This window comes from Diadema setosum, chromosome 16 (genome assembly GCF_964275005.1).
Source record: "Diadema setosum chromosome 16, eeDiaSeto1, whole genome shotgun sequence".
Lineage (NCBI taxonomy): Eukaryota > Metazoa > Echinodermata > Echinoidea > Diadematoida > Diadematidae > Diadema > Diadema setosum.
The window spans coordinates 26,534,716-26,606,804 of NC_092700.1; the positions used below are offsets into that span (position 1 = coordinate 26,534,716).

General features: G+C 37.9%; 2 protein-coding genes across 2 annotated transcripts; both read left to right on the forward strand.

The window, feature by feature from the left end:
• The first annotated feature begins 2,202 nt into the window (after window positions 1-2,202).
• Window positions 2,203-6,054, forward strand: LOC140239759 (C3 and PZP-like alpha-2-macroglobulin domain-containing protein 8). The gene is made up of 3 exons (XM_072319580.1): window positions 2,203-2,224; window positions 4,173-4,346; window positions 5,834-6,054. The coding sequence occupies exons 1-3, from the start codon at window positions 2,203-2,205 to the stop codon at window positions 6,052-6,054; spliced, it is 417 nt and encodes a 138-aa protein (XP_072175681.1).
• A 4,356-nt stretch (window positions 6,055-10,410) lies between these two features.
• LOC140239926 (protein unc-45 homolog B-like) lies at window positions 10,411-51,743 on the forward strand. The gene is made up of 18 exons (XM_072319744.1): window positions 10,411-10,425; window positions 13,171-13,375; window positions 14,764-14,939; window positions 15,946-16,035; window positions 17,540-17,707; window positions 18,310-18,478; window positions 19,823-19,984; window positions 20,172-20,340; window positions 21,573-21,735; window positions 23,014-23,243; window positions 24,017-24,158; window positions 24,975-25,115; window positions 26,246-26,361; window positions 26,898-27,078; window positions 28,910-29,025; window positions 29,682-29,799; window positions 46,005-46,151; window positions 51,344-51,743. The coding sequence occupies exons 1-18, from the start codon at window positions 10,411-10,413 to the stop codon at window positions 51,596-51,598; spliced, it is 2,763 nt and encodes a 920-aa protein (XP_072175845.1). The 3' UTR covers window positions 51,599-51,743.
• The last annotated feature ends 20,346 nt before the right edge of the window (window positions 51,744-72,089 follow it).

Sequence of the window (72,089 nt, forward strand, 5' to 3'; positions counted from 1 at the left end):
CCTCAGAGGTCAAAGGTAGAGACACGTGAGTAATTTCTCTTGCTCTGTGGAATAGGAAAACAATTCAATTGTAATACAAATGAATATAACATCTAAATCATGTTTGTCATCAACCAATTGCACCAAATATCAATGTTCTGACATTTTGAGGTCATTGGCCTCATCATAGGTCATCTGAGGTCATCAGAGGTCAAAGGTAGAAATCTGACTCGAAAGGCTCAGTGGAACATTGAGGCAATTCCTCTTACAAAAATTAGTTTTTAGTACATAATTATCGTGTTTCAGTTATGAGTGACGCATTAAAATATCAATTTTCTGACATTTTGAGGTCATTGACCTCTGAAGGTCATCAGAGGTCAAAGATAGAAAATTTGTCAGGGCTCTGTGGAATATAAAGACAATTTCACTGTGACAAAAATTAAGTTTTAGTACATCATTACTGTGTTTTATCATTAACCAATGACGCAAAATATCAATTTTCTGACATTTTGAGGTCATTGACCTCTGGAGGTCATCAGAGGTCAAAGGTAGAAACCTGTCAGGGCTCTGTGGAACATAAAGACAATTTCACTGTGACAAATATTAAGTTTTAGTACATCATTACTGTGTTTATCATTAACCAATGACGCAAAATATCAATTTTCTTAGATTTTGAGGTCATTGACCTCTAGAGGTCATCAGAGGTCAATTCAGACTTACCTCCCGATCTTAAAATCAATCTTATAGCATGTACTAACAATGGTGAAAGTTTCATGCTTTAGTCAAATTTTGCACAATTCTTCGGCTTATCTGCTCTACTATAACGAGAGTGCACTGTAAACATTCCGGTCTCGCCAATCACTTTACATGTAAACATTCCGGTCGACCACAAAGCGAAGACATTCAAGGACGTCGCTGCGTGTCGGTTGCACGCACCGCAGAAAAACGCCGATAAATCAACTCATACAAGGTCGACCACTTCCAGCAGCACTACACGTCAAACAATGACTAGTCCATTTGTGCTCTTGTAATAACTGCACAGTGACAATCAGTTATTACAACTCTCCAAATTGAAACAGAAGCAAAAATAAAGTGTAAAAACTTTCAGATGTTTGAAGTTCGCCTGTTACAACTACATATCTTTTTTGTTTTTATATCTTGGAAGTTGGAGTTGAATGGTATACATTGATGAACAATTTTCAATTATTCGACATGTTGGTGATGATCTACAGGTTGTCAAATGTGGCGTGATCTATATCATAGTGTATAGCCGTATTCACATATTTTCCTAATTTACCTAGGGGATAGATAATAATGGTTACAGCTCGTTATTCCGAAGGTTCGTTAATTCCGAAGGCTCTTTATTCCTAAGATTCGTTATTCCGAAGGTTCATTGTTCTGAATTTCATTTTCGGATTAACCGATCTTCGGAATAACGAACCTTCGGAATAACGCCACAAATTTTTGGATTAACGAACCCCTTTTCATTTTCGGATTAACGAACCTCTAGGTATAGGGAATTTGCGTGTTTCGGATTAACGACCCTTCGGAACAACGAACCTTCGGAATAGCGAACCTTCGGAATAACTAACAGCACCCGATAAGAATAATGATATTGACTGGCCTTGAGGGAGATACCAGATAAATATTGCCCGCACTGAAAGAATATTGCCCTCGTCTTCGACTCGGGCAATATTCTTTCAGTTTGGGCAATCTTTTCTGGTATCTCCCTCGAGGCCAGTCAATATTATATACGTGACGAACTTATCGACTGTGTGACTCGTAGGCTGTATGACTCATATACCTTTATTAAATGTCGAACTCGTGGGTTGTATGACTCGTGGGTGTCGGTCCCTTGGGATGACTCCAAACTGACTCTAACTCTCCCGCTAGCTCTTCCCCTACACGTATCGTCGTTATTTTCTTTCAACTGTACATTTCGAACTCGTTTTTGCCTTGCCCCCCCCCCCCCCCCTCCTGAGGCCTCCCCTCTTTCCACGACGCCCTGCATAGCTATTTGGGGATGAGCGATTCGGTACGAGCCCCATGGCTGATTCCTCAAGATAGAGTTTTGTATCTTCAAACAAAAAAAGAAGAAGATGAATTGGGAAGGGGGGCATTCTCATGTCCCACTCCCTTTATGATACTATTGTAGGAGGAACTCGTTTTCATTCTGTTAATTTTCTTATTTTTTCTCTCTTATTAACAGAGAGTGCAGGAACCATGGATAAAGAAGTCCGAGAAAGTGAGTTGTTTTGAAGAATCTAGTCCTAGTGAAATGTTAACCCAAGAGATCATTATATCTGCATGTGTCTCTTAATTTTCCTGTCATACTGTCATGTACAAATGCATTATAAATAGACCTACATATTTTTTTTTTTGTGTTTAATGTGAATTCGAAACTTTTTACGTGAACAAATGGCAAAAAGAAGTGGCTAGTTATGTGATGGGGAACAATAATGGTAGACCAAAATGTCATATGCAGTATATATCGCTATGAATTAATGTCATTGTCTCTGAGCGTTTGAATCACAAGCAATGACACGTATTGGACGTAATGAAGGGTTTCTTGTTAGAGGCGTTTTGTTCTTCTGTTTCCTACGTATTCTAGCCTGTGATTCGGATCCTTGTCAAAATGGAGGAACGTGTAAGGAGACCGCCTCAGGTTATGAGTGTTCCTGTACGGATGATTTCTTCGGACCGAAGTGTGGTACGGTGATTGATGCCCTCTTCCTCCACCCTCTCTTTACACCCCCATCCTTGTCCATAGCTTCGTAATTACAATTAAATTGTATATAAGCGACTTAACTCATTTACTCCCCGCCCATTTGCATTTACTTGGTGAGCAAATAATGCTGGTGATATCCCGTTGTATCTAGCTATATATAGCTTAACTTATGAAATCTGAAGTCAAGAATGTAATTCCGTCGATTGTCATCCACTATCAAAGCAATAAGAGCAATAAACGTGTAGTAGATATTCAATTGGCAACAATTGAATAGTGAAACCCCCCCCAGAATTTCTGACATCTCTTCACGTTTTTCGGCCAGTATATAGAAGCCATTCAGTATCTTGATATTGATGGTATACATATACTACAGTAATTCCACCAACAAAAAAACTGCAGATTCTTAATTTTGGATATTAAATTGCTCATGAAAAAAAAAAACCAGTTTCATGAAAATGCCGCTCTGTTTAATTCATTCGCATTACACTGAATTGGGAAAATTCTAGAACCTATTGACAAACACACAGCAGAACGTTCAGTTCATGCTTTCGTCATAATGTTTGTTTGGATTGCTGATCAAACAGACACAGAGATTACTAGCTATCCAAAACTCCCGACTGCACGAATATGTGTCTAAAATCAAGAAACACAACCGAATTTAACCAGTTCTAAGAAGCTCACGCTGGCTCCCAGTCAAAGGGGTCCGTCCAAATTCGTATACGGCTTAATAAAATCACTTTCAGCTTTTAATTATTTTTACTTTGCTTGCTCCAAGTTATTTGAGAGAACTACAATAAATGCTTCAAATCTATACACCAGAAAAGAACCTATACGTTAAAAAGACTTATTTGCTATTCTAAAAATGTATCAATGTGTATTATGAACTAAATTTTATGGAAAACGAAAATTTGAGCACTTAAAATGCCTCTAGTTTATGGAGTAATCTACCCCAGAACTTATTCAAAAAAATTATAAACATCATAATTAAAATCTGACTTGAAAACGCATTTCTTTTTATTCTACAGTCTAACTCTATATACAAAAAGAGATAATCAATCAAATCTATAAGAATCCATATGGCTATAGTATGGTTTGATGCCGTACCCCCTTTTTTTACATCATTTTATCATAATATTTGCTGACCTTTTACAGGGTAAAATAAGTATAATGGGACATCAACCATTACCTTTGTCAGTTGCAGAACTATACATTCCATTAAAAAAAAAATCAGCAACCCTGATCTAATAATCTTCGATGTTTTCGTCTCAAATTGGCGAAGTTTCGTGTTCATCTCATTTCGTGCACATATTAACACAGTTAATCGATTTTCTCCAGAATATTCAAATTCCAAACTCACATACCTGTCAGTTTCATGACAACAAAATGGTATAAGGTATGCAGCAATTATTACCTCATTTAGTAATGGGAACATAAATATAAATACATTCGCTATTTCCCATCGCAGCATGCCAGGTGGTCTACACAAAGGATGGGGGATCTCGACGGAAATTCACGTTCCCTGATGGTTACAACGTGACCGGTGAGGCCGTGTCCCTGGATTTTGAAGTCAGGGCCATGAGACAAGCACAAATAGCCTTATCCAATGTGGAATCCACTCAAACCTACATGTATCGTGTTGGTAAGTGAGGTCCCTCTTTTCACCTCCTTTATCATTACTCAAAATCTGACACAATCAGGGGATCGATTCATAAAGATTGATCGTAAGATTGATCCTACGATTTAATGCAAATCAAAAAAAAAAAAATCTAACTAACCTGTGCTTCTAATGAAGCCTTAGTGTCTTTATGAAATAGGTATTGATCTTAAATACAGTTGATTCACTGAGTTAATAAATCAAGAGTAAGATTAATTGTAGCTCTTTATGAAACATGGCCCCAGGGAATAATGAGGGTGCACACACAAATGAACCCGGTAAAATTGTATCGGCGGATGGAGATTTCTGAAAAATTCTTTTAAGTCACAGATTGTAGATTCCCTTGACATTATAACAGAATTTGCCGTTCTCCCTTAGAACCTCATGCATGATATGGCAACTGAAGTATACGTACATAGAGATTCACTGACTCCCTTTAAAATCATGATGAAGATTTGGTTCAGATGGGGCTTCATGTTACACAGTTCCCAACTTTTTAGTGAGATTATGAGAAACCTCTCATGAAATATGAAAAAGTATTCAATTCTAAGAGGATTTTAAATATTGTATGATGAAAATTGATTTGGAAATGGCTGAGATATCCAAAAGCAAAGAAGTCCTAATAAAAGATGGTATACCCACGTTTTAGGACCTCTTTGTTTTACTTTTTTTGATTATCAGCCATTTCAAAACCGATTTTCATCAAATAAACTTTGAATTCATCCTAAAATAATGTATGCTTTTTCATTATTCATAAGAGGTTTCTAATTATCTCGCAAAAAGTTAGAAATAATTCAAATCCCCATCTCAAACTGTACAATCCCTTTTAATGTAAACTGCAATACTGAAATGATAATCTGAAAAGTATATAAGCGAATGTCAGAATCATCTATTTAGATGCATGTATTACATATCTATCCTTGGTGTTATATTATAATAGTGTAAAAATCATTTTCAGTGTGAGATATCATAAAATTTAAGTTTTTCAACAAAATCATATTCTAGCGAAGATTCGTATATATGGTAGTTGCGTAATCATTTTGAATAGACGGAGAATAGGGCGCAAAGCAGTATTATAGGCAAAATGAGGACACGTCATGCAGCGCTCAGAACGTTCTCATCAGACATGTCGGATTTTCCTCCATGGACCATGAATGCGTTGGCTGAAAATTAATTCAGACGTGTAGAATGTCAGCGATATCATCAAAATCGGATTAATGACATATCACCACAAATTCACGGGATTTTCACATTTTATTAGTAGCAATAATAGCAGTAATAGCAAGTTTCAGTCGACTTTAACATTGATCCCCCATAATGTTGACAAGAATACAAGAAATCTCTCTTCATTCCCCCATCTCGCTCCTAAATTTCTGTAAGTATAGTCATAGGTGCCGCAAAGAACAAGATACTTCGGATGGAACGATATTGTGCTAATCCACTATCACCGTCGTATCACTGTCAAATAAAAGCGGAAAGAAACACCGGCAAACCGGTCCTATCTGGCAACTCGACGTATGATCGATTTTGGCTGACTTTTGTTCGGGGTCATCTGAAGTTGGGTAGTCATGGTAACGAGGTTCCTCTCCTGCAATGGACCGACCCGCTACCACTGGATGTCAACTACATTGGTCTCTGGACAGGATGGGGCGCCGATGGGTACTGGAAGTTTCACTCGTTCTGTGAAGAGTGACGGCAGTGTGACTCGTGACGCGAACATACACAGTGTAAATCATTGCAGCTATGAATATTATCAATTTGTGTCAAAGGTAACTCCTTTTACGTCATAAATTTATCTTTATCGTGTAGCGTCGTGCACCTTTATCAACTGGTGAATTTCCCTTAACGAGCAATGCTTATGAATATAATTCAACTACAGGCTACTGTTATGACTGTTCCGTCATCTAATAAGGCGATTGCATTAACGATGAATGAGACTATCGAATAGAAATAGCAGCAATGATGATGATAATAAAGTAGCATAGTAGTATAGTGGTAGTAGTATTAGTATGGTTATGGTAATTATAGTAAAAGTATAACGGCAGTGATATTTTTAATGTAGGTCTATCTCGTATTGTCCACTTTGATAAAGTATTATAATTATATACTGTTCTAAATTAGTATATATCTTTTCAACATGGGTTGCTCCTAAAACAGGAGAGGTTGGTGGTTAATTTCCAGACAAAGAAATAGTTAACTTTAATCTTATCATTACTTTCTTCGAACCGAGAAACCAAACGGCAATAGAATTATCATCATACCATTTGATAAAAATCTTAAAGATAAACCCCTGAATCTCTAAAACGAAAGTTTTCCCGATTTACTCATGTAAATAGAGATAGGCCTTTAAAACTTATAAACGACATTATGTACTTCAAATTAGGTACAATAATTTCTAAGCCTCGTATAGAATTTACTGTATTGATACCGAATGAGGAGTTTGATTGCAAAACGAGCTAACTCCATTCTTGTTAAATTGATGTATTTGAGATTAAATCTGTTCAAAAAGATGAATCATAAGAAACTATAATAGTATATGGGATACTTTAATAATAACTTCCAAGAATTCCTTCCAAGAAACTGAGGTATCACTGGAAAAATGTATATTTTTCCATCTGATGACGACCATGTTTTAACCCTAACCAGGCCGGGCTTTTTTGGGTGTTCTGTGGCCGGGGAGAAGTTGATTCAACCCCCCCCCCCCCCCGAGATCTCGGCCATCGATCGCGCAATTGTCATGAAATTTGGCACGTGCATTACCTGTGGCGTAATCTACCAAGCTATACAAAAAGAAATGGACATTTTCGTCATAATAATTACTTATGCTAATATATGCATAAAATCATACATTTTGCTCTAAATCAGAAATTAAAGCTCCTAGAATCCTAATTTTAGTGAAAACATTCTTTGTAGCATTCCTAACAATGTACTTGAAAAAAATTTGGTATCAAAATCAATTTCTTATGTATTTTATTGTTTTATGAATTTCTTATGTATTTCCTTGTTTTTTCGACCTTTTGTTTTACATTTTTTTTCTGCAAAATTTATGACAGAACCTATATCAAGCATAATTATGCTAAAATTAAAGGGACTGTACAGTACTGGTTGAGGTAAGGGATTCATGTTTTGAACATTTCTAAGTGAGATAATGAGAAACCTCTTATGAAATTTGAAAGAGCATGTAATTTTAAAAAGGATTCAACGTTTGTTTGATGAAAATTGGTTTTGAAATGGCTGAGATATCCAAAAAAGTGATAATAATAAAAGGCGACAGGCCACAACTTTATTAGGATCTCTTTGTTTCATCTTGTTTTTGGATATCTCAGCCATTTCAGAACCGATTTTCATCAAATAAACTTTTGATACCCTTTAGAATTGCATGCTCTTTGACATCTCGAAGAGTGGTTTCTGAATATCTCGCAAAACGTTAAAAGCTAAATCCTCACCTCGACCAGAACTGTACACACCCTTTAATTAGTTTCAGCCGATAAAAGTGAAAATATACATATCTTTATGAATAAGAAGAGAAAACTCAATTTGCATAGACTTTACACACAAAATCACGTTTTTGAGCCATTATCGGTCTGACAGGCATGTATAAAACGTTATACAGCGTCGTAACGATAAGCACGATTTTCGCGAAAATGGTGTCAAAAGATGCGCGAGACTTGAAAGTAAAAAGTCAGCGAACAGCGCGGTCAAAAAATTTCGCGCGGCGGAGTAGTCGCGAAAAATGTCGGGGGGGGGGGGTGGTTGATTCAACCCCCCCCCGGCCTTTTTAGGGTTAAGATATTTAAGAAGGGCGCTTATCCCATTTTGCAATCAAGCTATTCAAATGTCTCCTAGGATCTCGAAACAGAGCACATTCAATATCTCGAGTAAATATGTGTACTTGCACGACATTTTGAGTTTTATGGATGAAGATTTAATTCCAAGGTAACACCATCATTTAGATACTCTATACTGAGAGCTCTACGTGTAGCCCCAGTTTGGACAAGCCTATCCTGAGAGCGGATTATAATTATGATCGAATGTATTGTCAACAATTACTGTTGTGTGGATGTTGTGCATATGCTTCACTTTTTCTCCCCATTTTTTCAATTTCTAGAATATTTTTCATTCCGATTTAATCTTTCATATTTGATCGATTGAAACTTGATCAGTCCGTGATTGTGTATGCATGACATTGAGAGCATTGTATGAAATGACATCATATTCATATTATGATTATAATCGGCATTTGCAAATGAGGTACTTCATATGTATGACAAGTTTTTAATTATATATATTACAAGCATGATGTCCACTGTAATCATGGTAATTGCTTTTACATGATCGTCACAGCTATGAATAATGAAATCAATCCCTAAAGAGGTTCAAACAGAGAGCAGTGAACAACAATTATGGGCAATAACTATTATGGTCTACAGTTACTCGCAGAATGCAACTTTTGTATATAAGTGCAGAAACAAATGGATTTAAAAATGAGGAGAGATACAAGGTGGAGATGATGTAGAAGAGAGATTTTAATCCATCTAATGATCTGAAACATGACAATAAAATTGATGAGCGCCGCATACTGATTTTAAGGCTCAATTCGAGTTTTGCATAATTTGTGCGTAAAAGAGGCAACCCTTGATTCTGATATTTGACATGGAAGATGCCCGAAAGGGAATTCGATGAAAACCGCATGCCATTTTATGAGGGTTGATGAGTTTGATGATTGTTTGGATGTAATTTTAATCAGTTCCCCTGTCATTAACAATCAAGAGGTATGATAGGCACCATTTCTATAAACTCCAGACAATCTGTATCCCGATTGTTGATTGTCATTGGCTATATAAAAAGTGCATATTTTGTTAGGGGATCTGTGCTTGACTCTTATAACATGGACTAGAAGCCAAGTATAGCAGCCTATAAATTAAATGCACTTGTAAGTACAGTTTCCAGCAACATAGCACGTTATACAAAGAAGAAAACACCCTTTTTAGCCTCATCTTAATGATTGGGAAATTTCTCTGTTTGTGTGTGTGTGTGTGTGGGTGAGTGTGTGGGAGTGTGTGAGTGTGTGAGTGTGTGAGTGTGTGTTTAAAACTATAGGTGGCACGGTCATCAGAAAATTCCGGAATATTCCGGAACAAAATTTGAGAGCTATTTTTATGAGGCCTATCGAACTTCAACTCGAATCGGAGATCTGAACAAAATTTGAGAGTAGGTCTATATTGTGAGCAGAGGCCTAGAACTTCAACGCTTATGGAAGATCTTAAAGAATTTAAATTTCAATTACTTCATGGGCTGTCTATATTAAGGATCAGTTATTGAAATTTAGCTTATTGTTGATATTTTTTCTTTTTTTTTAAAGACAAAGTTCAGAAACTTATTAGCATTTATTTTGGAATTGCGTTATGATCAAAGAATTTTCGTAGGATATGATTGAGTGTTATGAGATGGCAGAAGTAAGGACACACTCATGAGTGTATTACTGTTATTTTGATGACCAAATTTATCATTGAAACATGAAACTGTATGATGATTTCAGTTATTTTTAATGGAATTGTTCTCTTTTATGTTTGTACCGTATACCAAAGTGAATTGATGTTTCTTATTGATTGGAAGCGATCATTTAAAAAAAAAATGGTGATTCTTCCTACATAATTTGTGATTAGAGGTCTTAAAGATTGGTCATGCGAATATTCAAGTACATGTAGTTTTATCTGTTCATCTCCACTTTTTCTTTTCTCAATTTCGATCGCTCGAAAATCGATCTCCTGAACCCAGCCCTCTTATCTAAAATAATGTTATCCTGATGGACAGTTATACACATAGTCATAAACGATACTGGTCAGTACCAAGTACTTGAGTACGGTATGCGGTTTGTGGAAACGAGGTTGCCGCTTACTCATGGGTTGACTGTCTCGCCGCCGTGTGTCGTGTGGAATGCAAACCAATGGATAGCACACGTACATGTACACATCACACGCCGGCGCCCGGAAGTGCACACAAACAGTGTGTGTGTGAGTGTGGCCAATGCAGCGTCTACAATATTACAATGGCTGAAGAGAAGGTAAGATTTAACGCGAGATGTCATGATTATCTTGCCATAAGAAGCTTTACGTGGAGAGGAATGATATTGAATATATATCCACTCGTATTAGTGAAAGAATAAAGAGCGTAGGGGTGTTTGTGTACGAGTATTTCATTTGCAAAATCGGTGCTCCTCCCAAATCTGTGCTTCGAATGGGAATGGCATCGGTAACTACGCCTGAAGTTTCGGGCACATGTGAGCTCATGATTCCGCTGCGCTGGTATCATCGCGTCGCGTCGCCGTGCTCTGCTGTTCGTGAATGATGGGTGATGTGCGTCTTTATTTTGTTGTCAGAAATGACTGCTCCTAAATGTATGCACTACACGTAGCTATTGTTAATGACAAGACAATATGTCTGGTTTTTATATTGTTAATAGGTTGTTTGTAGCGTTGATTGCATGGATATATTGCAAAATTGCTGTGGAAGCATCGAGAAGGCACAACGACATTCCTCGCATTCCATTAGTATGTCCACACGTACACCACGGTGATGCGCGACGTTCGTGATTGTCGTGTGTGTAAACAACGCGGCGTGTAGGGGATGTTGTGTTCTTTGCCAATTGATCAGCTCAGTTATTTACACAGCAAGGGATTACCTTGCGAGAGTCGAGCAAGTCTTGACCATATCGAGACAGAGAAATATTTCTTTTATTATGCACAAAGGTTCTTTAGTCACATGAAGAATTGAAAATTTTGCTGTTTATTTATATTGCAAACATGTGCCACACATTTTTTTTTTCACATTAATAGGTAGCCTAATAGTAAATGAAGAGTTTGTTTGCAAAAACCGATAAGTCCATATTTGCCAAATGGAGATATTTGCGATTAAAGGTCAAGAAAAATAAAGAGAATAATAAGAAAAATTTTGCTTCTTTTGACCATAATTTCAAAAAATGTACCTTTATATGTAGTGACCAATATATCATTTAAAAAGTACAATTTTGTACTTTATGACAGAGACCGTACTTCAAAATCTTCAAAAATGGACTTATCGGTTTTTGCAAACAAACTCTTCAAATACTTAATAGACCTGTACTTTATAATACTAGAAAGTATGAATGTTTAGTAGGAACCCTACTAGTACACCGTATGTAATACCTAATGTTAGGCCTGTGTCTATTATACTGTATGCAGGTATGTTTTGATAATCACTTTGTTGGTGACATGTTTAAAAACAAAGCAATAGTCTCGCTCTATTTGTGATAATTGTACCTAAAATAAATAAACATCTACAGAACTCTACAATTAAACAAATGGTCTGAAAGAAAAAAGAATATCTGAAAACATGAGATTACATAAAGCGAATTTGTTAAAGGACAAGTTCACCTTCATTAACATAAGGATTGAGAGAATGTAGCAATCTTCTAGAACACATCATGGAAAGTTTGAGGAAAATCGGATAATCCGTTCAAAAGTTATGAATTTTTGAAGATGAGAAGACTACTGCAGTGTATGATGTCACATGCGTACAACAATATAAGGAAATATAGAAAGAATTTCACAAAATTTAATCTTTTGAAAAAAGTACACATTCCCTTATTCCCATTGCCTTTAGAAAGAGGCAAGTCAAGTGCTCTTATTATGCGAAAAAAGTTAAGATATGTTGAATTTTCTTTACATATTTTCTTTATACTGTTGTACTCGTATGACATCACGAGCCTTAGTAGTCTCCTCATCCAGTGGTTCCAACACAAAAGTTTGAAAAATTCATAGCCTTTGCATCGATTGTCCAATTTCCCTCAAACTTTCACTGATGTGTTCTGCTAATATTGCTGCATTCTCTTAATCCTTATGTTAATGAAGGTGAACTTGTCCTTTAATGTTATGTCTGTAGTCGTGTAGTATGTTTCCACCAAACATTGCTGCCATTCCAAAAGAAAACAACATCAAAACAAAAACTGTGATGCCTGGTTGATTATTAAATATGTTGACATGAAAGGGGAGATGATGAGTATTGGAAGGAATTAGAATTACAATTGTATTATACTGTAATTATGTGAGAACTTTGATTTCATGATGTGCCCCAGACCTTATTATTGAAGACAACCAAAATAGCAGATATGCTTTTCATGCCCAGTTTGAATATTTGTTAGGCCTTACAGCCAGGAAGGCATCAATTTAGTTGGATCAAATTCATTTTTTTTTTCTCTTTCCCCCCAAAATCTGCTACTAAAGATATATATGCATGCAAACGAATCCACATCAAGTGTTATGAAATGGCCAAAATGATAGTAAATAGAACCTTTGCACATGTGATGACGTCTAGATGATAGCACACTATTGCACTACCATTTGGTACTGTTGCTGCAACTGTCATCCTACAATGTACAGTGTATGTTCTCTGAGTTGATTATGATGACAACAACAACAACAAAAATCAAACAAATAATGATAAGTACTCCTTTTCGGGTGTTGCAACTTCCAAGTTACCACATTGTTTGTATTGCTGCTGATTGTGATACAGTGCACTCCCGTTTTAATGACCCGGGTTGTAATAACAACATTCCGGTTACAAAGAAGAAATTCAGGCTGCAACATTATATCCTCTCTATTTTTTTTTTTTCTTGGTTGTAACAAAATTTCAATAAAGAAAGAAAGAAAACTGCCGGTCCAGAGGACTTCGTTGTAACGGGAGTCCGCTGTAGTTACTATCACGTAATGATGCAAATATTACTATTGCTCACAACTTGCAACCACATTGCCTGTGTTGCCCACCACAACCAGCAACAAGAATCTCTGCGGTACAAGGAGGAAGGGAACCAGTTCTACAAAGAGGAGAAGTATGAGGAGGCCATCGTGGCCTACACCCAGGCCCTGAACCTGGGCCAGGACCTGGATGACAAGGACCGGTCTGTCTTCTACAAGAACCGGTCGGCCTGCCACCTCAAGCTGGAACAGTACGACCAGGCAGCGCAGGATGCGACTGCAGGTATATGTTTGGACAGTCTACTGTATCCCTTTTATAATCATCTCAGCACCTCGGATATTAACCCATTGAGGACGGGCTGATTTTGTTGCAACACACGTTTCCCATAGACACTTTCCCAAGTATACTTGGGACTCGTCCTCAACGGGTTGAAGGGGTATTCCAGACAATTTTCATAATTTCACATCATGTAGTACGTGCATTCACAGGTCCATGTATAGATTTGTGGAATTTATTGTGGTCTTTGAGCAGAGAGACCAATTCTGTGAAAAATCTCAAACAAATTTAATACACTGAACAGTGTTGATGACATAGGAGCCTCACATATTTCAGAAATGTACCAGTGTAATTCCATTATAATACCGCTTGATTGACAAGTTCACCTGTGTAGAATGTATGCATACCTTCTTCTCTTAATTGTTCTGTTTCCTCGAGCTCCAACTCATGCATTCTTATGATGAGGCTGCTGTGTCATCATCGTTGTTCATTGCAATTTGTTATAAATTTTGAAAACATTCTTATTCTTAAACTCTTTTCTCAGTATGAGTAATTTATCGTTGTTCAAATGTAAAAATCTGAAAATCACCCGGAGGTCTCTTTTAGATGCTGTTGACATTGTACGTAGATATATCACGGGAGAGTTACAGTCTACACTGTGTACATTGAATGTTTCAGGCAACTCGCGGAAATTTCATGCCGCAAAAAAGGCCATCGGCTCCAATTCGCAAAAATTTCATGCCTTGAAAATATTATGTTTTACTGGTACAGTAAATCTTCATGTGTTCAGGCACCCAGCTTAACGTGCCATTTTTTTTTTTCTCATCGTCAGCATGTAGTAATCCTGCCAAACTTGATCTAGGTGTAGATTAGCAAACCAACTCAGGTGTAGCAATGTGCCTCAAGTCCAACAATGGAGGCCATGGTGACACAGTAGGGATTAGGGGGATTAGATAATCTTTATTCATTAAAAATTTGCTTCCAGACGTACATTATGTACCTATTGGCGAAGAAAGCGCCATAAGGGCCAATGGGATTTTTCACTATAGACTTAATTACTCATTGATATAAGCATGCTGTATTTCGTAATATCACTTTCATGCTACTGTATTCCTCAAATACCTTTATTGCCCCTTTCATGACAAGACCTTGTATCTCTATTTGCATATTGAAAATCCTCCTTACTCAATTTTGAATATTCATGAACGAACGAACTGAACGAAGAAATGTACGTGTGCACATCACATTCCTGTCGGGATCAGAGTTAATATTTTCGACGCCATTTTTTTGTGCTTTCTTAAATTTGCGAATAACATCCGACTCACAAATTTCATGAAAATAAAAACCTCATGAAATATTTGGCATATACAGTACTTGGTTTATCTCTCCCGTAGCACTGGACCTGACTCCGTCCGACTTCAAGGCCTTGTTCAGGAAGTGCCAGGCACTCGAGGCAGTGGGCAGAGTGGAGGAGGCCTTCAAGGATGCGATGAAACTCAACCACCTTGATCCTAACAACAAGGCAGTGCAGGGCATGCTGGGAAGGATGAATGCCTTTCTCAAAGAAAAGGTGAGCAGAGAGCACTTGGCTTTAACAGAGTACCGAAATGATGATGTCACAGTCTTTTATTATATCTAGGATAGCTTGGGTTGGAACCAGTTGCCCATATAAACACTTGGACCAGATGAGGTTGGTGCAAACCAGTTTCCATGGGGATGGACAAATGGTTATGACATCACACTTTGGAACTGTAGAGGCACAGTAGAAATAAACACCATTGAGGAGTGGGAAAGTTGAACACAAATAAATTTAAAATGAATTAAATTAGATTTGTGCCATTCACTTAAAGAAGATGTGCAATTCAGAATAAAGTAAACCTCTCACTGCCAACTATGTCTGTCTAATAGGAATATTCTTTTGCTATTTTTCATGACAAAAAAAGGTGTATTAAACCTTTCATCCCATTTTCTGCCAACACCAAACAATGATGTACAATGTAGGCCTACTGTAAAACCTGAAATGTTTGCTTGCACTTTAATTGCGCAATTTTGAGAGAGCCAAGATTCGCGAAATTAAAATGCACGCAAAAGTTATTCGCGAAATTAAAATGCATGCAAAAGTTCTTGTCTATACTACATGCATTGAATGCCCGTGACACTTTGCAAAAATGTCATGCCACGAAAGTATCTTGCTTTTCAGTATAGATGGATGAAAAATTTTATTTTGGAGTACTTTTTCCATTTTTAGTAATTGTATTCCGTTATCCAAGTACTATGCAAGTGCTAGGACGTAATTCATGTAGACCGCAAGTACACAAGTGTTTATTTTTGTGCAAAGTGATTTACCGACTATTTTTTTTTTTTCTCATAGTTCTCTGTATTGACAATTGCCATGTATCATTTACATGTATATATCTTTCAATTTTTTTCTGCACACATGATTTGAATTTCTAAAGATAAATATACAGCCATTCTAAGCTGATAAAACATAATAAGCTTCTCGATCCATGACCCTGCACACAGATACAACAGTGAACCCATGTTGGGTTAATGACTGTGAATTTGTTTCTCTCCAGATGAAGAGCATGTCATCAACAAACAGCAAAGTGGAACAGATGTTTGCTGCCCTCAATGACCCATCTACAGATGCGGAAAAGCGAAGACAGGTATGCTCCATTGGTAGCCTGATGTTGTTAAAGGCTCACCTTGAATTTGAGTAATCAAGATAGATATAATTTTTTTTCAATGAATGTAGGAAATGCAAACTCTGATCTCATGGAAATGTTTATTCCAGGAATATTGTATGTTTGCTGCCCTCAATGACCCATCTACAGATGCAGAAAAGTGAAGACAAGTATGCTCTGATTCTAGCTTGATGTTGTTAAAGGCTCACTTTGAATTTAAGTAATTAAGATTGATTTTTTTTTTTTTTCAACGAATATAATGAAATGCAAACTTGAATCTCATGGAAGTGTTTATTCCAGGAATATTGTATGGAAAAGTCATATTGATTCATATAGAGATGGTTAAACAAGACAGAGATATTATTTCTTATGATCATGAAATTTGCAATTTTGCTATCTAGATGGTCAGTAATGATGGTTCATTGTGTAAACCCCACTGTGGCAATAACTTTGTGCTGCTGAATGTTGAGTTCAAATTCATGATTTTCTTCCGTCGAGATGTTTTCATTGCAACTGATTGACAAATTGCCCTACATCGACGTAAATAAGCACTGAATTGATCAGTGTTTTAGTAGTAGCCATGATAAAAAATCATGGGCGTACATACTCGAGCAGGATTCGAACCTACGACCTCCTGATCACCGGACAGGCGTCATTTCCACTAGACCACCGAGCTTTCGCCCGACAGCAAGTGTTGGTTCTAATCCTTATAGCATGCAGCGGGTACTGCTTTGTTATTCAAATTCATGATTTTCTTCCGTCGAGATGTTTTCATTGCAACTGATTGACAAATTGCCCTACATCGACGTAAATAAGCACTGAATTGATCACTGATCAATTCAGTGCTTATTTACGTCGATGTAGGGCAATTTGTCAATCAGTTGCAATGAATGTTGAGTTGTTTGAATGTTACAACTTTTTCATGTATTTTTGGTAGAGATATGTGAAAATGTATGTATGAATTGCCACTATTAAATGCTAGCCAGGACAGGTTGCAGCCACACTTCTGCTGTCATTCCATGTGATGGTTTGGCAGCAGTGCTGGGTCTTGTAGATCTATGCACGCCCTCTTTTGTTTTCCTCGTATACAGGGCGGTGAGTTAGCTCAGTCTGTTGCACGTCTGCCTTCGACCCATGCGACCTGGGTTCGATACCTGAGTCTCACTAAGCAATGTTGTGTGTAATCATACCATCCCCTCTGGCAGAGGCAAAACACTCTGACCCTCGGATAGAACATAAAATGGAGGTCCGGTGTGTAAGGGAGTCACAACTCATTCACGTAACAGATCCCGCTTCATTCATTCATCGTAGAGAGCAGGGTGTTTGACCTGGTGAAGTGGTCCCGCCTCACATCCAACTGAACCCTATGGAAGACCAGCTATTGCAGTTGAATATGAGCTATCTAGCAGTCTTCTCAGATGGAAATGAACAAACAAACAAAAGCATTCATAGCCTGTTTTGTTTTGCTCTTTCTTTTTTTCTCCAGGCTGCCAATAATCTGATCGTCCTCGCCAGGGAACCGGCCGGAGCTGAGAGGATCTTTGCCGAGAGGGGAGTGGATCGCATGAAGCTCCTCATCAAGTCCGACGACACTGAGCTGAAACTGGCCGGGCTCAGGGTCATGTCCTGTCTGTGCAATGGCCACAAAGCGCGGGTAAGGTCAAAGGTCATGAGTGTGATACTGCATGGATTGACACCATTTTGAGGTTATGCAAATTAATCCACATTATGCCATATGTTTGTAAGTGTTATATTTATCAAGTTGCAACTCAAACAACATTTCTGTGCGTGATTGAAGTTGTGACTGAAGACATTATAGGTGTATACTGTATGAGATTATGTAATGAAATGTTGGACAATCACCTGGTAAACTGATTTTGGTCCTGAATTCCCAAGTGAGGTATGTTGCCACGTAGGTCTAATTTGTAAGTGTAGATCACTCAAGACAGTTAGCCTAATTTTTGCACCATTGTATACACTTAAGTACACACACATGTGTAAAGGATCAAATATCAGCGAAGAATAATTATAGTGACAGGGCTGGATTGTACATCAAAATTGATGAAATTTGTTGGTTTCTTATTGATTGTTTTTTCTTGTTATTTAAGTGATTTATTAGCTCAATAAAGCTGAGTTAAGTTGATGGAAAAAGAATTTAAGCAGGCAAACAGACAACACACATATGCACACACACTACTAGCCTCTGCATAGTTTAGCTACACCAGACAATTTTTCATTTCTTCCCTCCTTAATTAGGCCATGGCAGTTATTAGGGAACTCACCCTCCCAACCCTGGCCGAGTACTTCGCAGTGAACTCTGAAGCGATCACTTGCGCTGCAGCCGGAATCCTGCTGACTGCCATCCAGGCCATGCTGGTTCCAGACAAGAACCAGGCCAGGAACAGCGACGCTGCTCTAGTACCAGGTACTGTTTGTCTCAGTCCTGGTCCTTGGCATGCTACCCTTTAGCCCATTGAGTACTAGGGGAATTTCACTCCAGAAATCATCATCATCTCATCATCAAATTGGCACCCCTAAATCTTCTTGCTTATGCTATATCGGAGAAAACATGAATAAGATTGATTGAATACACAGATAGAGAAGTGAATATTGAGAAAAGTAGAATGCACAAACTTAAAAGAATTTATTAATTTTCTATCGCCAATTTGAGAGAGAAACTAAAATGTAAATTCTCTTAAATGTGTAGCCAATTACAGATTCAATGATATATTTATCAGTAAAGATGTTGTAGAAAATTCTGCAACCCCTCCGAAAAAAAAGTTGTATATTAACCCATTGAAGACTAGTCCCGAGTATACTCAGGCAGGTGTCTATGGGAAATGCGTGTTGTAGCAAAATCAGCCCGTCCTCAACAGATGAATGTCGAAGGGTTTGAAGAAAAGAAAAAGAGGAGAGAGGAAGTGAATGTATCACCCACTAACTGTGCCAAAGAAAATGAGAGAGTGGTTAATATCTTTCATTCATGCAAATGATTTAATGGTGTTTGTTTCATGGCAATATGGGTTTTGGTTTATTTCTGTTGATTTTATGTCAAACATTCGGAGGTGGCCTTTCCAAGTTTCTCAGTTCTCCATTCTCAATTTTTGTCAGCTCTTTTTCGTCTCTGAGAATTTTCATTTTTCATCATGTTCCGCTTTCAATATGACATATTCATGTTGTAGAATGATCAGTAATGACTGTAGACTCTTATGATTGCTTGTCTTCACAAAGAGACATACATATAATGCATGCTGTTACAGTATGTTCTGAATGATTAATTATCCTTTTTTCCCCAAGAAGAAATGATCAGTTCACCTTTTATCAATACTAGTTCACTAAATTTTCAGTATGAATTAATCATAAGTGGCAATGGTATAGGACTAGTCTGTGATAAATTGAAAATTTACCGTCATCAAATCCACAGGTGCTGATAAACACCAAGTTTTCAAATTAAAGAATGCAATATTGCTTTTGTGTCCCTGGAAAAAAGACCTCTACAGACGGCCCCACCATTCTGAATTTGGAGAAAAGAATCTGAATAAATTTTGACCATTCTCACCTCTTGTTTCAATTAGAGTTTCTTATTTTTCTTGATAATTTTACTGCACACTTCTATCTGAAATGCCGTTTCCTACTTTTTAGCCATATCATCACTGTTTTTTAGTTAGAAAGGTTGGGAAGTCTGCCTTTATGGCTGAAGCCCAGAAAATATCTTTCAACCTTTTTCAAAGGTAATTAAAATGTCTCTCCTCTGTATTCAACATGACAGATTCTTCACAAGAGTTCAAAGGTCTCCTTATGTTCTTCCTTGGTCTCCTGACGAGTTCGTCGGTGTCGGGCTACGGCCGCGATGCTGTCATCGACATGATCATCAAGTTCATTCCCAAGAAGGAGGGAGCTGGGAGAGCAATGGCTTTTCTCACAAATGGAGGTAAAAATTCAACACGTCTTTAAAAAAGAAAAAATGCCTTACTACTTATATTACTTATACAAATTACTTAGCTCTTTCTTCTACAATGCAATACAATACAATGCAGTGCAGTGCAGTGCAAACTTAAAACTAAGATCTTCACCTCTTAGTGTACAGTGCATATCATTGTGATCGTCCACTAAACTAGGTCTACACAAGCTGTTGACCGTGGCTGGCCAGGTTCCTGCACTCAAGCGTCTTCCAGTGACTCCAAACACGCAGATGCACGCGTCTGTTGCCCTCGACAAGCTCTACTGCGAGATGCGGGGGGACAAGCAGAGAGCGTACTTCCAAGATTTAGCAGACAAATTTGTTAGGTGAGTAGAGAGGTGATATGTGACCCACTACAACAGAAGGAGCCGAAAGTCGAGGGAGGTTGATTTTCTGAGAATGACGTCACATTATTCCCTTGCTCTTCTGCTTTAATTTCATATATAAAACAACTCATAAGAGCACATGGTTGTGGAGATATTGATGATTTTATGAGACCTTGTTGAGTCGTCTAGGAAATCATGGCCTAGAAAAACGCTAATTTCTTGTCTATCCTTTGATCATTTATTTTCAAAATTTCGGCAGATGATAGACAAAACATTAGACTACAACATAATGCCAAAAACGGAAATTCGCTGATTTTGACTGATTTTGATGATCTTTATACTTCAAACTCGATTTTCTCGGGTCAGCCGTCAGGGACTTTGGATCCTTTTGTTTTAGCGGGTCACGCATTTGTGGTAAAGTATATCTTCCTCTCTTTTTTTAGCTTAAGTGATATTTAAGGTGTAACTAGGTTTTTGTACCGGTATGCAATAGCATGTAAGATAGTTGCTTGCTTACCAACCTGATACTGTAAAAAGCTGTCATTTTTGCATACATATATTTTTGCAAATAAGAAAGTCACAGACATTTTTGTGAAATGATGTTTTTGTGATTTGACACCAAGGCACTAATGCCTGTCTGTTCATTCTGCCACATCATGCGATCACAGTCGGGTGGCGATTATTTCGTTTAATTTGCGGGCCAACGGTGATTCATGAAATTTGCAAAAATAACAGATTTACAGTAGCCTGAAGTTTAGGGGTACAGTTATTTTTGGATTTTGGATTTTTTTATTTTCATTTAGCAGGAAACTGTTCTGTTAAAAGAATACAGTGTAATCCTGCTATATTGGAATATTCTACCTTTGATTTTTAGCATTTGTGGAACTGCTTATCATTCCCATAATTTTGTTTAATTTCCAATGAAAGTTGAAAATGAATACCATGGAGTTCGACAGGATTCGTTTGATATCCCCAGTAAAAATGTAAATGTAAATGCCATTAAGTCCAGCATGATTTCTGATAATTTTCTTTGATGTCCCCAGTGAAAATTGAATATGAATACCATGGAGCTCTGATGATTTCGTTTGATATCCCAAGTGAATAATTCAATGTAAATCCCATTAAGTCCAGCATGATTCCTGACAATTTTGTTTGATACTCCCAGGGAAAAATTCAGTGTCAATACCTTGAAGTCCAACGCAATTCATGTTGATTTTGTTTGATATCCCCAGTGAAAAATTCAATGTGAATACCATGGAGTCCAACATGGAGGTCCTGACCGCCATCTCGTCACTCATCCAGGGTCCGACAGAGGTCGGCAACAAGCTTCTGAGCCGCGAGGGCGTGCTTCAGGTCATGATCGCCATGGCGGCCAGCCACGACGTCCTCCATCAGGTGAGATTTGAAGTGTGATGATGGTGACACTCCCTCTTCTTCTCAAAAAGGAACGTACTAGAATTACTGTATATGCCGTATGAAATAGCGAGTCTAATTCTTTGCAAAATGGGACTTTCAATAATTTTCCAGCAGTTCAATTGATGTTTTGGTGCATTATTTTCAACAATAGCACCAGACTCGCAAAATTCATGGAAACGAAAACCCCACAAAATGCATGGCGTATACAGTACTGTCTTTACATTTAAGAGTGCCTGTCTGAAATGGAGAAGAGAGATTTTCTGAAAAATTTTGGTTTAGATAGATGAAAGTACAAACTCAAATAATCCTTTGAAACTCAAAATGTAAATATCATGACAGATATGAATCTACCATGTAAGGAGTTTTGTAGTAATTTTAGCCTCTGTACTGACAGTCTCATAAATAATTTTTCAGTACAGTGCATAAGGGTATGGTGTCTAATAGAGTGCTTAATAGGGAGACTCGTTGAGAGAGCTTTTGAGCACAGATAAAGAACGTGAAGTATACTTATGACACAAAGTAGCGCAATAAAAAAATGTCAAAATATCAGATTAAACTTTTGCATTAAAAAAAATATATGAAACAACTAAATTGTAATATAAAAAAAAAGAAGAAAGATAATACATTCAGTTTCGGTCCTCAGTAGATTCTCAAAAACTGTATTTATTTGATATGCCAGAGAAGCAATTATCATGTGCAAGATAGAACAACATTCTCTTTTAGATCAGAGAAAATGACATTTTCTAGCAATCATTGCTATGTTTTTGTCAATAGTGAAAGTTTAAAAGTAGATTCGAGTTCCAGGAAGGTGAAGGTCTTGATGTTTCCTACCAAGACTCGCCAGATAGTTGTGTGATCCAGAGCAGCAAAAGCTCTGGCCCTAGTATTTCTTCCTGGAAGGTCAATAGGGAGCTTTAGATTTTCGTGACACGGACGTTCCGAGGAAAAAAAAAAAACCTGTTCTGCACATGCCCAAATTTGATTATAAAAAATTGACCTCGCATCTTCTGAATTTGCACATTCGGGAGAGAGCAACTTGATGCAATGATCCTATTGGGGTGCCATTTTAAATTGTATAGGCTGCATCCTCGCATAATCTAAAGCTACTTTGCAACATGATGTAGGGAGATAGGAGAATGGCCAATGCAGTCATGGTCTTCAACGTCTGCTTGCAAGTCTTAAGCTCCCTAGTATCAAGATACAGGAGAGTATGGTATTTGAAGTGTGTCATTTGTTTTGTTTTCTTTTCCACCTTAGAGAATAGCCCTGGAAGCTATCGTCCATGCTGCGGGCAAAAAAGAGCACTGCACGGGAATCTTACAGAACAGCGTGTCCATCCTAAAGGAACTCTACAAATCCGGCAACGAGCATATCAAGGTGAGGGCGCTAGTCGGTCTGTGCAAGCTGGGGTCCGCAGGCGGAACGGACTACAGCCTGAAGTCGTTTGCGGACGGATCGACGCTGAATCTCGCCAAGGAGGTTAGAAGGTGAGTTGAATCGTTTTTATCTTTGTGTTGTGAGCAGGTCTGCCATTATGGCATGCTATTACTCAAACTCCCTGGGGAGTATTCCAGTGATTAAAGAAAAGATTTCTCAAATAAACATGTGGATTGAATGAATGCAGCAATATTAGCAGAATACTTTGGCAAAGTAAGAGGGATAGCAGAAAAATCCATTACTCGTGAATTTGTGAAGTCTTAATGCCACCATCACTAGATGAGAAGACTACAAGAGTCTGTCACATCACTACAGAACAATGATATGAAGGACAATAGAGAAAATTTATTTTTATGAAAAGGACACATTTTTCAAACTTGTTTTTGACATATGTTATGGTTATAGCACTCCCCTTTCTTTCTGAAACAGTTGTTAGAGTCAATTGCTCTTTCTGTATGCTAGAAAAATTTAAATATATTGAATTCTCTTTACATTTTTTTTTTTATTTCGTTGTTCTGCAGTGATGTTACAAACTGGTGTATGTGTTGCTTGAAGGTTTGCATGATGGAGTAAATGAAGGAGAAAGGTTTGTGGTGACACCATTCAACTGTTAGTGCAGTCTTCTCATCCAGTGATGGCGGCACCAACACGAAAAAAGAAGAAAAAAAAGAAACCTTCTGAACAGTGTCCGATTTTCCTTATGCCTTCCTGATGTGTTTAAGTAGTACTGCTGCATTCAATCAATCCACATATGTATATATGGGTTAATCCTACTTCCATATTATCCTCCCTTCACCCTTTTCTCTCTCTATCTGCTTTGCAGTTTTTTGGTCAATGCCCAAAAGGATCATGACCTGAAGAAGTGGGCAGCAGAGGGCCTGGCATACCTCTCCCTTGATGCTGATGTCAAGGAAGCCATCGTAAATGACTCAGAGGCCTTGGTAGCACTTGTTGAACTTGCAAAGGTGAGCCTCGTCATTTTCATTTCTCTGAAATGTCTTGTAACTAGATAAATGAAGTGAATTTTCACTTTGTATATATTCTACCACCAGTGTTATAGTTATATTTGTACCTACTAACTTATTAGTTGATTTGCGATTAAACTGCTGGTTTTATTAAATGTGCTAGTGAATTTACCAAACACATCAAGGTATTCCTAAAATGTTGTAACAGTCTAAGAGAATGTGCGATGTGTCTATGATGCAAAATGATTTCATGTTGCTTATTCACATCCAGTACATTGTGATTTTATATCAATCAGGGTGGTATGCTTTTCAGTGTAACTGTCCTGTCCTTTCAAACTGTTCATCTGGTTTTGAGATATGATGTTCATTATATTTCAATAACATGCAAATGAAATGCTCCTACCCTCTGTTAATTTTCAAGTGTTTGTCACAGTTGAAATGTTTATTGATGTCATGACAAGTGGGACAGAATGCAATTGACTGCCACTGTGCTGTATTTTGTTTATTGGTTGTTCATGTAGAGGTGTTATTGATTCCATGACAGTTATAATGGTAGAAAAATAAATGGAAATACACACCAACTTCCAACAAAAAAATGTTTAAGCTTAATGTGTGACTCATGCAAGTGAACTTACTGGAGTTAAGATTTGACATGAAAAAAATCATATTATTCTTCAATTACAACTGTATTGTTGAACAACATCTATTTCATTATGATGTTAATGACATACAAATGTATGCTGCTGCAGTATACTTTCAAACTGTTCCTCTGCTACATGTAACCTTTGAACCCAAACCTGCCCATGTACGCATCAGACTGCAGACAAGACGGTGTTGTATGGTGTGGTCTCCACCTTCGTCAACCTAACGAACAGCTATGACAAGGAGAAACCTGATCCCCAGCTGGTAGAATTGGCACGCTATGCCAAGCAACACATACCAGAGGACCATCCAAAGGTAACATCTATCTATCCTTATGCCGCTTGACACAGAAAGCAGTGATAATGTAAAAGAGGAAACATTTCGCGACATGGAACTTAATAGCGAATTGGAGCCGACGGTCTTTTTTGCAGCATGAATCTTTCATGAATCGCCGCTGGCATTCAATGCATTGTGTGGACAAACATGTTCACGTGCATTTTACTTTTGCAAATCTTGGCTCCTTGCAAAATTTGCAAAAATTTCATGCGCGCAAAAATGCCTGATTTTTTCAGTAATCATCAGTTGAGTAAACAGTTCTTATGTCATGCATTTTTAAGACCTTGACAACACTTCTGTCAACCTCATATACAGAAAGGAAGCATTTGACCTTAGCAAGGGTTACAAAATCCTTTTGTATTGATATTGTGTCAAACTGTTACTGCAATGCATCTGCCTCTTAACCCAGTAACACATTTGATACTTGCCAACTTAGGTAATACCATTTTAGCATTTTAATCACTTTCATCGAGATAGTTTTTAAGAATGTAGACACTTTCAAAATGTTTATTGGCATCATCAACTGTAAAAGTGGAAATGCATGACAAGTTGTTGAATAAAGTCAATAAAGAACCTGTAGGAATTGGAATCTTTAGTAAATGTCATGACTAGAAAAAGCCAAACTTAAAATGGGTTACACAGAATAGTGGAATACATGCAACTGATTCCAGAATTGCGCTGTTTCCAGGAGTCACTAATATCATTACCACTGGGATGAATCAATGTTGAGGAAAAGACATAACAATAGCAAAATTGTAGTAGCTATTTTTCGAGCTATCTAAAGTTTCGATAAACTTCAAATATATTTTGACCAGTGACACATTTAATTTGCTCCTGTGACAGTTGCCTCGGTCTTATTTTCTCCAAGGACTTAGGGTTAGCATTAGAATTGTGATAGGGTTTTAAGTTTAAGTTGATGTGGGGATAAGGATTAGGGTTAGGGTTATGTTAGTGGGTGGAATTTGTGTTTAGTTAGAGTTCAGATATTTCATAGAAGCAATATTTCATATTTCATATTTGATGGGAGCAATATTTCATTGGCGCAGGAGCAAATGTCAATAGAACCATTTTGACCTGTTGCAATATTTTCAATGCTTTGCTGTTTCCAGGATGACAAGAAATATTTGGATGCGAGAATGAAGAAGCTCCTAAAAGCTGGCATTATTCCTGCCCTGGTGTCTCTGTCAAAGACAGAGAGTGAAAACAGTCGAGAGCTGCTAAGCAGGTAAGCCCTCAAGCTTAGAATGAATTGTGGCATTTTATAGTCTTCAAGCCCTCCCTGAGATGTTTCTAAATTGTGTCAAACTTCTGAATGTGTTGCTTGAAGTCAGAAATACTAAGAGTTGAAACTTTTAACTTGATCTGTAAGGCAATATGAAGGTGGGGGGCATAATATCATATGTATAGATATGCATGGAAGTGGCTTACTGCTTGTGAATTGAATATGATAATTTCATTGGCTAAATTGAGATTTGCAGACTATGGAGGGGCAATTTATTGCTTCACTCATCACTGTCATCATTGTCATCATCATCAGCATTACACTAAAATCTGTCTATATTGGCCATCCAATGGAGAAGAAAAAAAAAGTGACCATTGTATACAGTTGGCCGTTCTAGACAGGGTTGTTAACATGGTATTTCACTTGGGGGGAATTATATTTAGTGGTCGCTGTAGACAGGTTTAACTGTACTTTCATTATTCTCATTATTGAACTTGACTTCAATTTGACTTTTTCCTCTGCTGCGTGTATCTTGCCAGGGTCTACCTTGCCTTGGTAGAGGACACTGAACACAGAGGGCTCGTGGTCCAGCAAGGCGGGGCCAAGGCGCTAGTCCCTCTGGCCAACGAGGGAACCCTGGAAGGCAAGACCAGGGCTGCTCAGGCCCTAGCCAAGATTGGCATCACCATGAACCCAGAAATAGCCTTCCCAGGACAGAGGGTGAGTGTGAGACCTCCACGTGAGCTTGGATGGTACCAAAGAGGTTACCCTGTATGCTCACTGCTCGTTTGTGGCAAACTATACAGTATATCCCCCCAAAAAATTACAATTGGAATTCCACATTGATAACTTTCCATATGATTAAATTGAATTCTATTTCAGGGTCTGGACATGTAACATCTTAATACCAATATTTTGCAGAATGCCCCATTCAATGTGGTTGAGTGGTCACAGAGAAATATGGAATGTTGTAAAGCATGTCATGGGTCTGCTTCTTACAAGGTTTAGCACTTGGATGCTCTTGGAACTGCATAGTAATGTGTGAACACAGTGGACAGAACTTACAGGGAAGGGATTCCTGGCTTGCTCTACAAAGATCCTCATTTCTCTTTGACCACTGAAGCAAATCGGATGGGGCTTTCTGTAAGATGTGGGTAATAAGTTATAGTTTCATACCCTGAAATTGTATTTGGATTGATTGACTATTTTTAAAGTTTAGCGTGGTGGAGGTTCCCCTTGTAATCTTTTTGTTTTTTGGACATTCGGTATAAAATTTCTGTGATCACAAAGAGACGTAGAAGTGCCCTTTTTTTGTAATGGCAGACTGTGAGTGCTCCATGCACTTTTTTATACCGAACAATAATTGTACATTGCGTACTTGAACTTTTGAACTTTCATGTGAGTCTTCACTCCTTAATTTGGCTGCTCCTTGGCCAATAGTAGTCTAGCAAGGAGTGCTGTCCTCCATGAGGGGCAAGCCTACATGAGCGCCTCACTCTGCATACTCACAGGGCAATTGTACAGGGCGTATTGAGAGTATGCACTCTACTACCTAGATGTTGGATCATATGTTGCTAATAGTATCACAGTGATTCATTACATCAACAGTCAAGATATTACTGTATATGGCATATATTCACAGTTATGTTGCATGTTGGTGGACATCAACAAAATTAATAATATACAACAATATTGCAGAGACTCCAACCCGAAGCACCTTCTGATCGGGAGATTTTCCCGCCCGAAACCCCTAGCAAACGGGAGACTCCAAGTTAATGTGTGCGAAGCGCGAAGTTCCTAGGGTTATAGATGCTCTCTGGTGCTATCTAAGGCTTATTTTTGCAACATACGATAGCAATAAGTAAGAAATCCTTTCCAACGGGAGACATTGAGCCAGGGCGGGAGAAATTAAATCTCAAACGGGAGAACGGGAGATTTTGCAAAAATGGGTTTTCGGCGGGAGATCTCCCGTCGAAAACGGGAGAGTTGGAGTCTCTGATATTGCCTCCAGTTACAGAGTATAAATTGTTGCTTGGGTGACAAGACCTCGTGTCTACAAAATGTCAAATGTTCAGGAGAGCAAAAACACATGGCAGCCAAAGCACTGTATCAAATGGGATAGCCTTTCCTTTGACATGCCATGATGGCTTCATTTTTGGGGGTAAGACAGATTGGATTTGGATAGGACATCACTTGACTGATTGTCTGACCATTAATGCCAAAAAGTCATTTTCACCAAAATGTCAGATATGAGGTCTTGTCGCCCCAGCGACGAAATGTACCTCATTACGAAGAGAAGTGGCAAACTTTCTTCTTTTTTTTGAGAAATAGATAACACTTCTGTTTCTAATTTCTAATACCCACATAGTGCTTCTCAGTAGTGATTTAAACTACTTGTGAACGGTATCTCACAAGTCCAGATTTGCAAAATGTGCTCACAGAATGTGTGGTGTATACAGCATCTCCAATGGGTGGGACTGAAGGCAACACCTATAGCATTTATTTCTCCTTTTTCTCCCCTCACGCTGTATGTTCATTCCTCCCCCCACAGCATTTGGAGGTGGTGCGACCTCTGATCGCTCTCCTTCACATCGAGAGGACGGGCCTCCAGAACTTCGAGGCCCTCATGGCTCTGACGAACCTCGCCGCCATGAACGATACTGTCAGGTACGTGGCCTATTTTCTCCCACGCTTGGTGTGCCAAGAGTTCGTAATGATTATTGTCAGTAAGGTTATAGATTTTATCAGGGATTCGAAAAATTGAATAGTGGGTAATGAAATCACATCTGGACACATGCGTATAGGAAGGTCACATTTTTTATTTTCTTTTTATGTGGTAATTTTATGTTCTACATGGAGATTTGCACATCTCTATTTATAGCTATCTCAAATGCAATCATTGTTATAATTCTGACTGTCATTCTTCTTCTTTTTCCTTTTAGCCATCCTTAGTTTTATTTTTTCTTTTCCCTCCAACTTCTTGTTCTTTTCGGTCTCTTCTTTTGTCTCTTCCTGGTATTCTTCAAATTCTTCTTTAGAATTTCCTTCTCATTTCTTGTCATTTTTTGTTCTTGTTTGTTATGCTGTCCTTCTTGCTCTTTCTCATATGTTTCTTTCAACTTCATTCACTGTGTTTGTGTTTTCTTCAGCCAGGGAGCTCATGTCGTTGAATAGAACCTTTAACTTGCACGCGCATGTAATATTCAAAATCTAAAAACCATCACACTCATAAACATGGAATATTTGTATATTGTTCAAGAGTTCCTCAATGTACAAGTAACATGTGTTTTTTTTCTTTCTTTTTTTTCTCCTTGACACTACAGGAATAGGATCATAAAAGAGGAAGGGTTTTCCCAAATAGAGAACTACATGTTTGAAGACCACGACATGATCAAGAGAGCTGCTACTGAGTGCATGTGCAATCTAGTCTTAAATGAGAAGGTGAGTCTCTATGAACCATCATAATATTGGAGTGACAGTGTTTGCATGGATTTTGAAACATAGAGTTCATGGAACATAAAATGGAAGTGCAGTTGAGGCACAAATGATGAAGCAATTCTCTAGGAACCTTCAAATACTGGAGTCACAGTTTGTGGACTGATATGTGAATACACTGAGTGTGCGTGCTGTCTATAGCTAAATGAGAAAGTGAACCATATGAATCTTCAAATTTCAGTGACTATGTTCAATTTAGTCCATATTGGGAAGGTCAGTCTCTATGAACCTTTGAGAGTGTATAATATTCCTGTGACCGAGGGTGTGGTCAAACAGCGGTAGAAAATGCCCGTTGCCTTTTAAAGTAACAATTTGAAGGTTTTTTAGGTTCTCTTCAGTGCACAGCTATCACATTTTTGTGTCTCATGTGCAAGCTCTTATACTGTAAAACCAGAAATTTTCTCATGCATTTTAATTTCATGAATTTTTGAGGGAGTCAAGATTTGTGAAATTGGAATGCACGCATAAGTTTTTGCCTATTACACTATATGCACTGAATGCCAGTAGCAATTTGCAAAATTTCATGCCATGAAAAAGGCTGCTGGCTTCAATTTGCAAAAATTGCATGCCATGAAATTTTCTTTCTATACAGTACTATGTCTCTATCATTTATCTAAAAGTTGCATTCAGTTCGTGATACAAATTCCAGATAAGGTGAGAATAACTTTCTCTTGCATCCGAGTCCAACCTTTGAAAAGATTATGATGTGTAAACTGGGATAATGAAGCGGTATATTATGCCCTTTGTTTGACTGTCATTACTGATTACAAAAGTTCTCTAATATATTCAAATTTGGTACCGTAGTAAGCAACCATTCTGTCCTCTTTGACCTACATGTACTTGATTATCAGGAACAACTGTATTTACGTCAGTGTAGGAAAATTTGTCAATCAGTTGCAATGAAAAACTCGCTGTCGGGCGAAAGCTCGGTGGTTCTAGTGGAGATGACGCCTGTCTGGAGATCAGGAGATCGTAGGTTCGAATCCTGCTCGAGTATGTACGCCCATGATTTCTTTTATCATGTCATCTACTAAAACACTGATCAATTCAGTGCTTATTTACATCCATGTAGGGCAATTTGTCAATTAGTTGCAATGAAAACATCTCGACGCAAGAATTCCATGAATTCAAGGAACAACCCTTGTTGTAACTGTACAAGTGTATTCAATGATAAATGTTTTAAATGATTAAAGTAAGATGGCATCACAATACCTGCATTACCAACCTACCTCTACATGGAGGTGTTCCCAGTTTACTTATTCATGTCTGTATTATTTCGTGATTCTTCATTCTTTGTTCGAAAAAAGAAAGAAAGAAAGGATGGTATTCATGTATTCCCATCAATCCCCAGTGGCTACCAGTACTTGCATTGCAGGGAACATTTAAAGGGATTGTATAGTTTTAGTTGTGACCAAACTTCAGGTTTCTAACATTTTCTGGTGAGATAATGAGAAACCTCTTATGAAATATGAAAGAGCACCTAATTGCAAGAGGAATTCAACATTTATTTGATGAAAATTGGTTTTGAAATGGCTGAGCTTTCCAAAGTAGAGCAATCCTAATAAAATTTGGGACCCACCTTTTATAACCATTTTGTTTTACTTTGTTTTTTAATGCCTCAGCCATTCCAAAAATGATTTTCATCAAATAAACTTTGAATTCCTCTTAGAGTGGTTTGCTCTGTACTATTTCATAAGTGGTTTCTTGATGCATGTATCTTGCAAAAAGTTGAAAGCCCAATCTTCATCTCCACCAATACTATACCATCCCTTTAAAAACAGACATCACTTCTCACAAGTGCATTACCCATATAGATACTTTGTTTAAGAAAATGTGCCAGTACGATTGAGCATTCCTATGTTATTTTTCTTGTTTCATAATTAAAAGACTAAAACACGTTTCGAGGATACAGAGAAGCGAAATCAGGATGACAAGCAATACTGTATATTATACACCATCATATTTAGCGAGTCCAATTCTTCGGGAATCAGGACTTCGAGTGGTTAAATTTGGGATTGCAGAGTACAGTACTGAACGGAGAAATAGGTGTGCTTCATGTCAAGATCAGAGTTAATATCTTTGCGTGTTTTGAAATTTGTTAATATCACCCAACTGGCAAAATTTGCAAAGATGCATGTAAACCCCTCAAGAATTATTCAGCATATACAGTATTTCCCTTTGTTGTTGCCGTGAAAATCAGTTTTTTTTTTTTTATCATGAGATCTTAAGATTTTATGCATGCCATGACAGCAAAAATTCCTTTCCTTATTAAACTAGAAATTTTGCCAGAATCTAGCCGTGTAAAGAAAAAAAAATTATCTCTATTCTATTATAGTTCCAAGTTTTGAAATGCACTTAATGGACAAAGATGATCATGATCTGAAACAAAAGAATTAAAATGTACACCTGAGTAGGAGAACATGAAATGCAGAAGGACAGCTATGCAAAAGGCATGAGCTGTCTTGAAATCTTAAGTACTTTAGATTGAGATTTGAGATGTTTGAGTCCATGATTCATGCCAGCTCCCTACAGACATAAAGCTTTTAAGTCCTTCTTGGAGGTCTTTTTTTTTTCAGGCTTTTTAACACGTGGGACAAGTTTTTTGGCCCTGCCTCGTGGGCTTTGCTTTGAAGGTGAAGAAGTGTCATGGGAGTTTTGTCTTACATTTCCCTAAAGCTCATAAATTGCATACCTGGAGGGGGAAAATATAATTGAAATGTGTCCCTTTTAGAATTCCTTGTTCCTTGACACCTACAGGAGTTTTGTATGGGAAACAAATTAACAGAGGGTGCTTCACTACTCTTTATTTGACAAGATTCCGAAATCCTTTTAGACTCTGAAGCGGTACTCACCTGCTCTCGGGAGTGGGCAGAAGGCATGGTGTAAAAAGAAAGGTGGCTGACCGGCGTTTATGGAGATTTATCAAGCGACTCCTTTTGACTAGAAATCAAATTATATGAGATGATACTATTACATTACATGTATAATCGAAATGGGAAAAATGCTTTGAATAACAAATCTTTCCCACAATCCATTTTACCTCCAAATGTGATAGCCATCCCTGGAACAAAACATAGCACCCACGATCACCCACACTGACGCGCATACGAAATAAATGTATTTACAGCCACAAGCGCACCAAAGTGAAAACAAAGGGAATTGTTTTTTTTGGTCTTTTTTTTACATTATTGATGAGATTTCTGACAATATCTCCGGTAATTCCCCAGGGAATCTAAAGGAAGCTCCGTATTGAACAGTACTGAGCAATGGCAATTATATGATGGATCATGTTCAGCAGATGTTGGGCAAATCAGATTCACAGCTGTTACAATGAAGGATTAGGCTTCTCATAGTCGTGCATCAAGACTTGTGAATGCTAATTCTGAAATGTCATTGACCAAAACAGAGTATTACACAAAGTGGTTCTGATAAAAAGTGGGACCAACTTTTTATTAGGACGTCTTTGATTTTGGATATCTCAGCCATTTCAAAACCAAATTTCATCAAATAAACTCTGGATTTCTCTTACAATGGTATGCTCTTTCATATTTCATTTAAATGGTTTCTAATTACTAGTATCTTGGAAAAAGTTAAAACCAGAATCCACATCTCAACCAGAACTATACTGTGCCTTCAAGAAATATGTTATGTGAATTTTCTTGGTATTGCTCCTGGCCCGGGTTTACTGCAAGCACGGGAGATGAAGATCACCTGATTTTATTTGGGCAAAAGTGGTCACTAGGTTTCGTAAACAAGAAAGAAAAAAAGAAGAAGAAGAAAAAGAAGAAGAAGAAGAAGAAGAAGAAGAAGAAGAAGAAGAAGAAAAAAAAAAAATGGCAAGTTTGAGCTGTTACTTCACCTAGCAATGTCCTGTGGCAGTATAATTTTGAAGGACGGGTAGAACTGAATCGCTGGATATCTTAACATGAAATGGCTGAGGTAGAAGGTTAAAGGCATAATTTACCATTCGTAGATGAAACAGAAACCCAGCATTAGTGATTCAAAATAGTTTGAAACTGTGAGTTAGGGATAGAAACAATCACTGTAAAAATTTGAGTCCGTATAATCGATGTTAAGTACTGTTAAATACACAAAATGTGAACAATAGTTATAATAAAAATGTTTCCAGACTAAACTGTCTACAGTTATTGCAGGGCTCCACACTAACTTTTATTTTTGCTGGCCCAAAGGCAAACATCCGACCTTTTTTGGTGGCCCGATCAGGCCACCAAATTCTTCATTTCTGAAATTTTGGTGGCCCGACGTGCATGATTGGTGGCCCCGGGCCACCGGGCCACCGTCAGTGTCGAGCCCTGGTTATGGTTTATAGAGAAAAATACTGATCTCCTTATATTTTAGGCTTTATTGCAAAATTTTATATGGTAGGATGTTTTGTGATACAACAGACCTACACATATGCATCAAATGTGATATCTTGAAAATTTTTTAAATCACTGCTCCCAAAGGTGAACAGTACCTTTGAGGTCATGGGTCAATATTCTCTGGTTAAAAATGTCTTTTTCATGTCATAACTTCAGCTAGGGTTGTCCCTTGGTAATGGCATATATCTGATTAAAGAAGATTAGAAATTGATACAATCAAGATGCCTGAAATAGCAGGGATTAAAGATCAAAGGTCAAAGGCCACCAAAATTTGTAAAAATGTATTTTCTGTCCATAAATTCTGTTAGCTTGGTCTAAGAAGAATGTTATTTGGTTTGATTGGAATGTATGGATGGGAGAATATTTCCTCCATGTGCAGAGAGGGCTAGAAGTCAATCCTTGGTCAGTGGTTGAGGTCATTGCACTTCATCAGAATGTAAATGAAAGACTATAATTGCAATTGCAGTGGTTGCATGAAAAGTGGCAGATGCATTCCATTTGACCGCATGTTGGTCAAATGTATGTAGTTTATTATGTTCACTATTAAAGGAAACCAAAAACCCAAAGAGCAATGTGGATTGAGTGAATGCAGCAACATTAGTAGAACTCATCAGTGAGAGTTTGAGGAAAATAGGACAATCGATGCAAAAGTTATTAATTCTAAAGTTTTGGTGTTGTAATGACTGGACAAGGAGACTACCAGAGTTAATGACGTCATGTTTGGACAACAGTATAAAGAAAGTATAAAGAGAATTCCACAAAAATTCATTTTTCATGAAAATTACACATTCCATCAACTTGATACTGACATATGTTAAATTCCCCCTGCTTTCTGAAAGCGGATACTGAAGTGCTATTTCACTTACGCTAGAAAAGTGAAAGCATGTTGACTTTTCTTTCTATTTTCTTTATATTGTTGTCCACACATGATGCCATAAACTCAAGTAGTCTCCTTATCCAGTAGTTTCATTACCAAAACTTATAAAATTCATAACTTCTGCATCGATTATCTGATTTTCCTCAAACTTTTACTTAATGTGTTCTACTAATGTCGCTGCTTTCACTCAATCCACATTTCTCTTTGGGTTTCGGTTTGCTTTAAAAATGCATATATATTTCTGGAATGGAGGCTACACCAACATGTACATTGAGCTCAAAGATGAATCGTTGGCCGCTGCAAGGTAGGCTTGCATGCTTGATGAATTGTTGTGATTGCTTCTACCGTGTTACCAGTAGGACCTTGGGTATGTAATGCAATCAGCCTGCTTCGGAAAGTCTGCAATTTCCTAGGGAATCTTTTTTAGTTGCAAAGCTAGGTTGGCAGATCAAAGCTTATCTGTTGCGAAGAAAGAGGGGGAGAGGTAAAGGATGATGCCTGTGTGACTGGGGCTAGCTCTAGGGTACCCATTTTGTCCCCGTGTTAATCTAGGAGCTTCAGATTGGAAATTGAGCCATTCTCTCGTATCTAGATAAGATGGTTGGGGGAAAGGGGGCGGGAGGGGAATGTGGAAGGAAGAATAGAGAGATAGAGAGAAAGATTTTAGAGAGACGAGATTGAAAGAATTAGGAAAAATCCTTCTAAGTATTCTCTTCCAGGCGTGTTGATGATTGAATGTTGTAGGATTGGTAGTGCCTTTCCCCCATTTCAATTGATAAATGATAGAGTGTGTCTGAACTACAATGTACAGTTACCGGTACCAGTTAATTGTACAGTTCATATTTCATTGCTCAAAATTAGTGTGGTAGTAGGCATCCCACCTATATCATTTTAAACAAAAGCAAGAAAATATTGTATCCTGTATAGAGGAGACAAATAATTTTTTTTTTTTTTTTACAAAAATGGAATTGACAAAGATATGTCTATAGTCACAGTCAGACTGGCAAGAGATTGCAAAGTTTAAGATTGCAAATCATCCATTCACACTGGCAGTCAAACTCTGGATCGAGAAGTGTGGGTCATCAGTGCGCGTGTGCAAGGAAGACAAAAGAGTACGCAGTCTAATGGCGAGTGATTGTGACGTAATATCAATGAACACTTGTACATCACAATGGCTGCGCACTTCGGCAACACAGCCAGCAAACGGCTAGATGATGGACTGGTCACATGACAAGCTTTACAAAGTTTCAGTTTCTACCATTCACACTGGCAAAAGATCGAGAAGTTTGGTGAGGGTGGAGGCAGCAAATATCCCTAGTTTGAGTGGAAAATTTTGCAGGAAGTTTTCCCGAGAAGTTTCGTGGAGTTTGCGGTCAAACAGGCTAAATGTTAGATCTTAAACTTCTCAATCTTTTGCCAGTGTGACTGCGGCTATTTATAACTCTGTTCTTGCCACCAGCAACCTGTGTGGTTATCAGGTATGGCAGCACTAGTGGATTACATTTTAAAAGCTACTTCAGGTATTGAAAAATTCTTCCTTCATTGTTTGGTCTTTGCCTGCATGGAAGAAAAAAAAAAGGAAGAAGAAGAAGACAGCGTCTTCACCTCAGCTACTTCAAACTCCTTGAAATAGACGCACTGCAAGAAACAAAGGTTATTGCCACCCAAGCTCAAATGCTATTTTAGGTACAGCTATTTTAGAAGTTAATATTTTATGACTGTAAACTGTTACTGTGTCATTTTTGTTTAGTTCTCAGATGGGCTTACTTCCAGCCCAAAGCTCACTCTACATTCTAGTGGCAAGTGATTTGGTGCTCTGAGCAAAACTTGTGAATTTAGAGTATAATTCAAATCCAAATTCTATTCCCGGTTATGATGTGAATATCTCTAGTTCTTTCCTGTTCTCTTTCTGTTGTTGTTTTCTCTTTTTTTTTTTTTTGGGGGGGGGGAGGGATAGGGTTTTTCTTAACACTGGTGTTGATTAGAATTCGATGAATAAATATCAGACAATCTTTGTAGATGTCTGAAAATGCAAACTGAAAGCAAACTGAAACCAAAATGTTGAATGTTCCATGTGGAAAGAGATATTTTGTCTATAACTAGAAGTATTAAGCGTCTGGAGATGTCCGTGCATTACCATTGGTAATGCTCCTGCGACAGTTGCTCCTGTCTTATTTTCTCCAAGTATAGGCAACAGGGTTAGGGTTGTAATAGAGTTTTAGGTTTAGTTTGCGGTGGGGATTAGGATTAGGGTTACGGTCATGTTTGTGGGTAGAATTTTATGTTTGGCTTTTGATGGCATGCAGATATTTCATGGGAGCAGTTGTTGGAGGAGCAAATGTCATGAAACCAGTGATGTGCTGTTGCTACTGCTGAAAATTTGTATCCATTATAAATCTTGTTAAGTATTTGAATCATTAATTGATTCATTGATTGGTCATTTGATTGATAGATTACCTGTCAGAATGCTTTATCAACGCACATTGTGAGGTTTTGTTATAATTAAGGTTCAAAAGCTGAGTAAAACAGCATTTAGAGATGAACCCATTGAGGATAAATCCCCAGTATTGTAAACACTTGGGCAAGTGTCTATTGGAAATGTGTATTGTAGTAAAATCAGCCCATCCTCAACGGGTTAAATCAGTGTATTGCTTAATTCCTAAATTGTGAGCAGGGTTTATGGAAGAGTGGAATGTGTAGAAATCATCAATGGTAATAAACAAATTCTTGAGTCATGGCTATTTGATTCTAAGTTTGGCAAATGACTGTTATGAAACCACTGACTATAAATTCATCATGTGATGATATATCATTCAGTCACTGTAGTTAATGAGCTTTTTTTTTTTTTTTTTTTTACAGTTCTCTGTAGCAACACAGCATTTAAAAAAGAGTGAGCAGAGAAACAAATTTACCTGCCCTAAGACTTTAACATGGTTTGAATTCCCCGCCCCCAGTTTCTACTCCCCTTCCCTAATTTCTTGGCATATTGGAAAGACTTTGTCCGAAATCAACCCCCTCCATCTCTGCACCCACTTTACATACTTGCCCTTTCCCACCCCACCCCTATGAATGTAGCTCGAAGAAGATTCTGGCAAACTGGGCATTATTTTTTGTGAACTTTGTGCCAGTATTAAATGTACAATACGAGCCCAGTATTCTTGCATTAATCTGAGTGGCTGTATTGGGAATTGTGTGGGAAGATTGTCTTTCCGCCATGCCATAATTTGCAGCGATGCATTATGGGTGACAGATTCTTGCTGGGGTGCGAGTCGTAACTCAACTGGTCATTGCTCATCTGGGATTGCCAAAGTGTTTTATTGTCTTCTTTTTTCTTTCTTTGCATTCCTAATAATGCAAATAGCATACCAAATGCATAATGCAGCATCCAGCTAACACACTTGTTAGTATGTGGGACTGTGTAGGATGTTGACCGAAGATAAAAACAAAACAAGAACTGCACTGGGTAGGTATCTGGATCATGATGAATGCATGTTGACTGTGAAATTGTGAGGGCTGCATTATGGTGTTCAGAGATTCCCCATAGCAATGGTGATTGTGCTTGAAGCGCTGATGTAGAATTCCAAAGCTGCTGCAATGGAGGAATAGAAAAAGAGTGGCATGGAAATATCTGATTTGAAGTCAGATTCAAGAACTTTACGATGCAGGATTTGAATTTTTGATCTGTGTGCTAGCCAGAGGGAGGTGAAATGAATTATACACGAATCTAAAGAATTTTTAGAAATCTTGCAAGAAATTTGAGGAATCTGAGTAAAAATTGCTGTGAAATTTTGCAATAGTTGTACTACCCAGTTATCTAGTCATGTCCTGTACTGTAAGTGATAATATTTTTGCGTGATTGATTTTTTATTTTATTATTTTTTTTTTTTGTGCCTCAAAAATGTGCACGTTCTTGAATGAATTGTCAACCCATTCTAAATGCTCACAGAATATAAAATTTTTGCGGGGTTTAGAATTCGTGCTGGCCAGAAGAAGTGTGAAATACGCGAAAATTAACGTCCAGTGAAAATTTCTGTGTCTGCAGTATCTTGATTCCTTTGAGATCTGTACCTCTGTGGAATATTAGGTGTTACATATTACCATACATTGTAGAATAGCATATAGAGCAGTTGAGAGTAGAGTCCTAGATTTTCCTTATACCATCCGCATTTATAAAGATGTCCTTCTCTTCCGCCCATGTTAAAACAAGTGAGGTACGGTATCATCAGGTCTGTAGATTTCGTCACCGCTATCTCACACTTTCATTTTTCCGCTTGAGACATTTATGTGTGTGTCTGCCCCAATTATAAACTCCTGCCATTGTTTGAAGTTACTATTAAAACATATGGGTGTTGATGCAATGCTGTATTATAAGTGGTGTGGGAGAATCGGTCAGCATCAAGCTATTGACCTGTACCAGCGCTTGTATTGCGATCACAGATTTGGAGTTCCTCACTGCCGTGCATGTGGAGCAAAGGAGCGTTCTGTTGGCTCTCACAGGCATTTCACTTAACCTCGATCATTGAGGAGTGCAGGAAACTAATTGCTTTTGGACCGCCATTAAACTTTTTCTTGGGGGCTCGCGGGCAAAAATTTCCCAAGACGGTTGATATCAGCCCGGAGGGAGATCAATGCCAGGCTTCCTTCTCTCCGTGAGAGAAAATATTGAGAAAAGCCAAGTTTTGAGATTCTCCAAAGTCAATATTAATGGAATCCTGCGGACATGCTATCTCTCTTCCGTTTTTTTATTCCCCCTTTTTTTTTTCGGTGCGGCAGAGAGGAAGAGTTGTTTGCGGATGCTTTCAAGGTGGATGTTTTGCTTTTCAGGATGCATTTGGTTTTAACTGAACACACACCACAGAAAGGTGAAGAAATTTGATAGTAATGTAGGAAATGTTATTCCGACCGACTTCATGAGTAAGGCAATCAGCCTGCACTGTGAAATAGCACACTCAGTCATCCCAGTGACTTAGCTGGTGATATTTTACAGACGGGTTTTCCCAAATTAATGATGGCTTTTTGACTGAATCCCTTGATTTTTCTGACTAATGTAAGAAGTGCTAAGGAGGTTGTATTATAAAACATCCCACACAAGGACTAAGTTATTTGATCCACTGCTTTATAAGAAATTAGAATCTTGCTCATCTATAAGATCCAGTTGGTATTTCAATGCAAGTAAAGATGCTAATACGCAGAGTTGCCAAGTCTCGCTGATTCTGCACGAGGCTTCATGAAAACTTCAGTATTTCTTATAAAAGAATATGACAAATTCCCTGATTCAGAAATCATACTTCTGCCCCAATAAGATGATTTCAAAATGGCAAGTATTTTCCCGATCGTTCTTCTGAATCTCTCTAATTTTGATCTAGGTTAATGTTGGCAGCCCTGGCCTGTATCCTTCGACCATTTACTGTATTTATGTGATTGCAAGGTTTGATTTTCATGAATTTTGTGAATCACAGTTGGAACGCAAATTTAACAACATGCGATAAATGTCGCCATGCGCTGGGGTAATAGTGCATTTATGATAGCCTCGGTGTCAATTCTTGAAAACATCTCGCAAAAAAGAAAAAAATGTTTGTGACCTCCTCAAAATCTAGATGCCTTTTCCGCCTTCAGAATAGTGCAGTGCTGCCTAAAGGGTTGGCATCCCTGCGCTGTAGGTTTTAAAAGTGGCAGTGTTTTCAGCCAATATCAGGTAACCATCTTTATAAGGCATAGTTATGGAATCAGAGTTTGATGTAAAATTTCAGAAAAGTACAAGGAAAGGGAAACAGAAATGTAAATGATAAAGGTCATAACATGATTCTGATAAAGGATGCCTTGGTTAATAAACATTACAGCATTTTGAAATTGTGTCGTCTGTAGTAGCTACACAGAAATTGAGTTGCTTGATTGGTCTGTGTGAGTAGGTGTATGTGTGGGTGTGCGATTTAAGTATCTATGGATAACCCTGTGTGAGTAGGTGTATGTGTGGTTGTGCGATTTAAGTATCTATGAATAACCCTGGGGTAATGATCATGAGTTCTGTTATCAGCCCTCATCCCCGCAGGTGGCCTTACAAAAAAAAAAAAAAAAAAGCGTTGGGGCGGTGGAGTAGGTTTTTTAGCTCACCTGAGCTGATGGGCTCAAGTGAGCATTTGTGGTCACTCACCGTCAGGTGTCCGTTTGCATTGTGTTTTGCGCAGCTGCTTGCATCATCTGTCCTCCGTCATGTGTAAACTTTTTTCACATAATTTCATCTTCTTTTAAAGGAAACCGAAATCCAAAGAGAAATGTAGATTTTAGTGAGAACAGCGACATTAGTAGAACACATCAGTAAAAGTTTGAGGAAAATCGGACAATTGATGCAAAAGTTTTAATTTTTAACGTTTTGGTGTTGGAACCACTGGATGAGGAGACTACTAGAGGTTATGATATCATGTGTGGACAACAATATTAAAAAGAAAATATAAAGGGAATTTCACAAAAATTCACTTTTCTAGCATAATGAAAGAGCACTTGACTAACTGCTTTCAGAAAGAAGGGGGAATAATTGCTACCCTTATCATAAAATATTATGTCAGTATCAAGTTGGTGGAATGTGTAATTTTCATGAAAAAAAAGAATTTTTGTGAAATTCCCTAGTATTTCTTTGTATTGTTGTCCACACATGACATCATAACCTCTAGTAGTCTCCTCATCCAGGGGTTCCAACATCAAAACAGTAAAAATTCTTAACTTTTGCATCGATTGTCCAATTTTCCTCAGACTTTCACTGATGTGTTCTACTAATGTTGCTGCTTCACTCCATCCATATTTCTCTATGGGTTTTTGTTTCCTTTAAAGGGATGGTATAGTTTTAGTTGAGATGGGGCTTCAAGTTTCCAACTTTATTTTGAGATAATGAGAAACCTCTTATGAAATATGATAGAGCATGCAATTCTAAGAGGGATTCAGAGTTTATTTGATGAAAATTGGTTTTGAAATGGCTGAGATATCCAAAACAAAGGGATCGTAATAAAAAGTAGGAACCACTTTTTATTAGGACACTTTGTTTTAATGTTTGTTTTTTGGATATGTTAGCCATTTCAAAACCAATTTTCATCAAATAAAACTTTGAATTCCTCTTAAAATTGTATGCTCTGCCATTTCATATATATGATTTCTTAGTATCTCGTATCTCGCAAAATAGTCAAAAGCTCAACCCTCATCTCAACTGATACTACATGCTTGTATGCCATCCCTTTAAAACTGATGGCTGATATTAAGCCTTCATGCAAATTGTGTGGTTAATTCTGTAAGTTGCTTATTTCAGCTTTGATTTTCATGAACTTCTGTCATTGTTTATTTTACTTCACTCCCTCATCTAACAAAAACCCCGTTTACAGTGCGGGGCTGGGCCGAGCCGCGGCCGAGCCGCGGCCGAGCCCAGCCTCAATTGCGAGGCCGGGCCCCGCAATTTTGTCCGTTTACACTGCCGGGCTCGGCCGCGCTTTTGATTCAAACCTTTCAATATATTGTCGTAGTGGCGCTCTGCTTGTAAACAAACGCAATTTGGTATTGTCTGGTTTTCAGACCCTTTGCCAAATGAATTCCGTGGCGACGAATTCGCCGTTCAGGCAAAGGCCTTTGCCGAAGGAAAAAATGCTTTGCAGGACAAAACCACCTAAACTATACTGGTTTGCGACGTTGAGGGGGTTAATATCCTGAACAGCGAAATAGTACAGGCAGAGGGTTTGGAAGCCAGACTAAAACTGGGCGCGCATGTGGCCCAGTTTGCGTTTACACTGAGAAAAGGCCGGGCTCGGCCGCGGCTTTGCCAAGGCCGAGACCACCTCCAGAGCGAGGCCAAATGCGAGGCCAATTTTGGCCTCGCATTTGGCCTTTTGCGCGTTTACACTGAAATGAAGGTGGCCTTGGCCGTGGCCGAGCCGCGGCCGAGCCTTGCACTGCAAACGGGGTCAAAGTCAGTTTGATTGGGGCACGGCATGGCACTATGATATCTCTCCCATGCCCCCCCCCCCCCCCCCCCTCCTCCTGCTCACTTGGAGCTATTTTTATTCATGGATGAATTGACTATTTGATCGAATTAAATCCTTTGGCTCTTATTTTAGCCTTTTTTCCAGCTAAATTCTCACTTCTGGCCTTCTTGGGAATTCACATTGTAGATGTACCATTCAATAAATTGAACTCTCGTAAGCAACAAAACAAACTAAGGCATCTGTGTCTATGTGTGTGTGTGTCTGTCTGTCTGTCAAAGTCGTGGAGTTTTTGAAGCATAAATAGAAAAGTCTTGGAAATTGATGAAGTCACAATAATAGATAAGCAAAGAAACTAAATTGGTTTGAAGGAGAGCTGTGTGTTCATTTTTCTTTGTATGGCATTCTTTGTGTGTGTATTTCAAGAGTTTTACCTCACTCACTTACGCCTGTTCAATGACTTTCGCTCACGTTCAAATGTTGAAAGTGCAGTATCTGATCAGTTTGCGATAGTCCTACTACATGCATGTGTGGGTCTGCAGAGATGGAGGCAGATAAGTCTGCCGTTCCTGGCCATGCAGTCGACAGGAAGATTTGAATGCCCAGATTGAAAAAAGATCTGTGAAGTACTAGCCCACGTACTCTCGCAAAAGGACGAATACGGGAGGATTCTTAACTTTGATATTTAACAAAAACCTTTATCACTGATCGGTTCAACCTGAATGTAGTTTTCTTTTTGTCTCCTAGACATTTTTATTTTTACCATTGAAAAAATTAGATGGCAGAAGAGGCAGATAAGTAGATGGATAGATAGATGGATAGATATAGAGAGAGGTAGGACCCAAAGATAAGAGTGAAATATTCAGAAAAGAGATGATGATATTGAGAAAAGTAAGATAGACAGACAGTATCATAAAGAGAAGACTACTTTGTTGAAAAGTTTGGACTTCATTATTTTAACTAAGATCTTATGAGTTTGGCATGAATTGCTTGTCAAGTTCATGAGAGTCAATTATTTTGAGAAAAAAAAAAGGGGCAACAAACACAACTTTTGCTTTCTTGCCGTGATGCAAGCTGTATAAGGTATCCCCATAAGATTCCATTTAAATGAGAAACACAAGTGCATCTTTTGATCCAATATCACTGGAAACTACATACAGATTTATTAATGGAGAGAAAATCCCGCAACACTACTCAAGATTAAAATCCTTGGGACTTAGCTTACTTCTTACTTCTTCTTCTTTTTTGTTTTTTGTTTTTGCTGGTGGCATCATCAAGGAGAACTGTCTTTATTTATCTGTTGCTCTCACTGGCACAGCTCTTTTCATCAATCTTCTAGTTTCTGGATTAAGGCATTGTGAAATAAATGAAATTCCCTTTTTTGTTTCTCTAAATTTCCTTCATTCCCCCCTTTCATGTCCCCTGTTGCCTCTGACCTTCAACCTGGTTAGCATCCCCCCACTCTCCCCTCCCCCTCCCCACGCCTCTTCATCAAGATGCATCCATCTAACCACCAATTGAGTCCCAATGATCCACTTCAAAGGCCATTAAGCGCGGAGACGCTTCTCCGCTGCTGACCCGTCTCGCTCCTCCGAAAGCCTCTCACAGATTCTATCAGGGCTGGGGCTAAGTGCTAATGAAGGACTATTTAGTCGCATTTGGCGAATTACAAGCTGTGACTCAAGTGCCGGGTAGGTGTTGGCGCTGACTTGCACTGTGTTGCGTGCACAATTGGCGCTGCTCTAGCCAGCAATTCAAATGGGAGAGGCGGAGTTTTTGTGATGATGAGTGTTGTTTGATTTGATCTTGCTATATGTGTGGCCTCTTAAAGGTACATATGTCCACTTTTCTGTTTTTTTTTTATTATCACACCAGAAATGACCACTATGTTAAAGCTTTTGTGTGTGCTTTTTTAAAGTTTTTTTTTTTTTTTCAAGTTTTGCATGGGTTCATTCCAGTTGAGAAGGTCAACTTTCTCAAAGGTTCAAACATAATTCAAATGTTTTACCCTGCAGTGTATCGACTGCGGTCACATTGTATTTGTTTCTTTTTTTAGATTCCATTGCCTTGGCTTAGACAGATAATTTCTCTTGCTCTTCATTGAATAAATTTTTATAAAAGCGATTTTAAAAATGTGTTCTTTTGTGTTGATTCTCTCTTATATGAAAGGATCATTTCCAGCCATCATGCACAAGAAGTGCCCCAAACAACACGACATGGTGACTCACTATACTTGAGTAGACTCTTGTTAAACTTCAAAGCCCCTGTAGCTCAGGGGTAGCAGTCCTACGTATTCTATCTCTGGTGCTTATTTGTGTGTGTGTGTGTGTGTGTGTGTGTGTGTGTGTGTGCGTGAATTAGACATGTTCAGTTTTGATGTGTTACATATCATTTCAAAGTTGAGCATCCCTTTAATTCAGAATTCTTGAGGCAGGGTCATGTGTTGTGTGTGAAACAGAATGTATCATACTTCACAGGCACAGGCTTGTGTGGGGGTATATTGGAACACCTTATGTCAGGCTGAAATGGAATAAAATGGTCATGGACACTATCGTAGATGACTCGTCAGGATCTAGTTTTGGTGCATGCTAAATTTCCAAGCCATTTTGAAAAGACACTTTTCAAGTAATACTGGAATACCAGAAACAGTCGCATGCGTGAACCTTACGTGAACTGTAGCCAACAGCCTTTTCCCCAATCTATGAAACTTCAGCGAATTGTCACTGGCATTCAGTGCATGGTGTAGACAGAACTATTCATGTGCATTGTGCTTTTGTGAATCTTGGCTCCTCGCAAAATTTAAGAAAGTTTCATGGTCGCAAAAATGTCTGGTTTTACAGTAATCTTTTCTTTTTCTCCTTTTATGGAATATTTAGGAATGTCGAATTACAGCATCATTCTCTTCCCATTCTCCTCAAATCTTTCCTCGTTTAGGCCTTTGAACTCCACCTCGGCGACAATGACCGGGTCAAACTCCTTGTCCTGTTCTGTGGCGAGGAAGACCCGAGCCTGGTGAAAGCCGCGGCTGGAACTCTCGCGATACTCTCCTCGCACGAAGAAATCTGCAGCAAAATACTGAAAGTGAGTACTGTGGAGAATGTTCGGAGTGAGTTGTGCTTGTCCACGTGTTCATGTTTATACATGCATCTACAGCGTCTTTTCTATAATGTATTTAATGTTTGTGTGTATGTTGCACAGTCTATGCAATGGATGTGCATGTCCTGCATTTTTTAGCAATTTCAATTTGAAAACATCAATCTTTTTTTTTTTCTTGTAGGTTATGAAATAATGACTATTACAAATCTATTGAACTGTGCTGTTACAATAATTTTTTATTAAACTTTGTCAAATTTTTTTAAAGCATTATACTTATGAAGCATGAATGTTTTCACATTTGTTTGAAAAAAGAATTAAGCAAAATGAAAACATTTGATGATTGTTTTATTCACATAAATGCGAAGACAGTTGTCACAGCTTTGTTGAGAAGACTCAAGAGTTTGACCTTTGTCAATAGTCCCAATTATGGGAGGCCGTAAATGGAGTCATTTGTATTCGGCACGAAGTCCAACATATGGGGCTTACACATCACTTCGTAACTTGCACACGCCTAATTACTAACAAGCCCCGGCTGCATAATCGGTACCTTTAAAAATGCATTCATTGGAGGATGAGCTGTAGTGCAAGTCACTGAAATGGTTGATTTTATGTGATAAACATGTAGCACGGATTTATTTGCACGAAAGTGAACAACAGCATATTTCAACATGGGCTTTCATACATCTTCATACACATAGTACCGTATGCTTGATGTATTGAGTGAAATGTTAGATAATAATCATTGTAAATTTTTTGTCACACAATCACTGCATTTTTTTTTTTTTTGGCATCATATACAAAATTTTCATTTTGTTATCAATATACGTGCAACTAAAAAAATGTGTCTGGTTTTAATGTCAAAGAGTAAAGATACTGTGTTTTTACATGGTACCTTGATACTGTTGTACATCTAAAGCTGTGTTCCCTTTTATTTGAGTCTACATGAAGCAAGTATTGCTCAATCACCACATACTTACTACAATATATTTTGGTATGTGGAGAGTGCTCATGAGTAATGCATATATCGTCAATGATGGCTTTAGGGATGGTATAGTATTGGTGGAGAGGAGGATTGGACTTTTAACTTTTTGTGAGATACCACGAAACCACTTAAGAAATAATACAGAGCATACCATTCTAAGAGGAATTCAAAGTTTAGTAGATGAAAATCGGTTTTGGAATGGCTGAGACATCCAAAAACAAAGTAAAACAAAGCAATCGTAATAAAAGTTGGGTCCCACCTTGTATTAGGATTGCTCTATTTTGGATATCTTGGCCATTTCAAAACCAGTTTTCATCAAATAAATGTTGAATCCCTCTTGGAACTTAATGCTCTTTCATATTCTTTTAAAAGTTTCTCATTATCTCACCAACAAATGTTAGAAACCTGAAGTTAGGTCATAACAAATTTAACCATATGATCCCTTTAAGTACATGTAGGTAGAGGTTCTAAATATCTTACTTAATTGACATGATGTTCACAGATTTTTGGGCAGACTCTGAAATCCCCATGGCTTTGCAAAGTATCCCCCAAGAGTTAAAGTTGCCAGTAAAGAAAAAAAGGCAAATATTTTTTTCAACCTTCCCCTTCAAATCAGAACAGCAATTTGCAAAGGGTTTTAGAGCCATGTGGCCATGTGGCCATGTTCCTTATTTTTGTTTAGTACCAGGTATCTGATCACTGATTTTCTAGGACATGCATGATTTGACTGCAATGAGAAAAGCTACAATTCTACACTTGAAAGGAATGAAAGATATAGACCTTCAAAAGATTCTGTGTCGGGTATTAAGAAGAGTCATGAGACACGTCTCTGTGATTATTGCAACATGAAATGCCGAGTAAGTCACCTGTGCCGAACACTTTTGAGGAGCAAAGATGCTCATCTATTTCCTGGTTGATTGGTAGTTTTGGGCTGTGTAGAAACAGGAGAAGTTGCTGCTGTATCCCAAGCATCTTTGGAGATAACAAGGAGGGCTATACTTGGTGTATAAACTGCACTCTATCTGCATGTATCTTCCGATTGTTTGACTTGCCATCATGAACGCAACACAAATCAAAGCTACCCAGTGCACAGCGATCAGGTTTGGATCCCTGCCCGTGTTACGCTGTTTACCTGGACGGAGGATTTACAACCTTGAACCCGTGCTAGGGTTACTGATGAATTTCTGATTGGGTTACCTACATTGCCCCATCAATCAGTCCCGATGTCATGCATTCATTCTCACCCCCCGGGATGAGGGAGTGTCCGATTTTAGAAACCAGACCGTGGCTTCATTAAAACAACGGCCGCCACTTTTCTAGGGTTTCGCGGAATGTCCACTGCCGGGATGGATTCAATTAGATCATTGGAAGTTAAAACTAATCCGCGGGGAATCAAGTTGAAGAGGACACAAGTGAGAAAGATGAGTTTTGTTGAGGAATTGGAGATTAGGGCATATTGGCTGTAGTGGTTAGCGGTATTGAATTATTGATAGACAGGGGGCAGATACAGGTGAAAAGTGGAAGGAGGTCGATGATGGCAGCTCGCAAACTTCAAATCTTGCTTTTGATTGTGACGTGAGGTTTAATCACGTCTGTAGATCTATCTAAATTGCACCAACTCAAACTGATGAAATGAGAAACACTGTGGGAAACTACCTTTCCCCTCTCAAGGACCCACATATTTGAACTCTTAATATATTGTATGTGTAATGATTGTGGGGAAAATGTTGTGCCTTAAAATGTGACAGCTGAAATAAAATACTAGAAACCTGTTTTTTTTTTTTTTTTTTGTCAGGAGCAATAAGAATGTTGATATTATGACATTCTTTATTTTTATTTTATGTGTGTGTGTGTGTGTGTGTGTGTGTATGTGTGTATGTGACAGGTCATTTTATGATGGTGAAAGTAAACATAATTTGTGATTCTAAATGTGTTGTATGATTGTATGTTAGCTGGCATTCCATTCACTTTAAGGACATCACGAAAGCCTACCCAGTGCGTGTGATGTATGGGGGAGTAATAGAATCTTCTGAGATGGTTTTACACACTTTATATCACAAGTAGATATGAAGTTAGATTAGACCAGCTGTTGCACAAACATTCACCAGGAAACTTTATCATTCTCAAAGCGAGCGTTTTGCATTTTCTTCTGCAGGCACTGATACATGTACCGCTAATCAGATTGAAACGTGAGCCCCACGACTCGGGGGTGACTTAATAGTCCAGTCATTCCCAAGTGTGGAGTTGCCTGAGGAGAGAGTGTAAACTCCATGTTTACCTTCCCAGGACCTCAGAGGATCTCAGATTGCTGTTGGCACTGTGTACAAACAGCTTGCCAATCAAGATGACAAAGTTAATGGCTCATGAGGGATTATGGCTTCTGGGGGTCTAACTTGCTCATGATTTCAGATTATTTGAACACTTTATCACATGCATATTTTCTATTGCTTTCAAAACTTTGCTTCCTCTTTCTGTCAATTGTGTCTCATGTGTCAGTTTGCCACATGTTCAGTTCATGCAATTTTCCCATTTCTATCATCATGGCAAATAAAACTGAAGAGCTTCTCATTCAACCTCAAAATGTTCCAAGTAAAAAGAAAAATAAAGAAGAAGCATATATATACAAACAGAATGAAAGTATTGACATGAATACAACTGTACTTGTAAAGGAGTGATCAGGTACATGTACCTAGTACTGATGAGTGTGAAAATTGATATGGACCACCACATAGAGCAGTGGCAGATCCAGAGCGGGGCGCACTAGGCATCACACCCCCTCTTTATTTTTTGTTAAAAACAAAAGCAATAAAAAGAAAAAAAAAATGAGGGAGGGCGCATTAGCCCCCTTTAATTGTGTAAAGGCGCCTCCCCTTTACGGAATTTCTGGATCTGCCCCTGTAGACGAAATGTGTGTAATGAAGGCAAGCTTTTAGTTTAGGCTCCCTTGAATTTGCACAGTTTGTTGGTTTGTTTGTTTCATTTCCATCCGAGAAGATGGCTGCATATTCAGCTGCGCTATAGCTGGTCTTCCATGGGGCCCAGTTGGATTTGAGGCGGGACAACTTCATTGGGTTAAACACCCGCTCTTTGCAATGAATGAATGAAGCGGGATCTTTTACATGCATGAGTTGTGACTCTCTCATACACAGGACCTCCATTTAATGTCCTATCTGAGGGACATAGTGTTTTGCCTCTTACTACAGTGGATGGTATGTTTACACACAACATAGCTCAGCTAGACTGGGGAATTGAACCAGGGCCATTGGATTGAAAAGCAGATGTTGCAACCCTCTGAGCAGTATCTCTGGCTAGTATGAAATCCCATCATCCATGGCTCTCGAGCAATGGTTACAAAATGTCCCGTGGATGTTGCTTTGAGGGCTAAGGCGGATTTTTTTAGCATCATGGTTGTAAAAGTTGTCAAAAGACCTCCACCTACGTGTGCCTGCATATACCTACACCTCCTTGCATATGTACACACACATAGGCACACATACACACTAACCTACATCCTCAAGCAAATGCAACCAACCCCTTTGTCTTCTTAGTCTGAGTTTGAGTTTGAGTTTATTTTATTTCACCACGGGCCACTCACTTCAGCCAATGGCTGTTCTTCTGTGAGGCCTTGTAGTTTAAAAACCATACAATTACAAAATACAAAATTTTATTCATAGTATAGGAAAGGAAAAAAAAAACCACCCCAAAACAAAGAAACAAACAAACGCACAGAAGCAAAACATACAAAATCATGCATATTATATAAAGAATATTGACACGTCAGGATCGCCCTGTCACCATTAAGATAATGAAACCACTCGGTCTACTCTCATAGAAAGGAATAAACTTTCAAAAAGAAATGATTTTTCTATCAGATATGAGGGAAAAAAAAAGATACAACCTGTTGCATTTCAACCCTGCATGTAAAAGCTATAGAAATGAGCTTGTGTTTGGACTCAATTTTATGTGGCTGCTAAAAAAGGCACTGTACTGCTTATGATCAAGCTACCATTGCAATTGGTGGCTTTATGCACCCTCCAAAGGAGCAGACAATGTAGATTAAGTGCCTTGCTCAAGGGCACAATTCTTGCTGCTAGGGGACTGGAGAATAACATGTTCATATCTATTTTTGCAATATAAATGCATTTTTTTTATCATGTATCATGCTTTAATCCCATTCTAAATCCCGGAAATGCAGGTGAAAGCCTGGCTTGAGATCATGCAGGTTCTCTGCGTCTCGCCGGACAAGGATATTCAGCTGCGAGGCATGCACATCCTGGCCAGTATAGTCGAGAGTAGCAAGGAGAATGCGGAGAAGGTCGTGGATACAAACCTCTTGGAGGTGTTGATGGCGCTGTCCAAGGGAGGGTCAGAGGTCGATGCAAGGGTCAAGGCGAGGGCCGACGAAGCCCTGGACCAGGCCCGGGAACACAAGCTCATCCAGAAGGCATAGAGTTGGACCGGAACCTTGGAGCCGGACTCCACAGGTTCTTGAATGGCCTGGAACTTGTGGGCAAATGGAACCTTGTTTGGAATGATAGCCTACAATCATAACACCATTGATTTTTACTTGTATTCTCATATTGAAAAGATTCTGTATCACGATGGTATAGTAATAATGATCATGACATATCAGTAATAATATGTACTTATTATCAAAAGAGGACTTATTTTATTGCATAACATAACCAATTGAAGAATCGGTATTAAACAAATTTAGCGATTGAAAGGTCTTAAAACATTCTGCCACTGACACAATGAATTCTATATGAATATCAAAGGGGTCAAACGAAAGGGAATATTTAAAGGGGAAGTTCCCCCAGATGTACGTCATGTGGATTGAGTGAATGCAACAAATTTAGTAGAACATATCAGTGAAAGTTCAAGAAAAATTGGATAATCCATTGAAAAGTTATGAATTTTTGAAGTTTTAGTGCTGCTACGGCTGAATGAGAACGCTACGACAGTTGGTGACATCACAGGAAAACAATGATAAAGAAAATACAAAGAGATTTCTGCAGAATTTCCTTTTTCTACCATAATGAAAGAGCAATTGACTTACCTATTGAAAAAAGCAGCGAGGAATAAAATTGCCCTTGATATATGTCATCAACCAATCAAATGAATGTGTACTTTTCATTACAAAAACTCACATTTTGTTAAATTTCGTAATATCTTCTTTATATTGTTTTGTAGTGATGTCACAAGATACTTCTCATCCAGCTGTAGCAGCACTAAAACTTTAAAAATTCATGACTTTTGAATGGATTATCCAATTATGCTCCAACATTCACTGATGTGTTCCATTAATATTGATGGATTCACTCAATCCACATGTATTCTTTGGGAAACTTCTCCTGAAATGTACAGTATGAACAAATTACAATATGAAGTAAAACTTGTTAGGGAAAAACAAAAGATAGAACTCCAAATCACAGAAATACTATAAAAGTGGATATTTTCGCGCAACTAATTTTTTGTGGCTCTCGGCTGTGTAAGAGGAGTTTTGTGTGTTTTTAATTCCATGGAATCAATATATCAACTACTGGAACACATGGCAAGCAGAAATATTTGTGTGCTTTTAGTTGTGCGCTAGTTTCTGGTTGCGTGAAAATTTCAACACCGCAAAAATTTCCACCCTTAAAGTATGGTTTTCTGGTCTTGCTCTGTTAATTCACCTCCAGGCAGATCTTCCCAGTTGTAGCTAGTTGTGTCTTTCCTTTGTTCTGAGGAGTATCCTTACCTGCTCAGCACCACTGCATAGGAGGATGAATAGGCCCTTAAGACACTTGAGAAACGTATCAACGTTGCACGCAATTTCTTGTCCATGACAATTTAAAAGTAGCAATATGTTGTCAGATTAAACCTGCGAGCAAAATCCACAGCAGCGCTAATGAGAGGCTGTATGTAGAGAGTTAGGTAATCAGTGTGGGAGACTGTAATTATTTGTGTTTGCGTCATAGTATAAGTGATGCTTCAGAGAGAGTGGTGCTTCTGAAATAATGATTTCTCGTTTGGAATTCTTTCGGAAATAAAGCCTTCTCCATTTTGTGTGGAAGAATATTGGATATTTCACAATTATGCAAGTGAGTATACATGTACTTTTGCAACCTTCTCCACTGCCTTGTACTTGGGTGAAGAGGATGTATGGCATTCATGGATCAGCAAAGTTTGAAATTTTGTTGAAATGATCAGAACAATGATGGCATTTTTCTTTGTCTCTCCCACTTGTCTCTTGAATCATGGAGACTCTTTGTGTATCTTTCAGAAATGTCCAAACCATTTTATATATATTTTCTTTTTCCCTGGAAGAATCCTCACTTATCCGAGCTGTGATTACAACAATACTACAATGAAATAGTTGCTTTGTTATATCACTTTTTCTATCATGCCATAGTGCCCAAAGCATGATACATCTCTCTTGAAATGTTCTGTGTATTCTATTAATCTATTGTTCCACACTCTATTTTGTAATATGACATAGTAACTGTGGACATTTATTTCTTACGTAATCGTGCCATCCCCCCCCCCCCATTTCCATTGAAGGGTATACATAACTATTTTTCATTGTCCAGCTGTATTTGAATATGGCTCTACAGAGCCAAAGAAATCCTTAATTGCATGAAAGTTTATTTGGACAAAGTTTGACAATGTTTCCTTTTTTTCTTGTTACACTTGAAAACTATGTCTTCATTGATCAATCTCTAAGTATGACATCCATAGACTTTTTTTATCCCAATATACATGTATGTTGCAATTTTATGGATTTTCCCCTCTGTCATACATTTGTAATGATATTTAAATGTATGTTTACCTGTATTCTGTCAGAGAGTACTGCAAACTTTCAGAGATGGAATTGATTAGGGATGCCATGTAGGACACTCATCTTCAATTCACAATGAAAGGAAATTGTTTCTTGTTGCAGGGCTGACTGTTGCATCCCTGTTGAATTATCTTCAGAGCAGTATTTCACTTTTATATTCTAGAAAAAAAACCCCCACCATATCTTGACAACTGAAAGAATAGATCCATATGTATCACAGTCATACTGCTACCTATTCAGAAATATAAGTAATAATGTGATCTTGTATATGAACTGTATATATATTTATCATTTGATATCATGTGCCTTACAATGAAACAGAAGAATGAATGCCTCTTCTATTCAAAGTCAATGGTCATGCAGTCACATATTGTGATGTAGAAATGGCGTTTTCTTGGCCTCATTGTGGAATAAGTCTGTTGTGTTATGATAGCTTTCTATAAGTAGGTGCAGTGCTTTGCCATAATTATGTTTTTTCGTAAAGATTGTTCTTGGTGTTTTTTAGTACTTGGGGGAAAATATTTAATGTTTGGATGCGTCTGTGAAATATGATGAATGTTGGTATGAGCCTAAATGAACACACATAAAGCAATGGTGTGTTAATCTGGAACATTTCATCCAGTATGGTTTATTCTTGCCAGGTTAGTGTTGTTGTGTTTGTTTGTTTTTGGACAAACTTCAACATTGCAGCGGACAACTCTCTGATTTCTCTCTCAGTTCACATACACCATACACCTTTGGCAGCAGTGATTTGAAAAAAAAAAATGTTCAAAATATCATTTATATGTAGGTCTGTTGTATCACAAAACATCCTACAATATAAAATTTTTGCAATAAAGCCTAAAATATAAGGAGATATCAGTATTTTTCTCAATAAACCATAACTGTAGACGATTTAGTTTGGAAGAATTCTTATTACAGGTATAAATATTCAGATTTTGTGTATTTAACAATACTCAACATCTATTAGTATATGGATTCAAATTTTTACAGTGGCTGTTTCTTTTCCTAACTCAAATTTTAGAACTATTTTGAAGCACTAATGCTGGGTTTATGTTTCATCTGCAAATGTTAAGCTATGCCTTTAATCTTGAATGGCTTTCCACTATTTTTCTTTTAGTTATCTATTGATGTGGATTTTTTTTTTTTTTGGTGAAAATGTGAGGATAAACCCAGAGGGTTTGAATAAATCTATTCTCAGTGCATTTTGTTATGCAATAATGTGATGATTAATGTAATTTTATATCTATTCAATACTTGAAAAAATAAATGAGTGCATAGATAAAGATATCTGAGCACCATAAAAAATATTGGTTTGTGATTGTTCAGTGTAGAAGTTCTCAGTGATAGATGTTGAGTCAGTGCACCAAGTGAAAAAAAAAAATAGTCAAAGTCAATCTATTTTCTCAGCCATGTGGGACGCAAGAATATACACTATGTAAATACTATGAGTTGATATGAACACCTGTAAATTTTAGTAACTGTTCATGTTGTTCGACATTTTTACACATCTGTACAATGTCGTCACGGTAATAGAGAGCTTAAGAGCTGAAAATGCTCATGGCATTTCACTGGTGCATGGTTTACGCCTGAATCCTGCTTTATTTGAGGAAATGGATAATGTGGAAAATATCAAAGCGGGTAAAAAAAAAAAAAAGAAGAAGCCCAAATCTGTTTCGTATGTGATTTTTTAATGTTTTAAAATGTACATGTACACTTATATTTCCTTTACATAATATGTTGTTGGATGCACCAGAAATATCTTTATTTGTTTAGTACTCTTTATTCTTTGAAAAATAAATTCGTGTGATATAGCAATTGCATGGATATTTATGTAGATTTTTGGATGATATCAAACACATATTGCCTTCTTAGAAGTGTAAGGTTAGAACGATGGACAATGTGATTATTTGCTTGATATGGTCTACACAAATATACATCGTTTCGGTCAGGCTCGTCCCCCCCCCCCCCCAAGATAGTTCAGCGTCCTTTTTATTACAACTTGCAAGCCCAGTCAGTACATCGTTAGCATACCAAATGAAGGAGTCCTTGAAGCTAGTCAAGATTGTTGATGCACTGTTCCAAAGTGACCTACGAATATGCTGCCAGTAGAGCCTTAAATACGGTTGATCCTTGAGGAACAGAAAATGATAGATTTCCAGTAGGACACAGGCAGAACGAGAGGTAATACGGATGTATTTATGTGTGGCTGTGAGTGGGATACGGGTGAGATGTACGGAGATGAAGATGGTAATACGATATACACTTGGATTTGTCAGACAGCCAGAGAAAGTGAGAGAAATACATAATACAAATACTGATAAAGAGAGGCAGATACATTACAGAATGATGAAGGTATAATCTACGTAGAGATAAAAAAAAAGAAAAGAAAAGAAAATAAGATAAAGGGGAGGGGAGGGACGCACACCCACGCTAGTATTTTCACGGAACTGGATTTATTTGGCAGCAATTCCCCGATGCAAGATAATCAAGACAGGTTGAATGTGAATCACTGAAAGCCAAATTTTAGAGGATCTCGCACGCGCGCACGCGCGCACGCACGCACACAGACACACACACACCTGCTCACACACTGCTATACACGTGCATAAAAAAAAAATGATACGGAAGATGAAATGAGAGCTCCATTACCACGAAATCACGCACAAAAGGAAAGGAATGAGAGGGGAAAAAAAAGAAAACCCAATCCAAAACATCGAAAGTGCCTGTCGCAAGGGCGGAAACATGAAAGAGGTTATTTTCCATTACACTGTGTCGGTCGTTTTCCCGCCGTGACACTGATGCATGGTTTGGCGGCGCTACGACCACACGCCGTTTCCTCTCCGGGACAGTAGAATGAGCGTTTCGGTCGCGCTGCGGCGACGGTGTCAACACGTAGTCGTAAACTGCAATCCGTCAGGAGAAGCGCGAACGTTTCCGCAGGCGCTCTTGGCTGTCCTCCCATGTGAAATTGACGCATTACCATATTATACAGATGCCAAGGTACATGACCCTGTTCGTCGTGATTCCTGCTTAGATTTCAGGCAGAAAACGCTTATCAATCGCTGTAGAATGCTTCCCGTGAGCGAGTGGTGAAGTTATAGCACCGAAGCTATTACACGAACCTTCAACAGGTGAATATACGGGCATGGCTGCTTCATAGCTTGGCATCAAATTGGTTAACACGCGCGGGATGAAGGTTTAAGCGTTGTTGACCGATGTTTTTGTTTTGAAGTACTTGGTCCAACATGAGACCAATGTATCTAGAAAATTTGTAAGAAATGAAGCTACAGAAAATAATCCTGAGGTTGAAATTTGATCGATGTCAGTTGTTTTGCAGCATGCAAAAATATGTAATTAACAAGTGAAAGAAGCTTATATAATCATTACAGTTGTATTATCCCCAAAGCGGACTCATGATGTTCAGTAGTGTAAGAATAAACGAATTTAGAAACGATGTAGTAGTATGGTGGTATGTGTTCATGAATTTCTTAGTGTTTAAAATAGTATAATCTAAAAAAAAAAAAAAAAAAAAAAAAAAAAAAAAAAAAAAAAATTCATGCTCCATTGTTCCATTTTGTCTTTTACCAGGCCCAATAATATCAAACCACAAAGCAATTATGAACATGAAAAATGCTACCCCACTTTCAGAGCGAAAGTAAACCTTCGACTCCCCTCTTAGTGGAGTGTTATTGGTCGATTTCTAAGATGGATGGTTATATTGATATTAACTCGCATTTCAACATTATCATGCACATTAAACAGAGCATCAGTGAATATTCCACCCGATATTAATTTGGAATAGCCAGAAACGCACAAGCCGACTCTAGGTAGTTACGGAAGGTGGATACTTACTAGCGCCGACTATAAGTATTGTGCCTTCCTTTTTTCGTAAAATGATAACATGATTTAAATTCCACAGCAGCAACTTTAGCAAGACTCACAAAGGCAAGCACAATGCCTCCAAACTGAACTCACACAAACCATTTATACTGCACTTGTGACACATACAATGGAGCTGAGCGCAGAGGAGCGGTCCTTATTACAGTTCAATTATTATAATGCCCTCAGAAAGAGTGAAGTTGCGCATTTAGACTGGTCACGCAAAAGCCCTCAGCTAGTCATTTGCTTTGAATTCATATCACCATCTAATTAGAGACACTGTGACTAACGTGGTTGTATACACTATTTTTCTAAATCGTGCATTATATCGGATGCTTTGATGGCGGGACCGCTATTTTTCGTTCGTTCATATTTTTTATTCTACCTCAAATCAAATCAAAATAAATAATATGGGTGTGACAAATCTAAACAAAGCATAACAAAATGACAAAAATAATGAGAAAAAAGTGCAGTTTATACTACATGCATAACAAAATCATTGTAAAACATTTCTGGTTGTCAATAAGGAAGCAGGAGACCGTCAGCATAAGCAAGGCCTGATTGGTTGATGGCCTCATTGGGAATGTAGTTCAGGCTTGCCTCTCACGAAATGTAGTTACTAACAATAGAATATCTTAGTGGGGAAAGAAAGATGTGAATGAGTGCTGTGCGCGTGCTGTAGGTGCGTTAAATGTTTTTGTTTGGGCCATTCCCATATCGAAATGCCATTTACTTCATTACACAGCACTAGACCTTCCTGAATGGTCCAGTTCCGTCCAAATGTTTCAGTATACAGTGTACTTCTTATCATCGCTTTCAAATCATATTAATTTTTGGTCAATCTATGTGCCATGTGCACCGGCACTTTGTTAAAGGGATGATATAATATGGGTTGAGATGAGGATTGGGCTTTAAACTTTTTGCGAGATACCAAGAAACCACTCAGAGCACACCATTTTAAGAGGAATTAAAAGTTTCCTTAAATAAAAGTCGGGTTTAGAATGGCCGAGACGTCCAAATACATAGTAAAACAAAGTGATCTTGATAAAAGGTGGGTCCCACTTTTTTTTTTTTTTTTTTTTTTTTTTTTTTTTTAGTATCGCTTTGTTTTGGATATCTCAACCATTTCAAAACCAATTTTCATCAAAGTGAATCTCTCGTGGAATTTTTCATAAGAGGTTTCTCATTGTCTCAACCTGAATTTAGGTGTCAACCAAAGCTATATACGTCCCCTTTAACATGGCTATATGGAACCGGTGTTATACATCTTGCCACGCATTAGGCAATCAGTGATCAGGGCAAAGCGAATGAATTTATTGTCTTCCTGCACATTTTTGTTTCCTATATGTGACTGAGTCTTCGGTCTCACATGCAGAAGCACTTACCATCTTCTTTGTATATTTACGAATTCGCTCTTAAAGGGATGATACAGTTTTGGTTGAGATGGGGCTTCAGGTTTCCATCGTTTGGTGTTTTTTTTTATGATGCTTTTGTGAGATAATGAGAAACCTCTTATGAAATATGAAAGAGTATATAACTCTAGGAGGAATTCAAAGTTTATTTGATGGAAATTGGTTTTGAAATGGCTGAGATATCCAAAACAAAGCGATCCTATTATAATAAAAGGTAATGGGACCTGCCTTTTATTAGGATAGCTTTCTACTTCTACTTCTATGGTGCTTCTTATCAAAGCCTGTTCAGCAACTGGATGAGGGTTTGTGGTGTGGTGCTTCAGACAGTGGATGCCATTTGTGCTTTGTGCTTGTGCAAGTAAAAAATCTCTGCCATGCTTAATTGGCTTCTATGGCTCTCTTGAACTGCGCAACAGATAGTGGGGCAGATATGTGAAAAAGATGCTCACATCCGGCGGAAAGTATGAAATTTTGCATATAGGGGTATTTTGAGGCGCTGATTTCAAAAATTGCCGGATCCAAGAGATCTGACCATGGGGTCGGCCGCCATTTTGAATTCAAATATGGCCGCCGTCAAAGATCCCTATCTTCAGTTCTAAATGACATTAGCCATTGGAATTTGATATATAAAACCATGGTGATATGATGACTTCAATAACAGACTTATTTGATATGTCTGACAAGCTGCACGGCAGCCAATTTGAATTCTTATACATATTTGCCATGTTGGAGTGTTGAAAATCTCTATCTCGGGTTTGTAAATTAGGCTACCTGATTGAGCGCGCGTTTGTAACTGATAGAGTGCGCGCTGATGTATCTACATTGTGACGTCAGTGAAAGGTGCATTATGCTTCCTTTTTGCTGCACTTTTTGACATGCCCGTGAATGTTAGTCGTGATGTTTGTCTTCGTAGCCACATTGGAATTCAAAATAGCAGGCATTGCGTTTGTCAGACACATCACATCAGTTAATAGTTTAACTCAGTATGTTAAAATACTTGTTTACACCTAATTTCAGGGTCACTCACCACTTAGAAATCGAGATAGGAATTTTGAATATTTCGTCGAGGCGAATTCAAAATGGCGGCCATTCGATGTTTGTCAGACACTCCGAATCAATCTGTCATCAAATTCAATGTGTCAAAACGCTCATGTGTACCAAATTTTGGTGCCACAGGTCATTCAGAACTGAAGATAGGGATCTTTGAATTTGTTTTGTGATGGCGGCCATATTGGAATTCAAAATGGCGGTCGACCCTGTGGTCAGATCTCTTGGATCCGGCAATATTTGAAATCAGCGCCCCAAAATACCCCTATATACAAAATTTCATACTTTCCGCCGGATGTGAGCATTTCGACCAATTTTTGTTACACATCTGCCCTACTAAGAGGGCAGTTCAATGATGTGTTGAGGAAGCCTATCCCAGTCTCTGATTGTCCTTGGGAAAAAATTGTATTTTAGCATCCAAGGTAGAGCCGGTTCTCATAAAACGTTGATGTTGGCTGCTTCGTGTTGTTCTTTGTAACTTTGCTTTTGTGTGTTTTTTTTTGTTGTTGATATCTCGGCTTTTTTCAAACCAATTTTCATCAAATATGCATTTTAACACTTCATGAAGTGGTTCTTCTAACTATTTTGCAAAAAAAAAAAAAAATAGTTAAAAAATGAATCTTCACCTCAACCAATATTATATTACCCCTTTAACACTCTCCGTCTCCCCCTCCCACCCTCTCTTTGTTTTTTTTTTCTTTTTTTTCTGATAAATGAGTAATTTCCCCGAGCTCCAAATTTTTGGGTTTAATTGTTGTCTACTGAGTGTATTAGCGCCCTCTGTGTTAGTCCCTGTGCTCATCTCCTTCGTAGAATCCATTTCCGTTCTCAGGTTCAGTTCATAGTTTTCTCGAAACAGCCCATCATCAGCCTCACGCCACAAAATTATTTTATACAAGGGAATTTATCTTTAACCCTCGGCTTTATGTGCTTTGCACTTTGGACAGAGTGAAAATACGTTCTGCAATCGTAAATACTGAAATTACTGTTTGGTAAATGAATTTCAAATGTCAAATTTCAAATTTTTACTTGGTTATATGTGGCTTTCTTTTCTGCACTGAAAGCACGCAAACGATTGAAATAATGAGGATCTGGGCGGAATTTGAATGCATGCTCTGTGTGTATGTGTGTGTGTGTGTGTGTGTGTGTGTGTATGTTTCTTCGTAAGACATCCCATTGCATTATTCAGTATGGCAAGGATAAAGCAAACTAATATCCCGCGACAGGTGCGCGGATTTTTTAATAAAAAAGAATACGTACGCATCAAGGTCGAAACTTCTAACGAAGCACGCCAGGTAGATCTAGACCAAAAGATTTTCATCAGTCACGATAGCTTACTTTCGCGCACTTGCAAGTTTTCGAAAAGAGTTTGCCATTCAAGCAAGCAATATTATGTGTAGAAGCGTCTATGTCCAAACTTAAGCAAGCGCATCTATTTCTCCGCTTGGATGTCAAAATCCAGGTCCTTGCATTGGACGTGCCACTCGTGAACTCACACCTCACGTTTGCCTCCCAGCCCGGCGTGCTCGCACTGCAGACAGTTAATACATCATCGTCCCGTCTTTATCCTCCAGAGTTCTGGTTTCTCCCCTCAAATGTATTTAAAGCATCTTGTGTATTGTGCAATTATTCCCGCGGCAAATCCCCCCATCTCTCAATCGGAATTGGCTCAACCAGACCCCCCACCCTCCCCACCCATATCCAACCGCCGTCGCCTTCTTTCCAAGATGTCTCGCACTTCAATCTTATCTTATTTTTTTTCTTCTTCCTTTTGCAAGTGAAATGACGGTTTTCGGTCGTGGGTCGCAACAAGTAAGTAAGCCGAGACGAGCTGCACGCCCGACCCTTCCGGGTGCGAGCTTGCAAATGCAGACGTTTACCTATCATTCTCTCCTGCTTCGCGATTTCTGCATGCTGTTGTTTTGTTTTTGTTTTTCTTTTTTTCCGCTTCTCCTTGTCTCATTTCTCTTACATTATGCAAGCTACTTTCATGTTGTTATCAACTCATTTGACACGTGCTGAACAGGTACTAGTAACTAAAGGATCATTATACTGTATTTACACATGCACCGCACACACATAAACACAAGCGCGTGCGCGCGCGCACACACACACACACACACACACACACACACACACATATATATATATATATATATATATATATGTATATATATATATATATAAATACAATATATTATATGTAAAGTTCGAGTGTGCGTCTGCTATCAGTGAAATCATTCATGCATGTCTCAAACTTTCCTTGCCCTATAGAGCATACATGCAAAGGTTTCGGGAAATCAACACAAATTCAAAGTGAATCTCAACAGTCTCGACTATAGTTCAAATGACGTAATTTATTTTCTGCCACAATTCTTAGCATATTTTTTCTCTGTTTATGTACAAATTAGAGGCAATCTTTTCAAAAAACAAAAGGTAAAAAAGTTCAAAGAAGAATTTCAGTAGCCTTTGGATCATTGTTAAAATAAACAATATCAAAACATTCACTATAAAGAAATAATTCATATTATCTGCTTCCAGTATTCACATAACCAAAATAAAAAAAGAAATTAAGGAGAACAAATGACAAACCAACAACCAAACAGGCAAACAAAAGTAAAACAACAACAACAACAACAACAACACAACAACAGTGAAACAAGATCCCGTAGGAGACATTCGCACGCGTCACTATGACCGTAATACGTTTTCTTCGTAGTCCCATGTGATGGAAACTCGTGTCATCATTCATTATCAGCCAAGCTGTGCAGCTCAGTTTTGATACCGACGCGACATTTGGGTTACCAGGCTGGAATTGCCATTCAGAGAGAAACTTTCCCCGAATAAAGGCAAAGATTTTAGGAGGACTCGAGCAGACTCATCATTTCAACACGATATCTTATTGAATTATGTATATTTTGTGCATTGTAATTCGAATGGAACGCGCCACGGTTTGAATTACAACACTCCTAGGGGTCATTGAACGTATAAACTAAAGTATAATGCATTCATACATTCAAACAAATCTGAAGTTTCTTTATGATGACAAGAGTATTTATCACAAGAGAAGACATACATTTCACTCTCTTCATAATTTTGTCTCAGAAAACATGATCCAAATAGCAGACAGTGGCCTGGAGATTGTTCAATTGAGTTTGATTTTAATTTATTAATTCCTCCATTTCTCCGACGTATCGCCCCCGCACGCATGATTGTAATGACGCAAATGGCTGGATTTAATCAAACCAATGGATGAATAGATAACCAAACATGCTCGTAAAAGATGAATAGATAAATGCATGCATGCTTGGAGAAATAGGACATAAACATCACCGTAGATTAAGGGACAAAGTTGAATGAACAAATAAGTAAGCGCAGGAATAGGATGGAAAAATAAAGGAATATCCAAATTCAAGTATGTAATGTGTATTTCAATTCTAAGGATTTTAATACTGCTTCACTATGTGATAAAAACCTAAAATGGCATTAAAACGCTTTGTCATGGCGGTGATATATATATATATATATATATATATATATATATATATATATATATATCACCGCGTAGTCTGAGTAATTGTTGTATCTCAGAAAAGTGAGAAATATTGGAGAAATAGGACATAAACATCACCGTAGATTAAGGGACAAAGTTGAATGAACAAATAATAAGTGCAGGAATAGGATGGAAAAATAAAGGAATATTCAAATTCATGTATGTAATGTGTATTTCAATTTTAAGGATTTTAATACTGCTTCACTATGTGATAAAAACCTAATATGGCATTAAAACGCTTTGTCCTGGCGGTGATATATATATATATATATATATATATATATATATATATATATATATATCACCGCGTAGTCTGAGTAATTATTGTATCTCAGAAAAGTGAGAAATATTTCAGCTCCAATTTTAATCATGGAATTCCCTCGATAAAAACAAAGAATTTATAGTCAAGTTTCATTTCCAATATCATATTTTTTCCGGATACAGATTTAAAAAAAAATCTTATTCAAAAATATGTACACATACTTTATATTACAGAAATTGTTGTTGATATAAGTCCTTAATTCAGTCAAAATATGATTATTGTGATATTGTCTGGGGGACTATGGGGATAGGACTAAAGAACAGACTTCAAAAGCAACAAAATCGTGCCCTTCGAACAGTTATGGGCGTAAACTCTGAATTTCCTTCCGAATCTATATATCGTGAACTGAAAATTGATTAACTTGAAATTCGGAGGAAAAAGCGAACACTTTATACAATGAATAAGATTGCACATGAAGTGTTACCATAATTGTAAACCTTTTCAATTAAAGAATAATAAGTATAATCTTAGACACCAAATGAATAATTTTCAGTTACCAAAAGTTTGTACTGAATTCAAGAAAAGAAGTTTGTTGTTTAGTGGGGTAAGATTTTGGAATAGCTTAACGAATGATATAAAAAGGCTTGGTTGGAATGACTTCAGGAGACAGGTGAATAATTTCATAACGTTAAATATTTGAGTTTAGTAAACACCGGAGATTAGTATAAATGAGTGGGCGGGGGGGGGGGGGAGGGGGAGAGATCAGTCTGCAATTAGCTGATCTCATTTGTGTATTTTACTATGACAATCATCTTAAATTTTGTATAATTTTTGATAAGTTTATTTTGCACATATTTGTAGGTTTTAAGTTTTGTACTTTTGTTACCTTATGTTACCCCATGTTATTTGTAAACGTTTGCTATGCTGTTTTGTTTTGTTTTGTTTTGATTTGTTTTGTTTTCTTACTCATTTTCAGTTATGTAACTTTTGTATTGTACAATTCATTGTGTAACGTGTATTTTTAATTCACGGACTGGCTGAAAAACGGCCGCCGGCTGAGCCCGGTACCGTGACAAAATAAAATAAATGAATGAATGAATATGCACTTATTCCCTCAAAATCGTTGTGTTATTGGGAAGGGAGCTATGGGGTAAAGACAAGCAAGCTGAAATTTTTTTGAACTAAAGCTTCCACCTTTTAGTAATGCAACATGTTGAAAGATATGGCGACAGGTGCATATTATTTGAGTCCAGAAATAACTGTAGACTGTTGATTTATAATCTCTCTCTCTCTCTCTTTCTCTGTGACGTATTGTGTTCTATTGTTGTTAATTTTTCAGTTCCTTTTTTTCTCTCTCTGTTACGTACTTTTATTTTTCATTCAACAGGGATCGATCAAGAATCCATGCGGCAATAAAAATCGATGCCAAAGTGAAATGTAACGCCTCTGTCCCAGTTGCTTATTTTAAGATTTGATATAGCAAGAAGCGAAAGAGAAAGTATATAATAATGTTTATGAATATCTTAGCGAGAGATAGGTAGATAGACAGATAGATAGATAGAAAGATAGATAGTTAGATAGAGAGTGAGTGTGTATGAATGAGAGAGACAGACAAACAGAAAGAAATTCATTCCATCAGTCAGTGTATATCAATATTAAAAAAACACGAAAACAATAATTATGCTGTCAAGTAATTAAAAAAAAAACACACACACCCACATGGTACACATGACATATTTTTTTTTCCTGCAACTCTCTGTTTCACAAGATTTTTATTCTCTCCATTAAGATAAAAAGCCATGCACTATTGATGTGACTACACATTTGAAATTCCGAACATTGTAATACGAGTACTACAGAAAGGGTAATCTGAGAAAAAGGGCGTTCTGTATAGTGAAGCACCCTCGGCGCTTATTTCGACTTCAAAAGTTAGTGGAGGGTGTAATAGCCCCCCCCCCCCCTCTTTTTCACAGAAGAGTGTTCGATTGCGATATCGCAAGTATCAAGCGACAAACAGTGCCGTAAGATCTGATTTTTGTTAATTCTTAGCGTAATACCATGATGTACATGTGGCAATAGATACAGAAATCATGTATTGCATTTCAAGCAATGTCAAAGAATATCCCGTGTACAGTTTGAGTTGGAATGAATGAAAGCAGTCCATATCATCTGGAGCCATCATGCGCCCTGATGAATGTAAATATGAGCAATATTCGTTGTTCTGATGTTAAGAAAAACGAAATAATGTTTGTTAATCCGAGCATGTTAAGGCGTTGTGTCGAAGGTTTGGTAATTCGAAATTTCATATTTCATATCTAAATCTATTTTGATATTTATGAATGAAATATACATCGTAAAATTTAACAAAATGAAATGAAGTTCGTTACTCCCAAGATTCGTTTAACAGAAAATGAAAAGAAGATGCGTAAAAATAACGTACTAACCTTATTTCATTGTTTGATGAGCGATCGTTCGGAATAACATAATTATTTCGTTGTTGGATTAGCGAACCTTCACAAAAACGATTTGTAACCATAAATATAACATGTACTATGCATACAGACATCCTGAAAGCACAAAATGTAAACACAAACATTATAGTCACATACAATGACGGGTGGGAAAACAACGAACTAACTCCAAAATAAAGAAAACTACGATGTTCAGGAATCGAAAGTTTGATGTTGTTGCGAAAGTCTGGTAATGTTAAAATATAAACCCTATCCGTCCCTCTTGCTTTGGTATATTCTGAGTAGTCTACCCCCCTTTCAACTCTTAATCTTTCACACGCTTCACCGGCCTCTCATAAACACTTATAAAGTTGATCTTTTGAAAGAGCCTCCCCTACTTCTCCACCCTCAGCTTGGTCTGATACATGCATTATGAGGAAAGTTTTGGCAAAGTCCATCCTCCTGTTATGTTGCTATGTATGACAACAGAAACTCGGAAAAGAAGAGCAGTGAACATGACGATTGTGGGGAAAATCGGACGTTAAAAAAAGAGTTACGAATAAATTGTGAAAGCTCGAGAATAAGACAATCTGGCAATTCTGTCACGTTGTGTGTTCTATAGGTGTTGAGCAGCTCTTCATTCGGTTTGTAAAAAAAGTAGAAAACAAAAATTACCAATTTTTATGGTTCTCCAAGGAAAAAAAAATTGTTTTGATTTGATTGTGATTTATAGTTAGTATATTTTTGCGTGTAGGCCTACTCATTAGTGGATGTTACAATGTGTCTGTGCCTAAATATTTAAGAAAAATGAAATATTGTGATTTTGTTAGGGTTATAGTAGAAAAGAGGGAATTTGAGCATTGACAGCGTTTTATTTCTTATATATTCATTCCTAATTTAAGTAACTTTTTTTTTGTAGTTTCGCATCGATGTGGGTGATTTTCGTTATTCCAAAGGGTTTGTTCATCCGAAAATGAAATAAGGTACGTTATTCCGAAGTTTCGCTAATCCAAAACTTAAAAAGAAAGAAAAGAAGAAGGAGAGAGAGAGAGATAGAGAGAAAAGAAAAGGAATAACGAACTGTAACCAGTGGTTTTGGAGGTCGGTATCAGGTTCTTTGAAATTACCCACATGAGAGTGCATTTCCGACATTATCACTTATATTGTCAATTATGTACATTCTAATGGATGACTTCACATGATTACGTTATTTTTCTGTTATTCAACGAGGCTTTTGCCCATTAGTTAAACTTGACTTAAAGGAGAGTATTTTGATAAGATTTCACGGATTTACACTTTTTTGTTGTTTATTTAGTCCATTTGACGTCAAAGCAAATGGAACTTGAAATGATAAATGAACCTTTGGGAGGTATGTATTTCCGATTTTCATACCCTGCAGTGTTAAAAAAACAAAAAACACACACACTGCGATAATCACCTTATCCCACCCACCCAATCCAATCCACTCCGTGGACACGTTCAAAAACACGTGACAGAGTGATGACGTCATAAGTGAAATTCGCCAAAGACGCCTTGCGGGGCACAAACAACTAAATCAAGCGAACAATCTTTATAGCCGCGAGGGGAAAGCTACAGATCTGCAACGACATTAAGCAAAAACTTGATCAGTATACGTGTATACAAATTACGACACCGTCACAGGGGGTCGCTCTCTTTTATTACTTGATACATAGCCGTGTCCAAAAAAGAAAAAAAGAAAAAAAAAAAAGAAAGAAGCAACGAAAAAGATCTGTTTTTAGACATACGGAGGTGTTGACATTTCCCTAACAAAGATTTTTCCCCTTTCTATAGCCATTAGGCGTCCTATTAAAAAATACGTTTTTTACTCTCATTACTAAATGAAAGTGACGCGGATTGAATACAATTCAAACTGAAATCTGCTTACTTGCATATAGTGTATCAAGAAAGTGGTATTTTGTTGCAATATTCAATCTAGTGTAAATATTTTTTTCAAAACGCCATCTATGGAAATGTCCTTGGAATAAGTACGTAATTCAAGGCGTGTACCCTGGCTCTGACGCCATTTTGGGAATGTTTGCCGATGTGACCTCATTCAGGGGAGAAAATTTGATGTGCCATTCCATTGAAACGGTGTTTGGACGTGGGTGGGTATCAAATTGTCTTAGAGTTAAAGACATTTTTTTTTACCATTTGTAGATGAAACAAAAACGCAGCTTTAGTGATTCAAAAGAGTTTTAAAATGTGAGTTAGTGGTAGAAACAGCGAATGTAAAATAATTTTAAGCAGTATAATCCATGTAATGTATTGTTGAATATACAAAATGTGAACAATAGTTATAATAGAATTGTTTCTAGACTAAACCATATACAGTTATGATTTATTAAGAAAATACTGATATCCCCTTATATTTTAGGCTTTATTGCGAAAGTCTTATACGGTAGGATGTTTTATGATACAAGTGACCTATACATACAATATATGCAGCACATAATATTGTGATAACTCAAACATTTTTAAAATCACTGCTCCCAATGGTAAACAGTACCTTTAAGACGACCGTGTTGACTACCGTCCTCTTTTTTTTTTTTATAATAAAACCGCACAATATTTATCTAAAAATATCGACGACACACATTTGTTGTTGTTGTTGTTAGAGTGAAACTTACAGCACAATAAGATTTAGGCTGTGCGATGAGAAAAAAAAATGCTAGTAGACACGTAGTAATAGATTCGGTTGTTATTAATGGCAAGTTGCCCAACAGCTGTATACTGCAACAATATAAAGATGAAAACTGGTTTTTGTTTTGAATAATTTTATCACTGAGTTAACGCGAGACATACAGAGCCACACCTCTGGCTACACCGTATGCTGATGGGCGAACTTCCGCTCATTACGAAGTTCTTCTTCAATATCTTTTTTCTTTCCCCTCGAGAGGAAAATAATATACTGGTCAGAAATATGTCAAATTTGATTTTACGTGTCCCTCTTAAAACCCGCGATAACTGAATCTGATATCATTGTGACACTTGAAGTAAATAAGAGAACGAAATAGAACTCCGCGCGCGCGCGCACACACACACACACACACACACACTCACACACACGCAACGCACACACACACACATAAAATACATTCATTGAGTGTGCGTGTTTCTTCGTCTTTGTGTTAATAATTGTCTTCGCCATTGAGTTAGATTGCTAGCACGTTTGTCATTTCAACAGTTTCTTTCTTAAGTCTCTGAAGCTTTTTTTTTTTAAAACTATCTTGCTTTTAGTCCATACAAACATACTTCTTAAACATCAACGTTTCGAACAGAACCGACACTTCTCTAAACACCAACAGTGACATTGTGTATTTGATGTGAGTGACATAGATTATACAACTATAGGAGGCGGAGAGAGAGTTTACATATATTAATGTTTAAAAGTGATAGTTGTGATTCACAGAATTCCCTGTGAGGGTTTCGAGAAGACAAAATGCTATCTCCAGCTTGACAAACAGTGAAGGCGATTTCTTTGACTTATTGACGCTGAATATCAAACGATATAACCTCACAGCAACTGAGAGCAGTCTAAAGTAATCAAATAGAGTGAAATGAAGTTCAGCAAACATATTGCTTATCCCCAGGTGTGCTAGATGGAAAAAAATAGAACCTGCTCAATCAATCTTCCATTCTGAAAAACAACAGCCATCTTTGATACAATCATATTACAACCATTTTCAATATGGCCTATTCTGGCTTTGTCCTCTTCCATCAGCGAGCGCTTACGAAAATGATCAATGTGACGTGATACAACGGTGCATAGAGAAAACAAGAAATAAGTTTCAGGCCGCAATAAAGTCAACAAGTCCCACAAAAGTGTCATGTCATTCATTCATTTCATTTATATTTTTTTTTAATTTTATTTCAAATAAAAGTATAAAGTACAATATGACATTTGCAAAACATACGTAATCAATACAGCTCATTTTTTTTTCATCAGTTTAAGGGAATGTAATCATGATAGGTAAACTGTAACTGAATTGTATTTTTGTACAAATAATACATCCCTCTTGTGGTACCTTTGCATGAGTGGAAGCTCTCTGTAAAATCTGTGTGGTTGTGGTGGTGGGAGCTGTTATATTTCTGTTGTATTTCATAAGATTATGTTTCATTTATTCATTCATTCGTTCATTTTTCATCTCCAACTAAAACATAAATTTGACCCACAGAAAATATATCTTGATATCAAAAAATTCAACAAAAAACATTCATTATTATGTAATATTGATGAGGAAGATGAAAAGACAACAACAATATTTTCTTTTTCTTAAAAAAGATATTATGGATATATGACAAGGCTGGAGAGGAGGGGGAGGCTTGCTAGTACGGTGCACCCCCTCACATAATAAAACACCAAATCGATTTGCTATACATGTACTAAAGTCTCTACAACAAAAAGTTGTACGGTTAGGAATTTTTGCGTGAGATTTCACGAGGGTCGTGGCCTTGCTGACCAGAATTTCTTCAGGATGAGTGACATATCTCGGGTATTTGTATGGCGCTCGTGTGGTTATCCGACGGCGAAATAACGTCCTAATCGTCCCCCGGATCGTCCCGCTCCTCTGGGCCGTTGGATTATTGAGTCAGGGGTGCCTTATAACTCCGCCTAGCAGTGTAGAAAACATCGCCATGACGGCAGGCCGTATGCTTTGCAGCGTAACGCAACACCGCGCTTCTCGAGCGACCGAATCTTAGACCTTTCGCGAAGGGCATGCACCCCGGCCGATCTCCAGTCCCCTGTGTCGACATTTTGCTGAGAAAGGACAGAGGAACGGATTCATATTCCGAGATCTCTCCGTTGTTAAATTCCTGGCCGTGCAGGTCTGTCTTGCAAACATTGAGATGAGAGGGTGTCTCGATGACGACGTGCGACTGGAAGTCAAATGTGATCTGATATTACCGGGAGATTATGGGCTTCGTGGCTGCCCTGATAGGATTGAACTCTCGTGATGTTACGATTCTGCTCCCGACAGATTCGAACGGCTTATGTAGTTGATTGGTGATAAAATACTCCTCCCTGGATTTCAAGCCTTGGTAGCCTTTTGTCAAGGCCCTCTCCCTGTATGACGGCTGTAACGGGCGAGCGAAGCGAGCCCAGCCAAGCGCGACAGCGCAACCCCACTCGACTGATGGGCTATCTTTACCACACAGCGAGAGGGCCTTGACAAGAGGCTAAAGCCTCGGGAGGTTTACTGACGTACGACCTATGCCCCACAAAGAAATAGGGAGAAAAAAAAGACAGTTTGATAAAGGAATGTGCGATAAAACGGACGCCTTTTTTCTTATAGTTGAAAGAGAAAAATAGGCAGCTAACTGGTGCCTCGATAGGTAGTTATATGGATGACTGGATGGGTGAATAGATAGAAAGAGAATGACTAGATATAAGATCACATCTTATGGATTGTGGTGAATGTTGATGAAGAAAATAAACTGAAATCGAGCCTGAAAATATCAAACTCAAGTTACGATCTGACGTATAATACATGTG

Coding starts and splice junctions, on each gene's coding strand:
- LOC140239759 (XM_072319580.1), top strand. CDS start 2,203: ATGGATAAAGAAGTCCGAGAAA. Junction 2,225..4,172: donor GGATAAAGAAGTCCGAGAAA/GTGAGTTGTTTT, acceptor TTCCCATCGCAG/CATGCCAGGTGGTCTACACA. Junction 4,347..5,833: donor AACCTACATGTATCGTGTTG/GTAAGTGAGGTC, acceptor GTCAAATAAAAG/CGGAAAGAAACACCGGCAAA.
- LOC140239926 (XM_072319744.1), top strand. Junction 21,736..23,013: donor GCCACGACGTCCTCCATCAG/GTGAGATTTGAA, acceptor TTTCCACCTTAG/AGAATAGCCCTGGAAGCTAT. Junction 29,026..29,681: donor GCCATGAACGATACTGTCAG/GTACGTGGCCTA, acceptor TTGACACTACAG/GAATAGGATCATAAAAGAGG.